General features: G+C 46.2%; 1 protein-coding gene across 2 annotated transcripts; it reads left to right on the top strand.

Moving 5' to 3' along the window:
* The first annotated feature begins 37,154 nt into the window (after positions 1–37,154).
* On the top strand, positions 37,155–41,659 carry LOC119362961. 2 transcript variants are annotated; one of them, XM_037628244.1, is made up of 12 exons: positions 37,155–38,173; positions 38,336–38,440; positions 38,526–38,664; positions 39,292–39,383; positions 39,459–39,665; positions 39,815–40,042; positions 40,149–40,209; positions 40,294–40,418; positions 40,502–40,730; positions 40,841–40,927; positions 41,009–41,099; positions 41,319–41,659. In XM_037628244.1, exons 1-9 carry the CDS (start codon positions 37,181–37,183, stop codon positions 40,631–40,633), a joined length of 2,082 nt encoding a protein of 693 aa, XP_037484141.1. In that variant the 5' UTR covers positions 37,155–37,180; the 3' UTR covers positions 40,634–40,730; positions 40,841–40,927; positions 41,009–41,099; positions 41,319–41,659. The 2 variants fall into 2 exon arrangements, with proteins under 2 accessions (XP_037484141.1, XP_037484140.1); XM_037628243.1 differs by having other exon boundaries at positions 40,502–40,927.
* Positions 41,660–72,089: the final 30,430 nt, after the last annotated feature.

Genomic DNA, 72,089 nt, shown 5'->3' with positions numbered 1-72,089 from the left:
ACACGGCGAAAGGCCAAACGAGTGGAATTGCTTTCAGGGCTGATGTAGGTTTATGAGACATGTTGGGGTAAAACTGACAGCCTTCACACTTGTCCACTATCTCCTTAGCCATCTCATTGGCCCGTGGCCAGTAAAACCCGGCTCGGTACGCTTTGGCCACGATGGTCCGAGAGGACGCGCGGTGACCGCAGGTTCCCGAGTGAATATCATTGAGGATCACTCGACCTTCTTCCGGTGTGATGCACTTCTGCAGACTCCAGTTGCACTTTCTCTGAACAACTGCCCCTTTATCACAGTAAAGGCCTTAGATCGCCGGATGATATGTCGAGCCTCTTCTTCATCTCCCAAAAGTTCTTTCCTAAGAATGTATGTGATGTACGGCACTGTCCAGTCGGGAGTGATGACCAGAACCTCCATGACTAAGTCGACCACGGCTGGAATTTCAACTTCAGTCGGATCTGTGGCACTCTTGGGCTGTGGCGACTCTTCTGTGAAGGGATCCTCCTGAACTGAAGGCGAATGAATATGTTCCAAAAACACATTGCGGGGAATGGCCTCTCTCTTTGAACATATCTTCGCCAACTCATCTGCAGCTTGATTTTTCAATCGGGGTACATGGTGAAGTTCCAACCCTTCAAACTTCTTTTCCAGCTTCCTGACAGCATTGCAGTAACCAGTCATGGCTGGACTTCTGACATCCCATTATTTCATCACCTGATTAACCACCAAATCTGAGTCGCCGTATACCATGAGGCGACGGACGCTGAGTGAAATGGCCATACGCAACCCATATAAAAGTGCTTCGTATTCTGCTTCGTTATTGGAGGAATCAAAATGAATCTGGAGAACATAGTTAAGCTTGTCTCCACGGGGGGACACCAATACTACTCCAGCACCTGATCCGTTTAGCATCTTGGAACCATCGAAGAACATAGTCCAATGTTCCGAGTGCACTTGAGTTGGTAGTTGCTTCTCAATCCACTCGACAAGGAAATCCGCGATTGCTTGGGACTTGATAGCTTTCTTTGCCTCAAACTTGATGTCCAGTGGAAGGAGTTCAATCGCCCATTTTGCTACTCGACCAGTTGCATCTCTATTATTCAGAATCTCGGACAACGGTGCGTCACTGACGACTGTAATAGAGTGATCAGAGAAGTAATGTGCAACTTTCTTCATGGTCATGTAAATTCCATAGACAAGCTTCTGATAATGAGGATATCGTTGCTTGGACGGAGTCAAAACTTCAGAGAGATAATAAACTGGGCGTTGAACCTTGTAAGCTTTTGCTTCCTCTTCTGGCTCGACCGTGAGTATTGTACTGACAACTTGTCCAGTGGCTGCAATGTAAAGCAGTAAAGGCTCTTTGCTGATTGGTGCAGCGAGCACCGGCTGGGTGGAAAGCAGGGCTTTGAGCTCTGCAAACGCTGCATCAGCTTCTTCAGACCACTCGAACTTATCAGATTTCTGAATGTCATGCACTCGCACGGGGCGTTTCATTCGAAGGATGGTTTCAACTTTTTCTGGATTGGCGTTGATCCCTCGTTCGGAAACGAGAAAACTGAGCAACTTTCCTCCTGGAACCCTGAATGTGCACTTTGACGGATTAAGCTTGATATCATACCTTCTTAGGTTGGCAAAGGTTTCAGCGAGGTCAGTCAATAGGTCGGAACCTTTGCGAGACTTGACCACGATGTCATCCATGTACGCCTCCACATTCCGACTGATTTGGGTGAGTAGGCACTTCTGGATCATTCTCATGAACGTGGCTTCGGCATTTTTAAGATCGAATGGCATGGTGACATAGCAAAAACACCCGAATGGGGTGATGAAAGCTGTTTTTATTTCATCGGGGCCATACAGTCGGATCTGATGATACCCAGAATACGCATCTAGGAAAGACAGGTGCTCACACCCCGCAGTCGAGTCAACAATCTGATCGATACGGGGGAGAGGGAAGTGATCTTTCGGGCAGGCCCGATTGATATGCTTGAAATCAATGCACATGCGAAGTGAATCGTCCTTCTTGGGGACCATGATGACATTGGCAAGCCACTCGGAGTGGTAGATTTCACGGATGAACTCTGCTGCCAACAGTCGAGCCACTTCTTCGTCGATTGCTTTTCTCTTCTGAATGGCGGACCGCCAAAGGTGCTCTCTGACGGGCTTTACCTTGGGGTCGACGCGGAAACGGTGCTCAGCCAGTTCTTTGGGTACACCTGGCATGTCAGAGGGTTTCCATGCGAAGATGTCCCAGTTCTCATGGAGGAACTGGATGAGCTCTTCTTCCTATTTGCCGTCAAGTGTTGTTGATATATGAGTCGGGGCAGCATTGGGGTCGGTCGGGTGAATATGAATTGACTTTGTTTCACCAGTCGACTGAAATGTAGAGTCTGTAGCAGGCTTCTTGGCTCAGAGCAAATCACTCGGATCTGCACTCTTCTGATACTCCTGGAATTCAACCGCCGCCATCTATGCATCGGCGATTTTGGAACCTTTTTGGAAACATTCTTCTGCTTTCTGCCGATTGCCGGTGACTGTGATCACACCTTTGGGACCAGGCATCTTCAGCTTGAGGTACATATAGCACGGTCGAGCCATGAAACATGTGTATGCCGGCCTCCCCAGGATGGCGTGATAAGCACTCTGGAAATCCACGACTTCAAATGTCAACTTTTCTTTACGATAATGCTTGGAATCACCGAAAACCATGTCGAGAGTGATCTGGCCGAGTGATTTGGCTTTCTTTCCGGGGATAACCCGTGAAAGCTCATATTGCTCTCGCTAAGCTTGGACATCGGGATGCCCATCCCCTTCAAGGTTTCAGCATACAGGATATTCAGACCACTACCACCATCCATCACCACTTTAGTCAGTCGAGTGCCACCGACCACCGGGTCGACCACCAGCGCTTGCCTCCCAGGAGTGACTACGCGAGCAGGATGGTCTGACTGGTCAAATGTGATGGCTGTCTGGGACCATTTCAGGTACGTGGTCGTTGTCGCTGGAGCAACCATATTTACCTCTCTGTTGATAACCTTCAACCGACCCTTGCTCTCCACATCAGCGAAAATCATGAGAGTGGAATTGACCTTGGGGTAACCATCGTCTTCTTCCTCTTCCTCATCTCTGTCTGACTCTTTCTCCTTCTCATTGGGTTGTTTCTCTCGGAACTGTTGGATCAAGAGTCGACATTGCTGAGTGGTATGCTTTGGGTAAATTAGATTACCTTCCTCATCTTTCTTCATGTGGATGTGACACGGCATATCCAATACATCATTTCCAGCTTGATCCTTTACCTTCTTGGGGGGCCAGGGCCCCTTAGGTTTTCCCTTAAACTTTCCTTGAGCCACCGCTGCAATCTCACCAGGTGCCGCTGGCTTGGCTTTACGCTTTTGTTTCCGACTGGAACCACCTCCACCGGCCTCTTGGCCGACTGGTTTACTCTTCCCGCTACGAAGTCAATCCTCTTCTTCTCCGTTAGCATACCGGGTGGCTATCTCCATCATCCGGGTCAGAGTCATATCCCCAGTCCAACCGAACTTCAGAACCAACTCTCGATACTTGACGCCTTCCTTGAAAGCGCACACTGCCTGATGCTCTGATACATTCTCAACGGTGTGATGCAAAGTGGTCCACCTCTGAATGAATTCCCTCAAAGTCTCATTCGGCTTCTGCACACAATGCTGCAACTCGGGAAGCCCTGCTGGCCGCTTGCACATGCCCTCAAAGGTTCTTACGAACACCCAAGATAGCTCTTCCCAACTGTGTATACTGTCCGGGGCCAACTAAGTCAACCATGCTCGGGTCGACCGTTCCAACATAAGAGGGAGATGCTTCATTGCTATCTCGTCATTTCCGCCTCCAATTTGCACAGCCACTCAGTAATCTTCAAGCAAAGTTTCAGGCTTGGATTCTCCGGTGAACTTACTGACTCCTGTTGCCAATCTGAAGTTGGAAGGAATCACTGCTGCCCTGATGGCTCTACTGAAACACTCTGGGCCTGAAACATGTAATCTGCTGCCACTCGGATGGTCTCTGCCCAGGTCTTCTCTGTGCGCTCTATTCCGGTCGACCAAGCCTTGGACGAGAATGGATCTCGCATCAAAGTCCGGCTCTCTTGGGTCGACTGGAGCTCTGCGCTCGTCCCTGTGATGGCATCTGCCATCATTCTGCCGAGGCACGTACGACACACTCCTCGGAGGAGGCGTTGGCACTTGACGACGATTGTCACGGTCGAACTGACGATCATCTGCCCACGGCCTTCACGCCGCAGGGGAGATCTTGGGCTATGGGTCGATTGAACTGTATCTGCTACCACGGATCTACTGTGTATCCTATTCCACGACCGAGACACCGCAGAATTCTGCTCTCCCGCTGCTCGGAGCAAGGCCCGGATTTTCTCCAACCCTCGGCTAGCCTCTGACTGAGAAGGTTGAATCGACTCTGCAATTCGGGCTGCAGCAGTGAGGTTCTGAATCGGAGTACAGTATACCTTAGGTGGAGGCGGGAAAAGCTGCCGTCGACTGGAATCAGGGACTCGCTCCCGAGCTCGCTCGTCGAGAGCGCGCTGCAAGTTCTCCAGTCGAGTGCGCTCAGCCAAATTAGCCAAGCGCGCCTCCTCCAAGGCCCGAGCCTCGGGAGTTTCTCCAACGATGGGAGTGTGAAGTGCGTCCATGTTGCGACGACGAAGATCCTCTCTCTACTGCGAAGAGAGAGGTTCGGGATGATACTCCTCGTGGACCCACGATGGATCGCTGCCAGCATCTTCGCCGTCCTCGCGGCGAAAGCCAGGTGGGCCACGCGGACCATCAACCATCAGGACTTCAGCCGCAGGATCGCTGCTATCGCACTCGGACGCCGTCTCCGCAGAGCCAGTCGACAGATCGAATAGGCCGTGGACAGTTTCGTCGGGCTCGATTGCCGTGCCTTGATGAGTGGCCAAACGCCGAGCCACCGCATGCTTCACCCATGACTGAAGCCGAGACCGACCGGATCGCTTGCGGCGGCGAACAGCGGGGAGGGAAGATGCCATCGGAGCCGACTGATACTGGGTCGACGGCTGCCGAAGAAGGACGCCACGAACGCACACGCGAAAGTGCGTCGCCCCTCGGATGGGGAGCGCCTCAACATCGAGCGGAGCTTCCTGAAGTCACGCCGAGTCGTCGGCGACGAAAATGAGTGCGCCAAGACGGATCTCGCGGCCCTCAACCATCTCGCCGCCGGAAACCATGATGATAATGATCGGAAAAACTTGCAACTTCACCAATAAGTTGCTAAGACACCTGCCCCACAGTGGGCGCCAACTGTCATGGTTCTAAGTCTGACAGTAGAAAGGGGGGTAGGTATGGAGAGGCAAGATCTCAGCTATGGTGAAGGTGTACACACGAGTTTTACGAGTTCAGGCCCTTCTCGGAGGAAGTAACAGCCCTATGTCTCAGTGCCCGGAGGCGGTCGATTGGATTATGCGTGTGATATTACAGGGGGTGCGAACCCTTGTCCCAGAGGAGGGGGTGGCTTATATAGAGTGCGCCAGGACCCCAGCCAACCTCCATTACAAGGGGCTTAATGTACATAAAGTAAGGGCGTTACTGGTAACGGAAGTCTTAAATACTCTTAATGCTCATGAAGACTAAGGAAGGAATGAATGCCCAGCCATTGTGTGTTCTTCCGACTCCTGGTCTTCGATATAGTTGAGTGACCCCCCATATGGTCGAGTGACGGTGGGGGATGAAGGTCGAGTGATTAGGTCGTCGAGTGGATCCTTGGTCTTTTCATCTTCTCGGGTAGTGACCTTGGGTAGGACATGTAGGTCAGGCCTATGACCCTACCCTAGGTCTGTATCCTCATCATGGACCAGGTGCATTCAAGCTATCAATTATCTTCTCAATCTGAACTTCATTTGCAACATGAGGATGAACAGGACGAAGATTTTTCTCTTGCTGATCAATGTCGTCATTTGGGGGATTGTCTTCAAGCTGAGCATTGTCTTAAGGTTGATTAGGTGCAGAAATGATAAGCTCTTCTTCAGTCTGATTCTCAGTTGGTATGATCTCTCCAATTCCCATCTGCTTGATTGATTCACTTGGAGGTACTTCATCTAGCACATTTGGCAGGTGCTCTCTTTGTGAGCCGTTAGTCTCATCGAACCGCACATCCACAGTTTCAACCACTTTATAGTGAAAGAGGTTGAAGACTCTGTAGGAGTGCGAATCCTTTCCGTAACCAAGCATAAAACCTTCATGTGCTTTCGGTCAAATTTTGAAGTGTGATGTGGATCCTTGATCCAGCACTTAGCACCAAATACTCTGAAGTAGCTTACATTTGGCTTCTTACCAGTTAGGAGTTCATAGGATGTTTTCTTCAGAAGCTTGTGAAGATAAATATGGTTGATGATGTGGCATGCAGTATCAATGGCTTCAGGCCAGAACTTACATGGAGTCTTGTACTCATCAAGCATCGTTCGGGCCATCTCAATAAGAGTTCTGTTCTTGCACTCCATGATGCCATTCTGCTGAGGTGTGTAAGGAGCAGAGAACTCATGAGTAATACCCAAAGTATCCAGATAAAGGTCGAGGCCGGTGTTCTTGAACTCAGTGCCATTGTCGCTTCTGATGTGCTTGATCTTGATGCCATAGTTCGTCAAGGCACGATTGGCAAAGCATCTGAAGACATCCTGCACTTCAGTCTTGTAGAGGATTATATGCACCCAAGTATATCTAGAGTAATCATCAACAATGACAAAGCCATAGAGGAAAGCAGTAGCATTGAGAGTAGAGTAGTGGGTAGGGCCAAATAAGTCCATGTGAAGCAGCTCGAAGGGTTGAGATGTAGTCATGATTGTGTTCGAGGGATGCTTGGCCCTGGTCATCTTTCCAGCTTCGCACGCACCACACAGATGATCCTTCTTGAACTTGATGCCTTCGATGCCCACAACATGCTTCTTCTTTGCGAGAGTGTGCAAGTTCCTCATGCCAGCATGCCCTAGCCTTCGATGCCAAAGCCAGCACTCTGAAGCTTTTTCTAGAAGACATACGGCCATCTGTGGTCCTACTGAGAAATCTACCATATACAGATCATCTTTTCGATACCCTTCAAAGACTAGAGACTTGTCAGATTCCATTAACACAAGGCGTCGATATTTTCCAAATAGCACAATCATGTTTAAGTCACAAAGGATTGAGACAGACATTAAGTTGAAACCAAGGGATTCAACAAGCATCACTTTGTCCATGTGCTCATCCCTTGATATTGCAACTCTACCTAGACCCAATACCTTGCTTTTACCAGTGTCAGCAAATGTGATGTGACTCTTGTCTGATGGACGTAGCGTTGAATCCATCAGAAGACTTCGGTCGCTAGTCATGTGGTTAGTGCATCCACTGTCCATAATCCATTTTGAAGCACGAGGTGTCATAGCCTACAGTGCAGTTTGGGGGATAGGCTTCACCAAGCGAGTTGTGAAGCATAAACATTTGACGAACAAGTGGAACATGGAAATTCAGATATTGGTTAGAATAGATAGGATGAGTGTCAAGGAATCCCGGAACAAAATACATAGTAAGACCATTTGGGCATTTTATCGTGTGCCCCACAAGATGTTTAAGGTCCCCAACATTAGTTTTGTACGCCTTTGATTTTCGGCTGGAGACCTGATACGTCTCCAACATATCTACAATTTATGAAGTATTCATGCTATTATATTATCCATCTATGATGTTTTATATGCATTTATATGCCATTTTATATGATTTTTGGGACTAACCAATTAACCTAGAGCCCAGTGCCAGTTTCTGTTTTCTCCTTGTTTTTGAGTTTTATAGAAAAGGAATACCAAACGGAGTCCAATTGACGTGCCAATTTTTGATGATTTTTTATGGACCAAAAGAAGACCACGGAGCATCGGAGTTGGGCCAGAAGAGTCCCGGGCTGCCCACGAGGGTGGGGGCGCGCCCACCCCCCTAGGGCACGCCCCCTATCTCGTGGACAGCCCGGAGACCCCCCTGACGTGAAACCTATTGAGGGAGTCCTGGACTAGGGGGTGTCCGGATAGCCGGACTATCATCATCGGCCGGACTCCAAGACTATGAAGATACAAGATTGAAGACTTCGTCCCATGTCCGGATGGGACTTTCCTTGGCGTGGAAGGCAAGCTTGGCAATACGGATACGTAGATCTCCTACCATTGTAACCGACTCTGTGTAACCCTAGCCCTCTCCGGTGTCTATATAAACCGGAGGGTTCTAGTCCGTAGGACGAACAACCATTACAACAATCATACCATAGGCTAGCTTCTAGGGTTTAGCCTCCTTGATCTCGTGGTAGATCTACTCTTGTACTACCCATATCATCAATATCAATCAAGCAGGAGTAGGGTTTTATCTCCATCGAGAGGGCCCGAACCTGGGTAAAAACATCGTGTCCCTTGTCTCCTGTTACCATCCGCCTAGATGCACAGTTCGGGACCCCCTACCCGAGATCCGCCGGTTTTGACACCGACACCTATGCCAAAAATTCCTATAAATACATAAACCTTCAGAAAATAACCTAGATCAGAAGTTCCGTCGCCGGAAGCCTCTGTAGCCACGAGAAATCAATCTAGGCCCTCTCCGGCACCCTGTCGGAGGGGGCCATCATCACCGGAGGCCATGGAGGAGGATGTCGGAGGGGCCCTCATCGCCATGAAGGCCAAGGACCAGAGGGGGAAAGCCATGGAGGAGGAAGCACAAGGGGGAGAACCTCTCCTCCTCTCTCTTGGTGGCACCAGAGTGCCATCGGGAGGGGAATCATCACCGCGGTGATCGTCTTCATCAACATCACCATCATCGTCACCATCCTCATCTCTTTTACGCGGTCCACTCTCCCGCACCCCGCTGTAATCCCTACTCGAAAATGGTGTTTTATGCCACATATTATGATCCAATGATGTGTTGCCATCCTATGATGTTTTGAGTAGATATCTTTTGTCCTTGAGTTGATTGATGGTCTAGACTGGTACGAGTTGTATGTTTTATTTTGGTGCTGTCCTATGGTGCCCTCCGTGTCGCGCAAGCATGAGGGATTCCTGTTGTAGGGTGTTGCAATATGTTCATGATTCGCTTATAGTGGGTTGCGTGAGTGACTGAAACACAAACCCGAGTAAGGGGGTTGTTGCATATGGGATAAAGGGGACTTGATGCTTTAATGCTATGGTTGGGTTTTACCTTAATGATCTTTAATAGTTGCGGATGCTTGCTAGAGTTCCAATCATAAGTGCATATGATCCAAGTAGAGAAAGTATGTTAGCTTATGCCTCTCCCTCATATGAAATTGCAATGACGACTACCGATCTTGTTAACAATTGCCTAGGACAATTCCGCACACCGATCCACCATTATTCCACACTCGCTATTTATAATATTTAGTAATATATTCTAACTTTATGATAACAGCACCTACTTTCATATTTTAGCTCTCCGATATCATGCAAAGTTATCCTCTTTATACCCACAACACAGTTTTATTTCTTGTTTCTAGTTGGAAGCAAACGTTCTGTGCACATAGAGTCATATCAGTGGCAGATAGGGCTTGTGAGAATATTGATCTTACCTTTATCTCCTTGTGGGTTCGACACTCCATACTTATCACTTCCACCTTTGGGAATTGCTACGATGATTCCCAGCACTTGGGGATTATCAAGCTCTTTTCTAGCGCCTTTGCTGGGGAGCAATAGCGTGGGGTTGATATTCTCGTGTGTGCTTGTTTGCTTTCTTCACTAAGTAGATTTTACTTTTCCTTTTTGTTACTGTTTAGTTGTGGGTGAAACATGCAAAAAAAATAAAGAATGAAAATACAAAAAAATATATTTACTTGCCTCTCATGCCTAAAAAAAGGTTTTTAAAAAAGAGAAGTGATTGGAAAGTTATGCATTGAAGAAGTGAGGGTCGACCTTGAGCACTTGTGTTCATGCTCACGGAAACAATGTAGAATTTTTCATGGAAGTTTCTCTGTAAATAATTATACCCTTGTATATATCCATTGTATTATAAAAATAATGTGCCAAGCTTTGGTTTTAGTATGATAAGATTGCTTGCTTACTATGTGCAGAACAAAAACAGAAACTTTGACTGTAGTGCATAAATTTAGATTTTTTACTGGAAAGTCAAATGTGTCTGAAACTTTTTTCCAATTACTTCTGTACAAATTGTTCAAATTTTCAAATTTATTTCATAATTTTTGGAGTTACAGAAGTTTACTAAACTTCCAGATTACTACAGACTGTCCTGTTCTTGACAGATTCTGTTTTACGTGTGTTGTTTGCTTATTTTGATGCATCTATGGCTAGTATGTAAGGGTATGAACCATAGAGAAATTGGAATACGAGTAGTTTTAACACCAATATAGATAAAGAATAAGTTAATTACAGTACCTTAAAGTGGTAGTTTGCTTTATTACACTAAGGATCTCACAAAGTTTTTGTTTAAGTTTCTGTGAATGAAGTGTTTGAAGAACGAGGAGTTACCAATGTGAGAAGAATAAAGAGAGACAAGAGTTCAAGCTTGGGGGTGCCCAAGGAACCCCAAGTAAATATTTTAAAGGATACTCAATTATCTAAGCTTGGGGATGCCCCGGTTGGCATCCCATCTTTCTTCTTCAACAGATATCGGTATACCTCGGTTTTTGTTTTGTTCACATGATTTGTGTCCTTTATGTTTTTATTTTTGTTTAAGAATCATGCTACTATGAGATAGCTCTTCATTGATTTATAGAATACTTCATGTGCTTCACTTGTATCTTTTAAGTATGATCTTATAGAATTGCTCTTTGTGCTTCACTTAAATCGTTTGAGTGTAGTTTTATAGAATGCTTCGTGTGCATCACTTATATATTTTGAGCTTGGACATTGGTTAGTATATATTAATTGTAGAATGCTCCATGAACTTCACTTATATATTTTGGAGTATGAATCATACTATAAATTAAAGTGGGTTTGGAAGAGTGTCAACTTTAGGAATTAGTGATCCCACTATCTTGGAGGGTGTTGAATCTTAGTGTGATATTTATGAAAGAGGATTTGGAAGAGTGTCAACTTTAGTTAGTATTCCACTATTTCGGAAGAGGTTCCAATTGAGTATGAGAACAAAGTTGTTATCCATGATGCTACTGAAAACTATTATGAGGGAGGAATATATGCTTGTAGGAGTTGCCATAATATCAAGTTTCCTCTCTATGTGCTTAAAGTTTTGAAGTTAAACTTGTTTTGCCTTCCTATGCTAGTTGATTCTTGTTCCTATAAATTGTGTGCTCACAAAATCCCTAGGCATAGGAAGTGGGTTAAATTTAAATGTGCTAGTCATTTTCTTCATGATGCTCTTTTTATGTTTCAACTCTTATCTTTTATATGAGCATCATTGAAATCATCATGCCTAGCTAAAAGGCATTAAAGAAAGAGCTTGTTGGGAGACAACCCAATATTTACCCTTACTGTTTTTGTGTGTATACATGATTAAGATACTGTAGTAATCATGTTTTATAGCTTTTGTCTCAATAAAGTGCCAAGTAAGACCTTTGGGAAGACTTTGGGTGAGAGTTAATGTGATCTTGCTGTAAAAAACAGAAACTTTGCGCTCACGAGATTAGCTGTCATTTTTTACAGAAGAGTGATTTTGAGTTGATTCTTTTTGCATAATATTAATAGACAAATTCCTCACGTCCGCCAATTTATTTGATAATTTTTGGAGTAGCATAAGTATGGTTATTGTTCAGATCATTACAGACTGTTCTGTTTCTGACAGATTCTGTTTTTATCGCATAGTTTACTTGTTTTCTAGTTTCTATGGCTTATATTTCACAATATAGATTTTAGAAATGACATGGTAAAGTAGGGATTGTGTGAAAACAATTATGAACCTTGTCTTTTACAGCACCAAAGTGAATGGTTTACTCTTTATCATACTAACCTGTCTCACGAAGTTCCATTAAGCAGACTAAGGCATAGCCTAGTGGTGGGAAGGGGCTGATGCCTTCCCACCGACCCAGGTTCAAGGCATGGTACTTGCAATTTGGGTTTGTTGCACCAATTATACTGTAGGGGGTTCCCTTACAGTCTTTCTGTCAAAAAAAATGAAGTTCCATTAAGTTTTGTGTGGTTGAAGTTTTCAAGTTTTGGGTGAGATATCGATAGTAGGAGAATAAGGAGTGGGAAGACCCTAAGCTTGGGGATGCCCAAGGCACCCCAAGGTAATATTCAAGGAACACTCAAGCGCCTAAGCTTGGGGATGCCCCGGAAGGCATCCCCTCTTTCGTCTTCAAAACTATCGGTATACCTTACTCGGAGCTATATTTTTATTCGTCACATGATATGTGTTTTGCTTGGAGCGTATTTTCAATTTTACTTGCTGTTTGAATAAAATCATTGGATCTGAAATATTGAATAAAAAAGGAACCCTCCCATGGCTAGTTAATTATTTGACTACTCTGTGTCCTTCACTCATATCTTTTGGAGTACTTTGTCATTTACTCATGTGCTTCATGTATATCCTATGAGTCATAAATCTGAATTTTTATATGTTTCATATGCTTATAACATGGATAGTAATGACTTCACATATAAAGAGTATGAGGCATAAAAGTTGTTGAGAGTTGACAAACATAGTTTTGGTCATCGTTGCAATTAATAGGAAGTAATAAAGAAAGAGAAGCTTCACATATCAATATACTATCTTGGACATCTTTTATGATTGTGAGCACTCATTAAGTATGACATGCTAAAGAGTTGATGTTGGACAAGGAAGACAACGTAATGGTTTATTTTTTCTCACATCTCAGTTAAAGTATATTGTCATGGATCTTCCTAAAGTGTTGAGCTTGCCTTTCCTTCTCATGCTAGCCAAATTCCTTGCACCAAGTAGAGATACTACTTGTGCTTCCAAATATCTTTGAACCAAGTTTTGCCATAAAAGTCCACCATACCTACCGATGGATTGAGTAAGATCCTTCAAGTAAGTTTTCATCGGTGCAAGCAATAAAAATTGCTCTCTAAATACGTATGATCTATTAGTGTGAAGAAAATAAGCTTTATATGATCTTGTTATGGAAGCAATAAAAGCGACGGACTGCATAATAAAGGTCCATATACAAGTGGCAATATAAAGTGACGTTCTTTTGCATTAAGATTTTGTGCATCCAACCATAAAAGCGCATGACAACCTCTGCTTCCCTCTGCGAAGGGCCTATCTTTTACTTTATGCCTTTTATATTATGCAAGAGTCAAGGTGATCCTCACCTTTCCCTTTTTCATTTTATCCTTTGGCAAGCACCTCGTGTTGGAAAGAGCCTGATATATATATCCAATTGGATGTAAGGTAGCATGAGCTATTATTGTTGACATCACCTAAAGGTGAATACGTTGGGAGGCGAAATTATAAGCCCCTATCTTTCTCAGTGTCCAATTAAAACTCCATAACCACAAGTATTGCGTGAGTGTTGGTAATTGTAGAAGACAATATGATAGTTGAGTATGTGGACTTGTTGAAAAACTCTATTCTTGACTCTTTCCGATGTTATGATAAATTGCAATTGCCTCAATGACCGAGATTATAGTTTGTTAGTTCTCAATGAAGTTTCTGAACCATACTTGACATTGTGAATAGATTGTTACTTGACCATGAAAAGTTTTATGAGATAAGCTACTATTATGACACTTATTGATGCTAGAAAAGGTGATTGAAATTATCATTGATCAAACTTGTGCACCTGCTAGAATTCACACTTCATAAATTATTTCTTTTATCATTTACCTACTCGAGGACGAGCAGGAATTAAGCTTGGGGATGCTGATACGTCTCCAACGTATCTATAATTTATGAAGTATTCATGCTATTGTATTATCCATCTATGATGTTTTATATGCATTTATATGCCATTTTATATGATTTTTGGGACTAAGCTATTAACCTAGAGCCCAGTGCTAGTTTTCTGTTTTCTCCTTGTTTTTGAGTTTTACACAAAAGGAATACCAAACAGAGTCCAATTGACGTGCCAATTTTTGATGATTTTTTATGGACCAAAAGAAGACCATGGAGCATCAGAGTTGGGCCAGAAGAGTCCCGGGCTGCCCACGAGGGTGGGGGGCGCGCCCACCCCCCTAGGGCACGCCCCCTATCTCGTGGACAGCTCGGAGACCCCCCTGACGTGAAACCTATGCCAAAAAATTCTATAAATACAGAAACCTTCGGGAAATAACCTAGATCAGAAGTTCCACCGCCACAAGCCTCTGTAGCCACGAGAAATCAATCTAGGCCCTCTCCGGCACCCTGCCGGAGGGGGCCATCATCACCGGAGGCCATGGAGGAGGATGTCGGAGGGGCCCTCATCTCCATGAAGGCCAAGGACCAGAGGGGGAAAGCCATGGAGGAGGAAGCACAAGGGGGAGAACCTCTCCTCCTCTCTCTTGGTGGCACGGGAGTGCCATCGGGAGGGGAATCATCGCCGTGGTGATCGTCTTCATCAACATCACCATCATCATCACCATCCTCATCTCTTTTACGCGGTCCACTCTCCCGCACCCCGCCGTAATCCCTACTTGAACATGGTGTTTTATGCCACATATTATGATGCAATGATGTGTTGCCATCCTATGATGTTTTGAGTAGATATCTTTTGTCCTTGGGTTGATTGATGGTCTAGACTGGTACGAGTTGTATGTTTTATTTTGGTGCTGTCCTATGGTGCCCTCCGTGTCGCGCAAGCATGAGGGATTCCCGCTGTAGGGTGTTGCAATATGTTCATGATTCGCTTATAGTGGGTTGCGTGAGTGACTGAAACACAAACCCGAGTAAGGGGGTTGTTGCGTATGGGATAAAGGGGACTTGATGCTTTAATGCTATGGTTGGGTTTTACCTTAATTATCTTTAGTAGTTGCGGATGCTTGCTAGAGTTCCAATCGTAAGTGCATATGATCCAAGTAGAGAAAGTATGTTAGCTTATGCCTCTCCCTCATATGAAATTGCAATGACGACTACCGATCTTGTTAATAATTGTCTAGGACAATTTCGCACACCGATCCACCATTATTCCACACTCGCTATTTATAATATTTAGTAATATATTCTAACTTTATGATAACAACACCTAGTTTCATATTTTAGCTCTCCGATATCATGCAAAGTTATCCTCTTCATACCCACAACACAATTTTATTTCTTGTTTCTAGTTGGAAGCAAATGTTCGGTGCACGTAGAGTCGTATCAGTGGCAGATAGGGCTTGAGAGAATATTGATCTTACCTTTAGCTCCTTGTGGGTGCGACACTCCATACTTATCACTTCCACCTTTGGGAATTGCTACGATGATTCCCTGCACTTGGGGATTATCAAGACCTTTCCCTGCAAAAGATAGTTAAGTTTTCTTAACCACCCACATTTTCAGGGGTGGCTTAGAAGCAATGAGTCTAAGTGCAGTATCTGAGAACTTCGGCTTTAGATCCCTAGTAAATAGCCTTGCAGGAGGTGAATAATACTCATAGGAATAAGCAGAAAAGTTCTTAGTTCTATGAACATAGCGGTTCGAGGAAACATGCTCATATTCATGGGACTGAGTATGATTTCCCTGCAAAATATTGACGTTAGGGTGACTCAGATGAGTCCTCGGTCTGTATGTGGCTTTTGGACCATATGAAGCCTTTGGTATGGGGTTTGTCTTCTTCACAGGTGGTGTCATGATGACGTTCACTGGAAGATTCTCAAGACAACCTTTGGGTACCCATATCTTCTTCATAGGTGGCCTATTCCTGCAGTTAGTACCAATATACCTGGCAAACACTTCGCCATTCTTATTCTTAAACAATTTATAGTTTGCATCAAAGGATTCATCAATGATAATAGGGTTAGCACAAGTGAAACCAGATAAGGTGGATGCATCTACTGAGGGTTCCTTTGCAGCAACCCATGTGGTTTTGGGGCACTGCTCATGCTTCCTGTATGACCCATCAACATTCATTTTCCTCTCGAACCCAACACCCTCTTTCCTAGCGTTTCGGTTCAGAATCTGCTTTTTGAGGACATCACATAATGTTTGATGCCCTTTGAGACTTTTGTACATCCCTGTCTCAAGCAGTGTCTTCAACCTGGCATTCTCATCAGCAATGGTAGTGGTATCCTCAGCAGAGGGGTTAGTTACCACATCAGCAGTTGAAGATATTGCAATAGTAGTAGCAGTAGAATATTCAGCAACAGAGGCAGCGTTATCACGCTCAATGCATTTTAGACATGGTGGTTCAAATCCATCCTGAGCGGGACTGATCTGTTGATCGCGAAGTGACTCGTTCTCCTTTTGAAGATCTTCATGAGCCGATCTCAATTTCTCAAGTTCCTGCTTCCTTTGAAGATAATCATAGAAAGCTTTTCATGAGAAGTTGAGGGCGATTGATGTCGACCTTCAAGTTCCTGGTACTTAACATGAAGATTTTTGATGTCTTCAATTAAGGACTGAGACTTGGTCATTTCCGCGTCCAATTGGTCATCGCTTTTGTCTAACAGTTTTTGAGTATGTTCCATAGCTTTCTGTTGTTCAGTTGCAATTTTAGCCAGCAATTTGTATCTAGGTTTGGATTCACCATCAAAGTCATCTTCACTAGATGTTTGAAAGTAAGCATCGCTTGATTTTACCTTGGCACCACGTGCCATGAAGCAGTAGGTGGGAGGCGAGTCGTCCTTGTCATTATCATCAGTGTTGGTGACGGAGCCATTGTCTTCAGTATTGAAGATGGACTTGGCAACGTAGGCTGTAGCTAGAGCCAGACTCGCAACACCAGAGTCAGACTCCCCCTCAGACTCCACCTCCGCCTCCTCAGAAGTAGACTCCTCCTCTAAATCCATTTCCTTTCCAACAAAAGCACGAGCCTTGCCAGATGAGCTCTTCTTGTGTGATGAAGACTTGGAAGAAGACTTTGAGGATTCCTTCTTCTTCTTGTAATCAGAATCATAATCTTTGCTCCTCTTCTTCTTCTTCTTGTCATTGTCCCACTGTGGACACTCAGAGATGTAGTGACCAGGTTTCTTGCACTTGTGGCAGGTTCTCTTCTTGTGGTCATAGGTAGAAGCTTCATTCCTTGAGATGGATCGTGAAGACTTTCTAAAGCCTTTCTTCTTGGTGAATTTCTGTAACTTCTTCACAAGCATAGCAAGCTCCTTTCCAATGTCTTTAGGATCACCAGAACTGTAGTCAGATTCTTCTTCAGATGAGGAAGCAGCAGCCTTTCCTTCAAAGCACGAGTTCGGCCATAGTTGGGGCCATAGATATCTCATTTCTCAGATAGCTGGTACTCATGTGTGTTGAGCCTCTCAAGTATGTCAGACGTATCGAGAGTCTTGAAGTCAGGGCGTTCTTGTATCATCAGGGCTAAGGTGTCAAATGAGCTGTCAAGAGATCTCAGTAGTGTCTTCACTATTTCATGCTTGGTAATCTCAGTGGCGCCGAGTGCTTGGAGCTCATTTGTAGTATCAGTGAGGCGATCAAATGTGAGCTGGACGTTCTCATTGTCATGTCTCTTGAAGCGGTTGAAGAGGTTGCGGAGAGTACTGATTCGTTGATCTCGCTGAGTTGAGACGCCTTCATTGACCTTGGAGAGCCAGTCCCAGACTAGCTTTGATGTTTCCACAACACTCACACGGCCATACTGTCCTTTGCTCAGATGACCACAGATGATGTTCTTGGCGGTAGAGTCCAGTTGAATGAACTTCTTGATATTAGTAGGGGTGACACCTTCACCAGTCTTGGGGACGCCATTCTTGATGACATACCATAGATCGACATCAATGGCTTCAAGATGCATGCGCATCCTATTCTTCCAGTAGGGATATTCAGTGCCATCGAAGATGGGGCACGCAGCGGAGACTTTGATTATCCCTGCAGTCGACATAGCTAAAACTCCAGGTGGTTAAACCGAATCACACAGAACAAGGGAGTACCTTGCTCTGATACCAATTGAAAGGGCTAGTTATTGACTAGAGGGGGGGTGAATAGGCGATTTTTATGAAAGTCTTCAAAACATGGGAGTTTCAAAGACAAACAATAGAAATGACACTATTCATATGCAGCAGAAGGTAGACTACACTAGACAAGCCATAGTCAAGTATTCAATGAAGTGAAAGCACGAAGACTATTAGCAGCTAGGTAGTATGGATCAAGATGGAAGATAGTATGAAGCCAATCAGAACAAGTAGTCACACAGTGAAGTCAAATAGATAATGCAAGCAGGCAATGACTTCACGAAGACAAACTGTAAGTAAAGAGAAGTGAGAGATAGAACCAGTAGCTTCGGGAGGACAGAGATTTGTTCGACCAGTTCCAGTTGCTGTGACAACTGTACGTCTGGTTAGGGAGGCTGAGATTCAACTCAGAAGACCGCGTCTTCACCTTATTCCCCTTGAGCTAAGGACGCCTAGTCCCCGCCCAATCACTCTGGTAAGTCTTCAAGGTAGACTTCCAAACCTTCACAGACTTTGTTCACCGGCAATCCACAATGACTCTTGGATGCTCAGAATGTGACGCCTAACCGGCTGGAGGATTCACAGTCCTCAAGTGTAACAAGTCTTCAGATCACGCAGACAGAAAGACTTCAGTGATGCCAAACTCTCTTTGGGCTCTGGGTGGTTTGGACTTTGTCCTCGCAAGGATTCTCTCTCGAAAGCTTCGGCGGTGGGTTGCTCTCAAACGATAAAAGCAGTGTACTAACTCTGAGTAGCCACCAATTTATGGTGTAGGGGGTGGGCTATTTATAGCCACTGGGCAACCCGACCTGATTTGCCCGAAATGACCCTGGGTCACTAAGGAACTGACACGTGTCGCAACGGTCAGATTTCAAACACACGTGGCAGCTTGACTTGGGCTACAAGTAAAGCTGACTCATCCGACTCTGGATAAGATTTGCTCTCATTGTCTTCGCTCAAAGACATAGGATTTGGTTGAGCATCACTTCAGTCACTCTGACTTTGTTCACTTGGACCCCACTTAACAGTGCGGTGGTTCCTATGACTCAACAAAGAAGAAAAGGAAACAACAAAACAAGCAAGTCTTCGCGCTCCATAGTCTTCACTCGATGTCTTCTCATGTCATAGTCTTCAACGTGAATAGCTTCACAGACCACCATTGTCTTCAATGTCCACACATTTTTAGGGGTCATCTCCGGTAGGTAAACCGAATCAATGAGGGACTACTACCTGTGTTATCCTGCAATTCTCACAAACACATTAGTCCCTCAACCAGGTTTGTCGTCAATACGCCAAAACCAACTAGGGGTGGCACTAGATGCACTTACAGATGCGCTACCTCGGTACCTTGGGCAGTCGCCACGGATGTAACAACCTGTGTTTCAATTAGTCAGATCATTTCCTGGGCATATATTTTTGATCCTCTGATCGCGTCCCTTTGGATGTCAACCAGAGTCTCAGGGGCTACTATCTATACACAGGTGCAATTTGCATTTATAATATAATCAAAGTTATACTACGTACCTCGAAGCCTCTTAGCAGGCTCGTAAAAGATTCATTCAATCCGCTTCTCGCGGACTGAACTCTTTCAACCACCGCACCCATCAAGGTACGATGTTCCTCTGAGACGGAGGCATGTTGCAATATGCCCATCAGAGTATCCAGCGCCTCCAGATCCGGAACAGGCTGCGTCGTCCCTCCGACATCGGATAGTTTGGGACCTTTGTTGTTCCCCTTAGGGGCCGCACGCCCCGGACCCTAGGCAGTCGAAGTATTACCTTTGGCCCCGGTCTTCACTACCTCTTGTGCCACCCGTTGATCAGGAAAGATCCTCCAAGACAACACCTTGGCGTCGTCTGCCTTATCAGGCAGGGAAATCTGTGGAGGCTCTCGCTCTTCATCATCTCCCGAAGAGGAGGACTGTTGAGGAAGGCTGTGTGCCGGACTGCAAATATGTTTTTAAAATGTTACCCTTACAGCCAAGAATGAATGAGATATGTTTAAAACACCCTGGTTCACTTACTATTTGGCTAGGGGCTCATCTTTACGGGGTGACTGCATGTCAGCGTCATTCCCTGACTGGGATGTCTTCCCCCGCTTAGAAGCTTTTTGCTTCAAGTCTTCGGAGGCGGTCTGCTTCTTCCCATGAGGGGAAGGGATGTCAGCTTGCCCTTCCCTTTCACTTTTGGAAGAGGAAGTTCCGTCTCCCCGGACAAATTGCCTGGTGTGCCTCCGGAATGAAGGTCGCCTTGGGCCTCTTCGCTCTCCTCCTTATCTTCCCCCGCCGGCACTTCATATGGCGGCGGAGCCAGCATCCTTGTTAGCACCGGATCGGCATAGTCTTCAGGAAGAGGAGCCGGACACCTGATTCTCTCCGCTTTCTTTGGCCAACTCTGGCCGAGTGGAGTTTTATCAATACATTGTTATGAGTAATCTAACTAAACTGTGTTCGGGAGTCAAGTACTTACCGGAGTATCCGGATGATTGCAGTCAAGACCAATGTCTTCTGTTGTATCCAGCCACTGTTTTCGTGCATCGGAGAACAATTTCCACATCTCTCTAAACATTATGCCGGAGAAGTGCGGAAGGGTCCGTGGACCTTCCGGATTGAACTCCCACATGCGGAGAGGACGCCGCTGGCACGGAAGAATCCGACGGAGTAGCATTACTTGGACGATATTGGTGAGGCCGGTGCCCTTCTTAATGAGGCTCCGCATACGACTTTGCAATGTCTGCACTTCATCAACAGAACCCCAGTCCAACCCCTTGTTGACCCATGATGCAAGCTGAAGTGGAGGGCTAGATCAAAACGCAGGTGCAGCTACCCGCTTTGTACCACGGGGTTCAGTAATGTAAAACCACTCCCGTTGCCATAAATCAGAAGATTCTGCGAAGGAGCCCTTCGGCCAGGGGGAAGTGGTAAGTTTGCTTATTGAAGCACCTCCGCACTCTGCTTGTTTCCCGCTGATTACCATCAGTTTCACACTGAAGGTCTTGAGCCATAAGCCGAAGTGTGGGGAGATACGGAGAAAGGCCTCGCACGTGGTGATAAACGCCGAGATGTGGAGGAAGAAGTCTAGGGCTAGATCATGGAAATCTAGTCCGTAATAAAACATGAGCCCTCGAACAAAGGGATGGAATGCAAACCCAAGCCCTCGGAGGAAGTGAGAGATAAACACGACCCTCTCATTGGATCTAGGAGTAGGAATAACCTGCCCTTAATCAGGAAGCTTGTGGTAAATTTCCGCAGTCAAGTATCTTGCCTCCCTGAGTTTCGAGATGTCTTCCTCTATGACGGAAGAGGCCATCCACCGGCCTTGAAGGCTGGGTCCGGACATGGCTAGATGCTCGAAGTGACTGGATTAACCCCTGGGTGTTGGAGCTTGAGGTGGGAGGTAGAGGAAAGAGCTAGCGTGGGAGTAAAAGGACAGGCCTTGGCCCCTTTATAAAGGCGATGGATATCAAACGTCCCCTCCGCGGCCTTAAAACATGCCTATTACCAAGGAAACATGCCAACAGAACGGTTGGGTTACCCACGCCCGTGTTGATGAAAATCCCGTAATAAGAGGACACGATCTCTGCTTTGACAAGACGTGCTAATAAAAACCACCGCCCGAAACATGGAGTGGCAGGCTAAAAATGATTCAAAATAATGACCGAGTGGTGACGTAATGTCGTGCTGCCAAAGTTGTCAGCGGATCAGACTTGTGAAATATTATACTCTCTACGGTGGTGTGTGGTACTTGTTTTGCAGAGCCGAACACGTTTTCTATGTTCGGAAGGCTATGTTGGAGTATTCGGAGAAGGAACCCGCCTTGCAATGCCGAAGACAATCTGCGCGCCAGACTCATCGTCATTGATGCCTGGTTCAGGGGCTACTGAGGGAGTCCTGGATTAAGGGGTCCTCGGACAGCCGGACTATATACTTTGGTCGGACTATTGGACTATGAAGATACAAAATAGAAGACTTCGTCCCGTGTCCGAGTGGGACTCTCCTTGGTGTGGAAGGCAAGCTTGGCGATTCAGATATGTAGATTCCTTTCTCTATAACCGACTTTGTACAACCCTAGCTCCCCCGGTGTCTATATAAACCGGAGGGTGTAGACTTCTAGGGTTTAGCCACAACAATCATAACCTCATAGGCTAGACTTCTAGGGTTTAGCCATTACGATCTCGTTGTAGATCAACTCTTGTAATACTCATATTCATCAAGATCAATTAAGCAGGAAGTAGGGTATTACCTCCATAGAGAGGGCCTGGACCTGGGTAAACATTGTGTGCCCCGTCTCCTGTTACCATTAGCCTTAGACGCACAGTACGGGACCCCCTACCCGAGATCCGCCAGTTTTGACACCAACAGTGGCGTCCTCGACGGCCTTCTTCCCAACAGCGAGATTCTGGGCAGTGAGTCTCTTAGCATGTGTGGACATGGTGATGATGAAGGCGATGCAAACGTAGACGAAGTAGATGAACGGTGGCGAGTATTCGCGTAGGAGATGCTTCCCAAAAACCTAATCGCCCTCCCCGGTACAGGATCTCAAGAGCCGGGGTTTAGGAGGCCTGCTCTCTCGTACAACCGCGCAAAGCAGTGGACGATATGGGATCCCCGGCGGTAGCAACAGGGAGTTGAACGATGGTGGGTAGTGCGTGTGGAGGCAGAGGATATGCCATCTGTTCTTCATGGGGGCTAGGGTTGGCCCACGAAGCAAATATATAGGCGCGTTTGGGTGGAAATACGTGGCATGGACCCACGACCGAGTTGGCAACAACCCACAATCAAACGACTCAGATCGTGGCTCGTCTGTTAAAGACTCTTTGTTCCTTACTGGCAAAAATTAAGCGCAAGCGCACAAGTGACATAGGTCTGAGCTTGATTCGGCTCATTCACGAACATGACGCGCGCGCATGAGGCATGGCGAGGCGGGAGGACGATGAGGAGCACGCGGGAACTACTTCTCTCCTCAAGCTTCAGCAGCATGTGGAAGAGAAACCCTTATAAAGAGGTCCAACTCTTCCTCTAAATCCGGGTGATACTAAACTTCTCACCACCTAGTCATATAACCCACATGGCCCCTTAGAGATCTTCAGAAATTGTTAGATGGGCCCAAGGTCCACCTTATATTTCAACAACCCCCACCAGATCTCGAGGGCCCATGTGTTGTCCTCTGTTCCAAACACTGTTTTGATAATACCACTATTTTCTGTGGAGACATGTTAGAGTTGAACACCCACCTAGAGCAAGTAGCTACACTCCATCACAACTGAACAATGGACTATGCATTGAATTGTTAGTTTGATGTAAAGAAGTTTCACCAAATGTCTTACTGGTACTAGGCTACCGAAGGCTGACCTCTCGGGTGAAGCATATTAGTCACACTCCTGGCCTATTCATGAACTTACTAGAGAACACCCAATCTCATAGACTGTGACCAGTAGTCGGGCTCATATATGTGTGTTCCTCCGAAGATTGTTGTGTAGGATAGCATCTTGCTTATAGAAACTTTGGAACATATTAAGAGAAAAGTCAACCTGCCATATAGTTTTCGAGAGTATTGCATCTCCAACGGAGTGGGTTAGTAAATTCACTCTCCTTAGTTAAACACTAGCTTGTTTTCCCAGGTCCTACTTTACAGGATCTCCGATCACATAGGTTGGATTAGCGCCATGGGAACTAATATGGGTCTCATACCCATCTCCCTTGATGCAGTTTCTATCACAACACGTGATAGCCCTTTGGTAAAGGGATCTGTCAGATCTTAGCCATTGGATATAATCCAATGTTATCACTCCGGAATTTCTTAAGCGTTTGAGAACTTTTAATCCCATTCCTATATGCTTTGTGGATTGGAAGTTGTCCTTTGAACTCTTTGCCTTGACCATGCTTTGTGGACCACCACCTATCAACTATATATGAGGCGGCTGGGTTTCTCGTACAAGAAACGAAAATGACTTAAATCCCATCCAAAACATCAAAATCTAGCCTAACTCAGACATGCATCAGGGCTGGAACTTCCGGTCTAGCATGGAACTATCAGGCTCGTTTGTATAAAATAGCTCTCTTGCGATAATCATGGATGACACATATGATCTTGGATTGCAATGATCCCAAAAGCAAACTTGTTCTTCTCATCGAGGTGAATAATTTCCCCTGTTGAGCACTTTTTCCAGTCGAGCTTGTTTTGAGGGTGTATTTGGGCCCACAATTCTGTAAAAAAATATTGAAAAACTTGCTTCTCGCATGCACCGGGTACAATACAGAGACTTCTTATGTTGAAAACTTTTTCATTTGAGGTCATCTTAATTATGTATTCTGCCACGTCAAAAACTGGTGTCAACTCGTGCTTCCCCTGTTTTTCGGCAAAGGTTGCGTGCCGAAAAATAACTTGATGAGAGCTTGTTCTAAGTATGATGTCAAGACTCCTTCGACCATTTTATATGTGCTTAGGGCGGTAAGTTTGTAACGGCCATTGCTTGTTTGAATCTCTTGATGCAAATTTGGGTGGAACCTTCTCAACTTCATTAACAATCCAATGATAAAGTTCGATAGATATGCACCTCAAATCCATCCGCCAAACCATTTTGTCTACCCTTCCGCTTGGATCTTGTAGATAATCAATAATTAACTTCCTCCGACCATTGATTTCGCCTGCATAAAAAATTCGTTAGTGGCCGAAGCGGTGGGCTCCAGTTCGGCAAACGTGGTGTTGGTCACTCGTCCTTTTTCTGTCGTGACCCCCTTGCCAGATGGGCCTCAAGGCCGTCTGAACTGATGTCGCGAACCTCACTTGGATGGCCCTCTCCGACCACCCAGCACGAGCCACCCCGAGCTCGGATCTCACCCGGACCCGGCTCAAGCGAGCGGCGCAACCCGACAAAGGTGGCGGACGTCACTAATAGACGGCCCCGGCCTCCCCGTCGCACGCGGGGCCGTACGTAGGATCTTGCCTGCGGGCCCGACCGAAACCACCGCGTGACCGTGGCCCCAGCCGTGCCCGCGGTCCATCCATCATGAACCCCAAGGCAGTCCGCCCTTGGGTGCACCGTCCGAGCAGATTGGACGACGCAGACAGCCCAGAGAGCCACCCATGGCACTCCACCGCACAATGAACAGCGTTGAGGCCCTCCTCGCCCGCGAAGGCTCCTAGAGGGCGGGTACTCAACATCCTTTAGTGGATTGTATGTATGTAATTCTTTTTTTTAGGAACACCCAGACACCACTTAAATACAGAGGGTACGGTATTACAATCCTCTGCCAGGATGCTACTAAGGGTATCTGGACATTTTCCAAATAGGCTGAAGTTTCCTTGTCTTCTCGCCATAGCGGCTAGCTCGTGTGCTAGTTTGTTGCTGGATCTTTTCGTTGCACTGAACGTTACCCCACTGAACTTCTTCTCCAAATCCCAAACATCTGTGATTAAGGCAAACTGTGTGGATTGGTTACTTGCTCTATGGTTAAGAAGGCTGATAATTGTTGCACAGTACGACTCCATGCACACACGCCCATAAAAGTACTTGTTTAGTACTGTCAATCCATGCAGTACCGCAGCCAGTTCAGCTTCTTCTGGGCCATTGCATGTTCCCAGTCGCTGCCCGCAGCTGAGCGCAACCACGCCCAGGTGGTCTATGACGACGATCCCCGCCACAGCTTCCCCTGAAGTAGGCAAAAACGTCGCATCTGAATTCATTTTCCATGTACCCATCGCTGGCGGCTCCCACTTGCTCTCATCGTTTATATTAGGGCATGCTTCTCGCCCCACAGAATTGCTTGTGTGATTCCCCTCGATGGTACAGTGTACCTTTTTTTACTGCGGGAACACAACCCAGTATGCATCTTCCCTTTTCTAATTTCCTCCCGCCGCTGGTCTTCGTCCACTTTGCCCTGTCGGCCGACTCGGGGTTGGTCATTCTTGCTGACGTAGTCTTTTGATCCTTCTTTGCTGATTTCTTCCAAAAATCTCGTCAAAAATTGGACTGGCTGGCCAATTGTAGCCCTGCCATCTACATGGACACAATTATCTCGCAACCACCATGCTCTTCACAGAAGAAGGAGGATCCTTGTCCTGTCCTCCATGTCTCCGTTCCCCAGCAGGTTTTGTAGCCAATCCTTGCCTGAAAAACGAAAACAGTTTTCTGCGGGTAGGTTCCAGTGCTCCCTCATCTCTTCTCTTAGTGCTCTTGCTTTTGTGCAATTTATTGTCGCATGGAACTCATCCTCCTTCTCTTTGCCACAAATGCTGCATATATTATCCACCTCCGGTGTTCTCTTCCATTTATTATTCTTCGTAGGGAGTGTTTCTGTTGCAACTTGCCACGCAAAGATCCTAACCTTTCCAGGGACCTTTGTCTTCCATATTAGGTCCCATATACTTCTGTTATCCGCATCATTAGCGGAGCTGGACGCGTTTAGGTCGCCGTGGTATTTAAGGTTTGCACCAATCTTATACGCACTACGCACAGAGAAAACGCCTGACCTTTCTCATGCCATGCTATACAGTCCTTCACGTTACTTGTCGGGATCCTTATTTTGCAGATTTCTTCTGCGTCATACTCATGGAATAGTTGGTGCACAAGATCCACATCCCATTCTTTCCTCCCTGCCAACATCAACTGATTCACCCATCTCAATCTTGATCTCCTCTTAAATTCTGTTATCTTTAAACCGCTCTTTCTCGATACCCATTGGTCTCTTTGGATTTTTATTTTTTCTCCACTGCCTACTCTCCAAATAAGACCCTTTTTCAGAAGCTCCAGCCCATGCTCAATGCCCCTCCACGCTTGAGACGCGTCCGATGCAAAAACTATCCATGAGTTCACCTCTCGGGTAGTATTTGGATTTTAGAACTCTTGCACAAAGGCTATCGGGGTTTTGTAGTAGGCGCCAACCTTGTCTTGCTAGTAAGGCTTAATTGAAAATTTGCATGTCCCGGAAGCCAATTCCCCCTGCTCTCTTTGGTTTAACCATTTGGTCCCATGCCATCCAGTGCACCTTTCTCTTCTCTCCATCCTCGCCCCACCAAAACTCTCTGATCAGTCATTCGTACTTGTCGTAGAAGCCCGCAGAAAATTTGAAAACCCCCATAGCGAAGGTGGGTAAGGCTTGCGCAATTGCCTTGACGTTTACCTCCTTGGCTGCAAAGGACATATGCCTCCCTGCCCAGTCATTGCATCTCTTGCGGAATCTATCCATGATAGGCTGAAAATGATCGTCCTTCATTCTTCCATCTGGGGTTGGGAGTCCCAGGTATTTACTCTCGAAGGTGGAAGCCTCACACGCAAGAATGTTTTTGATTTCTTCCTGTACGTCCATCGGACAGTGTTCACTGAATAAAATCGAGCATTTGCTACTACTCAAAAGCTGCCCTGTACACTTCTGGAACAGAGTAAGGGCTCTTTTCACTACTCTGGCTTGGTCACTAGATGCTTTAAAGAAAACCAGACTATCATCCGCGAACAACAGGTTTGAGATACCCGGGCTATTGCGAGCCACCTTTATGGGCGAAATATTCCCTCCACGAACCTCTTTGTTAAAGATAGAGGCAAGGCCATCAGCAACAAAAAGAAACAAATACGGGCTCAGTGGGTCACCTTGTCGGAGTCCCCTTGATGGGCAGAATGCTTCCAGCACTTCCCCGTTCAACCTCACTAAAAACCGGACAGATTTCACACATTTCATTATCCACAAGGCACTAAATCCCATTTTCTCCATAGCACTTTCAAGGAAGTCCAAATCCACTCTATCATACTATAACGCCCTCGATGCGGCTATATCTCCCACGTGTCGAAGCACGACTTAGAGGCATAACCGCATTGAAAGCAATGTCGCAAGTGAGGTAATCTTCACACAACCCATGTAATACATAAGGGGAAGAGATACATAGTTGGCTTACAATCGCCACTTCACACAATTACATGAATAAAGCATTACACCATCCAGATACAATCAAGGTCCGACTACGGAACCAAAATAAAAGAAGAACCCCAAATGCGACAAAGGTCCCCGATCGACCCCAACTGGGCTCCACTACTGATCAACTAGAACGAAAAAACACAAAGGGCAAGATCTTCATCGAGCTCCTCCTTGAGCTTGGTTGCGTCATCTGCACGGTAACATAGACACCTGCAAACTGGTTTTGGAAGTATCTGTGAGCCACGGGGACTCAGCAATCTCGCACCCGCGAGATCAAGACTATTTAAGCTTATAGGAAGGATGGAGTAATGAGGTGGAGCTGCAGCAAGCGACTAGCATATATGGTGGCTAACAATCGCAAAAGAGAGCGAGAAGAGAGGGCAAAGCACGGTCGATAAAAGTATGATCAAGAAGTGATCCTATAGCAACCTACGTCAAGCATAACTCCAACACCGTGTTCACTTCCCGGACTCCGCCGAGAAGAGACCATCACGGTTACACACGCGGTTGATGTATTTTAAATAAGGTCAACTTCGGGTTTTCTACAACCGGACGTTAACAAATTCCCATCTGCCCATAACCGCGGGCACGGCTTTCGAAAGATAATACCCTGCAGGGGTGTCCCAACTTAGCCCATCACAAGCTCTCACGGTCAACGAAGGAATAGACCTCCACCCGAGACATTCCGATCAGACTCGGTATCCCGGTACAACAAGACATTTCGACAGGGTAAAACTAAACCAGCAACACCGCCCGAATGTGCCGACAAATCCCGATAGGAGCTGCACATATCTCTTTCTCAGGGCACACTCAGATAGGTCAAGCTACGAGTAAAACCAACCCTCAAGTTTCCCCGAGGTGGCCCCGCAGGCTGCCCAGTTCGGACCAACACTCAGAGGAGCACTGGCCCGGGGGGGTTAAAATAAAGATGACCCTTGAGTCTGCAGAACCCAAGGGAAAGAAAAGGCTAGGTGGCGAATGGTAAAACCAATGTTGGGCATTGCTGGAAGAGCTTTACTTAAGGCGAACTGTCAAGGGGTTCCCATTATAGCCCAACCGTGTAAGGAACGCAAAATCCGGGAACATAACACCGATATGACGGAAACTAGGGCGGCAAGAGTGGAACAAAACACCAGGCATAAGGCCGAGCCTTCCACCCTTTACCAAGTATATAGATGCATTAATTAAATAAGATATATTGTGATATCCCAACAAGTAAACATGTTCCAACAAGGAACAACATCTCCATGTTCCAACAAGGAACAAACTTCAATCTTCACCTGCAACTAACAACGCTATAAGAGGGGCTAAGCAAAGCGGTAACATAGCCAATCAACGGTTTGCTAGGACATGGTGGGTTAGAGGTTTGACATGGCAATTTGGGAGGCTGACAAGCAAACGGTAGGCATCGTAGCATTGGCATGGCAAAAGAGCGAGCAAACTAGCATAGCAAAGATAGTAGTGATTTCGAGGGTATGATCATCTTGCCTGAGATCCCGCAAGGAAGAAGAACGAATCCAAGAAGAAGACAAACGGTCGTAGACGAACAAATCCTCACAACTCCGGAACGAAACCGAAGCTAACGAGAGAAGCAACCCGGAAAGAAACAAACAACATAGTAAACACACAAGCATAAACAAGTCATGATGCACAAACAAGTATGATGCATGTCCGGTTTAATGAGGCATGGCATGGCAAAGTGCAACAAACAATACTACAAGTTAAGTGGAGCTCAATATGCAACGAGGTGCATGTTGACGGAACACCACATCAATTATTTAGTTATCTCTCGTTTAAGCTACCCAACAATATTAACTGTTGTTAAACATGGCAAGAGGTGGAGCATAATATAAACTATACCATCTAAACAATTTAAATGGGGCCGGATATAAAAACAACAAATCCGGTAAATCCCCATATGCATTTAGCAATTTAATGCAACAACAAGTTTAAACATTTTAAATGTTGTTATCATGATGCGGATGACATATACAGGTTTTATGCAATTTTATGAAAATGTTGACATGAGCATGTTATGAAGCATTTGGTCACCATGGCGGAATGAAAAGGGTGCCACGGCGGCGAAACAAAAATGGTGCCACGGTAACATTCCGGTCCCGGTAACTCATGGAGATACCGGTGCAAAAGGAGGTGTGACGTGAGCGAGTCATGCAAGATGGTGGGGTGGTCCCGACTTCCGGGTTCCCACGGGACGGTGGCACGGCAAAAGAGGGGCATCGCAAGGACGATTCGTTCACAGAGCAAACGATGCATCTCATTCAACACATGCATTCGGTCCACGGACGGCGTCTCGGGGTTATACCTTCGAAGCGTGCGTTTTCGGAGCGGTTCGAGTCGTCGAGGGAAGTAGTGGTACACGGCGTCGGTAGTGGTACACGGGTCTTCGGGCGACGGTAGATGGTACATGTTTTCGTAGATGTTCATGTCGACGGTAGTGGTACACGCGACGTCGGGGTACTTGTTGTTTCCGTAGACGGCGGTAGAGGTACTCGACGCGGTCGTCGAACTTGACGAAATCCATCTGGAGGTAGACGTCCGTGGGGTCTTGTCGGTTGGGTACTTGGCGAACCCAGAGGCCTTCGTAGTGGTAACTCGCGAACTCCACGGGGCGGTCTTGGCATGCCACGAGCAACGATGCGATGTCCAGGTGCATCGGCGACGGGGATTGGGCGAGGACGAGGACGAGACGCGGACCTGGGCGGCGGGAGCCCCTCCGACGATGGCGGCGGCGCTAGAGCGTGAACGAACGCCGGGGAAGGCAGAGAAGCTCGCGTCCCTGGCGGCAGGGAACTTGGCGCGGCGAAGGGCAGCAGAGAAGGCCCGGCGAGGTCGCGCGCAGGGTGGCCCTCCGGCGGGGCGCGACAAGCAGGGCCCTGATCCTGCCGGAGTCAGGACGAAGGCGAGCTCCGGCGGCAGGGCTTGGCGGCAGGGCCGGCGCGAGGAGACGGGGCGGACTTGGCGCGGTCGCGAGGCACAGGGACCGAAGGGCGCGACGGCAGTGGAGGTAGGCGGCCATGGCGCAGCCATGAGCGCATAGCTCGGGTCGCGGGCGAGGGGGAGATGGAGAGGTGGGGCGCAGAGGAGGCCGATGGGGCTCCGTCCTGGTTATCTTCTCCGGCGAGGGCGGAGCGCGGGAGCGAGGGGAAGGTCGAGGGCTGCGCGCTCGGGCTCGGGATCGAGGAGAGGGAAACGAGGGGATCGGGCGCAGGGAGCTCCTCTCCCTGGCTCGATGCGGTGTATGGTGACGGCGCGAGGGAGGAGACGAGGGAGAGTGGGGGATCGAGAGAGGAGAGATGGGGCGCAGAGGAGGGAGATGGAGGCGCTGCGGGAGGGAGATGGGATCGAGAGAAGGGTTCGCTAGGGTTAGAGGGGCACCGGCTGGGCCTTGGGCCGGCTTAGGTTGCAAGGCTCTCTTCTCCCTCTCTCTAATGAAAAAAAAACAGAACAGAGAAAAGAAAGAAAGAAAGAGAGGGTTAGGGAAAAGGATTTGCGCATGGAGACAATTTTCCCGGACTCGCAAAAATGAGCTCGATCCAGGAAAAATAGAAGTGGGCATGACCGAAAGTTTAAACTCAAACTCATTTGATTTAAATTCAAATGATTTGAATAGGAAGTGAGGTTTGGGAAGGTCCAAAAATGTTCGGATTTTTGGTGGAGCTCCGGAAAATGATGAAATAAATATTGGCAAGGTTGGAGACCAAACTTGAAGCAGAAAAGGAACGAAATTATTTTGTAAGTGTGTTTTGGTGATTCCAAAATAGTGGAATATTTAATATAGCTCCCTAATATTGGAGGATATGTTATAAAGAGAAGTCACCCTTCCCTCGATTTAAATAGATCACAAGATCTATGCAATTTATTTAGAAGAGTTTTAAAAAAAATGACATGATGGCATGATGCAATGCAAATGATGCAACAAACAAAACAAATCACACGACGAAACTCGGAGTCGCTGGAAGTCTTCTGGAGCGTCGGTCTCGGGGCGTTAAACATACGCCTTGGCAAGGTCTAGCTTATATGCACAGTATGTATTGTGGGGGGGGGTTTGCTCTGCTGAATCTTATGAAAACATTCAAATGCAATAATCGCATTATCCGTAATCAACCTTCCTGGAACAAACGCGCTCTGCGTTTCTGAGATTAATTCGTTCAGAAAAGGCCTCATATGATTAACCAAGCACTTCGAGATAACTTTATAAATTACATTACATAGGCTAATCGGCCGGAAGTCTCTTAAGTTCTGCGGATCATTTCCTTTGGGGATGAGCACAATGGCTGTGTCGTTGATTCCCTCTGGCATAATGCCCTCCGCAAAAAACCTCTGCACTGGGGCTATCACATCTTCCTTTAGAGTGTCCCAGTTGCGTTGGAAGAAACGTGCGGGGAAGCCGTCGGGGCCAGGCGGTTTGAGAGGGCCAATCTGAAAAAGGGCGTCACCGATTTCTTTTTTTCGTGAACTCCTTCGTTAGGTTCCTGTTCATCGTGGCAACATATCAATCAATTCAAAAGGCTCAACCCCCTCTTCCTTCTTGTACAAATCCTTGAAGAAATCTGTAGCCAGTCTGTTTAGAGCCTCTTTTTCCTCTATCCATACACCATCATTATTTTTCAGTTTTTTTATAGCATTCTTCTTTTGCCTCCACGTTGCTTTCCTATGAAAGAACTTTGTATTTTGATTCCCTTCTTTGATCCATGCCGCCCGAGAGCGCTGTCTCCACATAATTTCCTCCCTCAGTAGTAGTTCATCCAGTTCAGCCCCTGTTTGCTTGATCAACTCCTCATTCTCTCCTTGCCTCGATTTTTCGGTGAGCTCCTTTAGCTTCTGTCGTTTATTTTTAATGTTCCATGTGACAGACCCAAAATCCTTTCGAGACCAGGTCATCAACGATTTCTGAACCTCTCCCAGTTTTTGTGCCACCCCTGCTAGTGTGCTTGCAGCGCCTTCCTTACTCCACGCCTTCTTTACAGTCGGTTCCAACGTATTTACTCTTTCCCACATCATCTCGTATCTGAAATTTTTCTTTCTGTTCGACATATGGACCTTATCCAGAGTGAGAAGCAAGGGGAAGTGGTCTGATCTTGAGGTAACAATATGTTGTATCTGACCATGCGGGAACAAATCCATCCATTGTCCTGATGCCACTCCCCTGTCTAATCGAGCCTTCACATTTGCCTTCCCCTTTTGATTGTTATCAAAGGTCCATGCCGGCCCTCTGTATCCTAGATCATATAGGTCACACCATCCCAACACTTCCCTGAAGTTGCTCATGTGTCGTTCAGATCGCTTCGCGGCAGAAAAGTGTTCTCCTTGCCACATAGTTTCATTGAAGCCACCAATCATCATCCAAGGTTCTGCTGATCTAGGCTTTATTCTCCAGATTAGGTTCCACATATGGTATCTCTCTTGGGCACGCGGCTCACCATACACAAATGTACCTCTCCAGAGTGGGCTGTTGAGGGAATCCCGGATATGAACATCAATGTAACGCGAACCATAAGAGAGCAGATTTATTTCAACGCTATCGTCCCAAAAGAGGGCGATGTCGACACCCTTGCCAACTCCATCATGGGTGATACAATTCTTGAGTCCTATTCTATCTCTTATTCTTTTAACGCTCTCTTCACACTGTCGTGTCTCTAAAATGAACACAACAGAGGGGCGATGGGTATGCACTAGGCACACCAATTCCCGAACCGTACCAGGGTGGCCCAAGCCCCGGCAGTTCCAGTTTAAGATCGTCATTCCTCCTGACGGGCGCTCTCTGTCGCGCCCGCCAGTTCCCCGATAGCCCCTTCACCGGTAGCTTCCTTTCCACCTAACACCCTTGCTCCTCCCTCCTCCTTTCCCTCCACATCACCTCTCTGTTTTTTACACATGTCCCCTATTACAACAGATTCTCTAGTATTAACCAAAACTGGTGCAGCCGTGTCGCCTATAGCTCTCTTGCCAAGCACCGAGTCCATATCCCCTGATCCTTTCCTTCCCTTGAACTGACTAATGTACCTCTTAGCTTTGACCTTTAGCCATGTATCCTATGTCTTCTCCGTATCGCTGATATGTCTGGTCTGTTCTCTGTCTTGGACAGCCAAGCCATCCACCTTGCCCGCTTCATATGAAACCTGCACCTTCCCTGTCTTCGCCCCCGTATCTCCTGGAATGACAACAGCAGCAGCGGCAGGTGAGGCCTTGACCGTGTCCGGTCCAAACCCTGGCGGATAGGGAGGGGTTGCTACACCCGCAATGTTGTGAGCGAGCGGGGTTTTGTCGATGTCGCCCCCCGCCCTGATAGCCGGAGTTGTAGTTGGTGCAGTGTTTGCGCCAGCCTAGGCCATGGCTGGAGTAGAGACCGTGGTCAGCGCGGGTTGTGCCGGGTCCGTCGCCATGTTTTCGCCGATGCTTGTTTTCCTTGCACCGTCCTGTCCATGGCCTTCACTCACTCTGAGCGCGCTCACCGCGGCGATCGCCGCTTGTACAGCCGGGTCCAATAGTACATCATCAGAGATATCCCTGTACCTTACCATCTCCTATGAGCGAGCATGCACCACCCTCTTGTCCCTGCCAAGTTTCTCCCAGGCCAACTTGGCCGGTGCTGTCCATGCATCCCCATCCAACTCGGACCCAAAGTGCAGGAACTGTCTGGCGCTGCACGCATCGGGCGCCATGAATCCTCCCTTGTTTTTGCTTGATTTGTAGGGCGATGCTCTCATCGCACCTGTGAACCTCACTGTTTGATCATCTATCGACAGCCTGCAGTCCCTCTCCCCATGTCCTATATGCCCACAGTACATATAGAAAACGGGGGGCTCTCTCATACTTGACCTCTAGGTCCATTTGTTCCTCCACCCCTAACTCTCTAGGACCGATCTCACGCAGGAGAGGAGTGTTTACATCATGTTCTACCCGTACACGGAGAAATTCAGAGATAATATTCCCAAACTTATCAGCATCTACTCCCAAAACTTTCCCCAAAAGGCCACCCAGCGCCCATCTGATCTCCTCCGAGAGCATGAGAGGTGGTACATCATAGATGCGCGCCCAGATTGGCATGACGTTCACCGGCACGTCCGACGCCTTGCCCTGTTCATCAAAGGGAACAATGAGGAATGCATCCTTACGGTGTGTCCAAGGGCCGTTCTGCAGGACGTGCCGGCGATCACCCTCACGCTCGAATTTGAGCATGAAGCGATTGTTGCGGAGAGGCGTGTAGCTGAGCAGTCCGTGCAGCCCCCACTTGCTCTTCAGTTCACCAAACAGGCTCGCCGTGCTGAAGGGGAGCACGGAGAAGAAGTACCCCACAGCGAGCCAGCGGGTACTCATGGCAGCCCTTGCCCTTGTCAGGTCGAGTTCGATCGTTGGCGCGCCACGCCACGCTGCTGGCGCCGCTGCCGGGCCAGGGGGAGGGGCCGGCAGAGCATTGCCCCCTGGCCCGCCATGTGATGAGGAGCCTCGCTCCATTCTCCTGCCCCCGCGCTCGCCGCCGTTCGAAGGGGCGACCTCGAGCCTGCTCTCGGTGGCTTGCTGCTTCATCTTGCGATCGCTGGTGTTCTCCATCTCGTGCTCAAGGCAGGCGTATGGTGTTCTTGCGGCTGTGGTGTGGAGTCTCCCAGTATTGTGCATATCTTTTTATACACGTAACCATGGCTCACACAAGGAAATAGATCCCTTTTGATTGATTTCATCCTTACACACCTGTATGGGGGATCCCCGGTTTGGGTGAATTTGATGTGTTTCTAAATCAGGCATATGGTCACTCCCCCATCATCCACCTGGCTCCCTTTAATTCTTCCCTCGGACTCAAAATCCTCTACCATCTGTTCACTCCCCCTGATCCGTCAGAAACACCATCTGTCCATCTGCGCAATCCTGGGTCGGGGTAGGAAGCATAGCACCACAAATCATTTCTTTCTCTGAATCACCATCTGGGCCACTCTCAATCTTCTCCTTTATTCCCAATCCTTTCCCTACAATCCGGGATTTGTTGATCAGATCTTGATCCCTCTGGCTCCAATCCAATCCGCCCTTAACTGCCTCTAAATTTGATCTGTTTCCTTCCATGGTCCTGCGGAATCGATCCATCCCTTCGCGTACACGCCCCAATATCTCCTTCGATCTTGGCTCACAGTATCTCTCCAATCCCCCCGAGGACGCCCCTCCTGCCCTCGTCCGCTTAACCAGCGAGCGGATCGCTACTCCCATCCTCTTCCGGATCTCCTGGAGTCCTAGCGGGTCCTCCTCGATGAGATCGCGGTGCCCTGGGGATGTAGGCACTCTCTCTCTCTCTCTCTCTCTCTCTCTCTCTCTCTCTCTCTCTCTTGGTTGGGAGGGCGGTGGAAGGCCCCGGCGGTGGCGAGGGCGCACCGGCGGGCAGTCGCCCGGGGGTCGCCTCCCGAGAGGGGGGAGCGTGATTTTCGGGAGTCATTTTCGGTGACTATATCTTTTATCCCGAAAAAAAGTACATCGTGAAATTTGTTTTGCAAAACAAATATACACAAGAGTTTGTGCGACAAAAGTTGAACAAACGATCTATAAATCATCCTTTTTCTTTTAGTATAAAAAAATGCAGTCGACATTGCGGGAGGCTTCGCTGCGATTTGTGGCATCTGTCCTCCGACTCAACGTTCGGTACTCGGCACCGTTTTCCTTCTCCTTTTCCCTCCTCCTGTGCTGCCAAAACCTCCCAAATCGCGCTCCTCACCCCCAATCGAAACCCAACCAACGCACCGTCTTTGGCCCCAAATCCGACGCCGCCGCCTCGCGCCCCACCGAACCTCCTTAGCGCCACCGCCAATCACCCTCTCCGGCTCCACAATGGAGGACGGCGACATCACGGCCAGGGCCAAGCGCATCGTCGAGCTCAAGAGAGATGGGCGCATCGCGGCGGCGCTGGAGAAGGCCGAAGCCCTCGCCGCGGAGCACCCTAGGTCCCTCACCGCCGCCTGCCTCCTGGGGGACCTCCACTATTCCGTCGCCATCGGCGCCCGCGCGGCTGCCGCGGGCTCGGAGAAGGAGCCGGCCGACGCGGAGTCGCACCTCCGTCAAGGTCGCGACGCGCTCTTGACGGCGAAGTCGCTCGCCCCCGACAACGCCGACATCGCAGTCGCGTTAGCTGACCTCCTCGCCGAGTCGTCGATGTACCTCGAGGCAGAGGCCGAGCTGCGTCGCGCTATGGACATGGACGCCACAGCAGCGCCCGAGTCCTCCCGGAGCCCCGTCTCCTCCACTCGGCGCGAGAGGAGGCAATCCTAAGGGTGATCAATCGGCTAGTTGCGCATGAGGCAGGGAGGCTCATGGACGTCGCCAAGAGCGACGACGTTGCTGCAAAGCGCAAGCTGCAGGCGCTGCAGGCGCTGAAGGAAGCAAGGGATCTCGCCATGCGCTTCCCGGGCTCGGCGCGTGCGCGGTTATTGGGCCCCTTCCTAGAGCTCGAGTATATGCTTGCCGTTTCCCGGGAGCATAAGGATCCTTCCTGGAGCAATGGCGTGGAACGCCTTGTCTGCGATGCAGTAGGAGCAGCCAAGGAATTCCCCAATTCTACCGCTGCTGCTTTGTTTCAGGCGCGACTTCTGTTCGTTTGTGGCAATCACATTGATGCAGAGGGCGAGTGCCACCGAGCCCTTGCACTGCAGCACCCTACAGATCCTGTGGAAGATTGCATTCCGACTGGATCCATCAGAGGAGAGGATCCTCAAAGCAGGTTGAGTTCGGTAACTAGGCTGTTCCGTGATTTACTTGACAAGATCCTGCAGTCTGCTGAATCATACTGGGAAAACTGTTTGACATCTGAGAAGAGGCAGAGTTTCTTGTCCGTGAGAATCGATGCGCTAGAGAACAAGTGCAAGATGGTTGAACACTCGTATGATTTCAGTGTATCAAGCGCCTGTAGGTTCTTCAAGGAGCATAAGTCTTGGAGGTCCTGGGTGTGTCCCCTCTGCAGTGGAAAGCATACAAGCACTAGATTGCTCCTAAAGCACATGGTGAAGAGACATTCGCGGTCAGTATTGCGGAGGCTACAGGACATTGTAGATCCGACAGTTGAGCCAGAGAGCGATTGTCTCCTGGAAGGTTTGTTGTTGTGCAAGGACTCGGAGAATCATGATACCATCTGCTTCAAAGAAAGGGATGAGATGTTCAGATTACTTTTCTTGGAACCGAACCGTGGAGAAGTAGCAAAGCCAGTGGACAAATTTCATCAAGACCAGCAGAGCCAAGGAACTCTACTCGTGGAGAACATCAAGAAGAACATGGTGAATTTGCCTACGCATAAATCCGCAACATATGAGGTTATGCGATGCTGCTAATTTCTGTTTTGTGTTTATAAGCATTATATGCGTCATACTTACCTTGTGCAGTACATATTACATGCTTGCTGGCTGCTGCATAGGAAGTTGATAGCTAATGATTTGCAGCCGTTTTTTCTAATAAAATTTTGCTTTGCACTGCAGTCAAGTAACCTGCAAGAAATCAGAGAGCTCTGGCTCCAGTTCCTCGAATGTGCTGTTCTGGACTATGGCAAATCCATCGTGACACTGGCGCGCTCATATCTTTGGGTTTGTTCTGCATAACGTCTATCCCTTTTGCATCTCACTTGGTTATTGGTTCAAGACTTGGATTCACTTATTTCTGTTTCTCCAGGATGAATTTAGAAAATGTATGGCTGGAGATAGAGAAGCCCTACGTCAAAAGATCTCTGCGGATGACATTGAGACCACCTTTTCCAGTCACAGTGCTGTTGATAAAGAGACAATGAAAGAGGAAGTGCTCTATCAAACAGGTACTTTCTCTGTGCCAATATTTATTAAGAAACTACAATTTCTTCCTGACATGGCACTACCAAGGGAAAAAAGGAGGTTCCATAATTGCAATACTTCAAGTGATCACAACCAGAAAATGATCTTGACAGATGTCAGGAATACATAATTTAGTCTGGATACTTGCCAAGCCGTCATGCATATTTTCAGCCTTCAACGAGGGTGAATCTTATTTCCTTTGACGTTTGTACTCTAGGGATCTTGGAGCTGCAAGCAGATGGGCGTATTGCAGTTCAAGAATCTTATAATTAACAAAACGCAATGCTCAGAATCAGTAATAGGATACAATATTCAGAGTCAGTAGTTGATGAAAAAAGCAAATCTAACTTAAAATTTCAGGTGCAGGTTCTGTTGGTTTCCTCCGGTTACCAAAATATCATAATACTGGCGAAAGGTTTATGCTCACTTATGTCTGAGAAGAGAAATGATTTCTGCATAAAAGCATTATACAACATATAATTTGGTAGCGAACAGGATTTCAGAAGCACTTGTTCCAGCCATATTTGAGTATCTTTTTCTTATATATTATTATTCTCTGTATTCAATTAATGTTCATACAAAGTCAAAGGTTAATTATGATCTCAAAGCAGGAGAAACACCAACTCTTACTGCTGACCAAGATACTCGCGACTCCCCAAGTTCAAACTCTCATGACATCAATTTGGTGGATATTATCCTCAGGGTAGGCAACTTATGATTTTGAAAAATGGATTTAATCATTCTGCTGCGGAACTTTTCTGAACTTCTCCAAATGCAGACATTATGGTGCATGGAGCCTCTCCTTGATGAAGTTATGAAGACAAAGCCTATCTGCTCCAAGCATGGCCACGGTGAACCATGTGTCGGTGTCATCGTTCACAAGATCTTACACTTGTGGGAGAAGGCAGAAGATCACCAGCAACAACTGCTCCCTCTAGCCAACACAGTGTGCAGAACCTTGGAGGATGACAATTGCTTTGACGAGGTACACATATTTAATATCCATGCTTATCATTTCTCCACTTATCATTCTCACTTCTGTGCGAAATATGATCATCCAGCATAGCATATTTGCATCGGAAGTACTGACCCATTGATATACAATCATGACTAATTAAGAGACGCATTCTGCAGCGGCAGGACAGAAGCAAGCGTGTATCTGACATCACAGTAGCCATTCTTAATGGACTACACTTGCCAGATGTTTGTTTACAACTTGGAATCATGTCTGATACCATGAGGCCAGAAACAGAAGCTTTTGTTTGCAAGTATCATTACCCTCCTGCTATGAAGCCCATGAGGCCAATGGGTTGTGGTTGCAAAACATGTTCACCTGGACAACTTAATGCAGATCCAAGCAAGGTTTGTTAAATTCTACAAATGTACTTATGGTTGCATACTTGCATTTGTATGTACGATCAATTTCCAGCAGCAGTGCATGTTGAGGGTAATTTATCTTTTTATGCAGGTCGAGCACATATGCAAACAGTGCAGTTCTGCTGCTCTGAAGGACCCATACTCAGCTGTTGGTAATATTTATCTGTAGGATTTGTTACTCATAAGAAAATAAAGTTACCTTGCTGAGTCTTACTGATTTGATTTTGCCATGTCAGTCATACATTGCTCAATGAAGATGGAGGTTCAGCAATCACTGGCGGAAATATGGGATGATACTCTTCAACCTCTGATGACATTTGAGTACAACCATGGCACAATATTTTACGGCTTAGCCGCAATGGTATGTTCATAATAATATCTGTAAAAACTAATTTGATTATGGCCCTGAACCGTTAATGATTATGTTTTGATCTTGACATTAAGGTATTACGAGGAAGGGGAATATTGTTTGATATGAATAGCCATGAAAAGCTGTGCATGGTTTTCTGTTTTGAGATGCACACACAGTATCTTAAAACCCAACTTGGATTCACCGATATATTGAAAAGGCCGTAGAGATGTGCTGTGTTTTTCCGTGGAATGTTGGAATCGCATGAAGTATGAATTGAGGATATTATTCCGAAGTCACATGAGAATATATTTTAAGGCCAAGGTTAAAGGAGAAGGACAAACTTGCAGATATCTTCCCATCTTATATGCACATGTGCTAATATATTCCTGCACATATCCAAGTATAAGCCACCGGATATTATTTCTTTACAGATATGCTATGTGGACAATGAGCCCGTTGGCATTGCTCGATGTGAAAGTAGATGGGTTATGTATGATGCACGCAGAGAAATCAACAGGGTAGGTGTAACATGTAACCTCTTATTGTATGCTCTAACATTTCTGCATGCTGAATCTTAATTTTTGGTAACTTCCATGTAGTGTGAAGTGCCCTGGGAGGATTTGTTTGCTATGTGCAGGGACTGCACTCCAGCAATTCTATTTTACGAGGTCATCAAATAGATTGACTGAGGTATGTTTGCATTAACATTAGTGAACCGTGTGCTACATAATGTACTATAGTTCCTTCGTCCGGAATTACTTGTCGCTCAAACGGATGTATCCAGAATAGCACATGTTCCTTGAATTCAATGTGGTTTTGTGCCAAGTAGTGTAAGTCTTGATATATCACATCTCCTTTTCTAATTTTGCGACGGCATTCAAGTTTTGATCTGTAACATCATCTTTGCAGGTAGTCCAGGTTGCCCTAGACCTGTTCCTGGTTCGTGCGCTCTGTACTCCTTCACCTGAAGATTGAGATTTGTTGATTATAATGATTTCTGAGAATGCCCCTCTGCTCGTGCGATGCCTGACAAGGAGGGTAATATGATAAGCTGAGATGGAGTAAACCGTGACGCGGCCTGCGTGCTGATTGGTGGAAAACCCTCCGGGGCCACTTGTAATGTGTGAGCAAGAGACCGAGTCGAAGCCTCCTTAGTACAGTATTAAGATGGGTTCTCTGTCCTGTAGCGTTCAGGTTGCCTGTAAACATATAATGTACTCTGTCTCTCGTCTACCAATCTCTGTTTCTCATCCCCTTTGCTCTTGGTAAACGACCAGAAGTGGCAGACCAATTGCCCACTCGGTCGGTTAATCATGGGTCGGTTAATCATGATGCGCCACACGTTGACGCGGGTCCCACCGACCGCTCGTCGGCCACTCATTTCCCTGCAGGCATACTTCCTTCCATAAGGCCAACACTAACATGTGCGTTCTGTTTGGATTGGCCACGCGGACACCAAAGTCCGGTTTCGTCCGCCCAACATGGACGGACCCTATTTGACATTTGCGCCGGTTTTCAGTTTTTTTTTAAAAAAATAAACAGCTAGCAAAAGTCTAGTCTTACATTAATTAAAATCCACGGAACGCCTGCTCGATGGCCTCCTTGAGGGCTGCAGTGTTGGCCTCCTGATCCTCCTTCACCACTGATGGTGGTGGTGGAGCGGTGAGTGCGCACGGTGCACGGGGCGCACCCTCGAAGAAGACGACCGGAAGTGGACTGGGCGGCCCCCCTTCATCGCACGTGTGGGAGGAGTTTGGGTGGCTGACAGGCCCCCCTACGCGTGGACTTAAATACGACAGATGCGTGATGGTTAGGTGGCCGACGCGCGGGTCCGAGGCGAACACCGAGCAGACGCGCGTTGCGTCCGTCTCGTGTCTATGTGGCGCAAATCAGACGCAAATTTGGTCTGGATTTGCATCCACATGGACACGAGGCTGTAGAATATGGGTATGCGTCCGCGTGTTGGGCCGTGGCTTTTGCCCTCGTGGATCCAAACGGACACAGCTGGACAAAATTGGCCGGCTAGTTGAAGTTGCCCTACCGTCTATCTCCGCCCCTCCTTTTGCCATGGACGTGATGTAGGGTATAGACCCTAGGTTGCCCAATCTTTCACACTTGGAGGGGATTCAAGAGGAACACGGAAGAACAATGGAATAACTCAAGACAAGATCCAAATCACACATCCACTAAGTTGGCAAACATATGAGATCCACAAGAGTACAGGGTCATCAATAGGAAAAGAGTACCAAGGGTAGTTTCTCCCAAATCCTATGGAGATGGGGTCTTGGTGATCTCAAGAGAACCTTTTCCCTTAGGAGGCCTTGGTGACCCTATGATGTGGATCCTTCTTCCTTAGGAGGGCTTGATAATCTTGAGAGATTCTTCTCCCTTAGGGGGGCTTGATCCTCTAGGAGGTAACTGGAGCAAAGCTCTCTCAATTTAGTTCAATATACTTTGTGAACCCTAGAAATGAGGTAGGGGATGACTATTTATAGTCTAGGATGAGATAGGGGCGAGTGAGGGGATATATGGCCACTTGGCCAAAATGCACGCAAGCATGACCTTATGATACAGGTAGCTACCCAGACTGTCCATGCAATGGCTGGATACACTGGTACGTGTCGGTGCTATACAAACGGTTTAAAATCCCTTTCCGCGACGACATTTGGAACCGTTGCCTAGTGAGTGTGGGCGATTAGGGGGTCCTTCCCACACGACCTAGAAACCGTCGGGGATATGCCTTCCTGGCACACACGCTCGACAAAATGAGGTCGTGTGCGACCGGCGAGCGACCAAATATGGTTATACGTACAGTAGTGCTAAAAAAATACAATTATACAGGCGAAATCATTTTCGGTCGTAAGTACATCCCACACAGTCAGTCCCCGTGAAACGTTTCCGTTCGTATATACATCCCACACAGTCGTTGCAAGGAAAACATTTCCGTTCATAGGTGCATCACACACAATTTTCCCCGTTAAATCGTTTGTGATGGCGTTCCCATCGCACACAATATTAAAAAAATTATCGTTTGCGTTATTGAATGCATCACACACGGTGCGTAGAAGAAACTGTGTGGCAAAGGCTATCCATCACACACAGTTTTTATGCGGTAAACGTTTACGCAAGGTGGCCTAACGCAAACAGTTTTAAAGAGAATGTCGTGTGTGATTGTTCATCGATCCAACATGGTTTATTCCTAGAAACTGTGTGCGTTGCCTTAGGTCATCGCCCACGGTATTTTCTCAATAACCGTTTGCAATAGCAAAAACCAATTAGCAGGATAATTCACCATTAGCAGGCTAATTGCCCTATTATTAATAATCCATTTATTAATCTTATTGACATTCATATTAAACACATAATATATTTCATTCCCATATTAAGGAAGCAGGATTTCATAATCGAAATACATCAAAGTACAACATGATAGCTTCAGCACTCAGCTACCCCATTACACAACTGCACCAGCACCAAGTTTCACATGACCTTTCGAAATTAGCATCATAGACGGTACATAGGCAGATGCATCTCATCGGGAAAACTGCTAAAGCGGAAGGCGAACATTGAGCCTTCATTGATGTTGAAGGTCTTTGCAACTTTAGGCCAGTGCCTGTGGATGATTGACCGTCCATCCTTCGTCCTCTTCAGGAACACTTCAATATTGAACCGTGGGTGTTGTATGAAAACCTTCCTCGCCTCCTGACCATAGATGTGGTTTGAGAGGTAATCATCAGTGAGCTGCTTTGGAAAGGCCCGAAAACAAGGATGTGCATAAATATCTTCTCTATATTAGAAATGGGGCAAAGGAATAAAAAAAGGCAAGGTATAATAGTTAGTACCATCTTGTAGTGAACTGATGTCTTCTTCATTGTGCAGACAAAGATCTTGTTGTTTTTTGTCACCAATTTCTTTATCCTAACAATCTTTCTGAGTTTCTTGACTTGATTGATATTCATGGACAACTCATTTCCCCATATGCAAAAAGGGTTGAACAGTGGGCCAAAACATCTGACAGCAGGACCTACATGTGCAAGACCAAATTGTTAAAAACCTAAGTATTAGAATGGTTCCTGCAATTGCACAATAATGTGCTATTAGACAACGGACCATACACGTGCTAACCTCGATTGTAAACATCGGTGCTTCCCATCATATTGTTTCCCTACAACACATATAAGGTAGTTAGTCACCAGGTTAAGTAAGGCCAGTTCGCATGCTATCAGTAAAATATGTTGATGAAAAATAAGCACATTGTAGATTCATCAGATTAATTCAAGCCACATGGAAAACCCATTTATGCAAACCAAGCAAGATTAAGAATTAGGAAATATAGCACTTGTGTATGTTTCTCATGTATTAAGTGCAGTCAAATTTGATTTATTCCTCACATGCACAACAATACAAAATTCCAACGACGACAATTGGACATCGCATTGCAGAATTGAACCAAGCAGTTAACTAAACACCACAACAAATGAACCAAACCTTAACTGAGCACCATATTCCACAATATAACATACTCCTAATGGAAGATCAGACAGTTAACCGAACCAAGGATGCTTAACAACTTGGAAATATTGTATTTGTTTATCATGTATTTAGTACAACCAAATTCGATTTACTTCTCACATGGTATACAATAACAGAATGCACCCACAAATATTGAACATCACATTGCAGAATTGAACCAAACAGTGAACTAAACACCACAACACAAATGAACCAACCGTTAACTGAGCAACACATTGCACAATGTATAACCAAACCAAGCATGCTTGACAACTTGGAAATATAGCAATTGTATTTGTCTCTCATGTATTTAGTACAGCCAAATTCGATTTACTTCTCACATGGTATACAATAACAGAGTGCACCCACAACTATTGAACATCGCATTGCAGAATTGAACCAAATAGTTAACTAAACACCACAACACAAATGAACCAAACGTTAACTGAGCACCACATTGCACAATGTATAACCAAACCAAGCATGCTTGACAACTTGGAAATATAGCAATTGTATTCGTTTCTCATGTATTTTGTAAAGATAAATTCGATTTATTTCTCACATGGAAGACAATACAAAATTGCAGCCTGAAGAATTGAACATCACATTTGCAGAATTGAACAAAACAGTTACCTGAAGATGACAACTAATTAACCAAACAGTTAATAAGTGAGCACCACACTGCACGACATATAGAACATATACACAGGAGCAACAGATTGCATGGTAAAATTAGATAGCACATTTCACTAGAATTTGTTAAGAAAAGGTAGGAGCAGCACACGCAATGGGTAAACCGAGCATGCTTAACCGGCGTAGCTAGCAAATGGCAAGGTGCTCCTCCAAGATCTGGGGGTCGGCACGAATGGTAGCTATCACGACCTCATCCGCGCGTGCGGCCACAATTTGCTTCTCCGCTACCAAATGCTCCTTGAGATCCTGGCTATACTGCGTGCACCATGGCTTAGGACGTCGCTTATTTGGTGGAGGGGTCGGTGATTTGGGTGGAAGGTGTCACGCTCGCGCCGGCTGTCGGGGCATGTGGGATGTGGAAGGAGGAGGAGGACAGTGTTCGGGTGTGGATTACCTGCCTGGATAGGCAAGGTCGAGCAGCATGAAGGAGGGTCACCGATGAGGAGGCGAAGATGCAAGCAAGGAGTGAAGGTTTCAACTTGTAAAGGAAGGCAGAAACAGGGGAAATGTGGCTTTTGGTAAGGGGGAGGGGGCGGGGAGGTAGATATTTCCGCGGAAGCCGAAAATTTGGAATCACTTCAGCGAAAAACTGGCGTGCAAAGTGTCATCAGACACGGTCCCTTATTGAGATTTGTGTACAATATGTGAACATCCCAAACGGTTCAGATAGCTTAACCCGTGTGCGATGAGTTTGAACGTCAAAAATTTCGGTTCCAATTTCCCTGGTTACAGTGCTCATCCACGTCATTGCATAATTTGGGTACACAAAGGAGACTACAACACACCCACACTTCTTAATCGAGCAAGTTCAGCAATTAAACAGAGCTAGCTGGCCTAAACATTACTATAACAAATTAAAGACCGACGATCTTAATTAAACAAAACAAATAGTACTACTACGGCTGGTGCTCGTCGATCTCCGCCGCCTCCTCCATGTCCAGCTCACGCCTGACGGTCTCCTGGGGAAGGAGCTCCATGGCATCCATCGCACCATATTAGGCAAGCATCTCGCCATCCGTGTCTGCCATCTCCTTGGAAAAGGCCGCCACGAGCTGGGCATGGGCGGTCGCGATCTGGGCTTGGACGGGCTCCATCATCACAAGGTATGCGGCGGAGGAAGGGACGACTGCTCGAACGCTCTCGGCAATTGCCAACTCTTCGGCCGTGGGTTGCCGGCCATTGTCGGAAAAGCTTCATTTGATTTGTATGGTGATCGCCACGAGCTGGGCGTGGGCAGCCTCGACATGGTCGTGGGCGGCCTCCATCAGGGCTAAGGCCGCCGCCGTGGAACAAACAACTGCTATGCCGCTCTCGCCAGCTTCTATCTCCGAGGCAGATGTTGCTGCTGCCACCTGAGAAGCAACAACGGCCGTTTGGGCTGCCATGGCCACCCAGTCGCAGATTGTGGCCGCACTCAAGCACCTTGTTAGCATGCGCATGGCGGCTGCGGCCGCGCTCTCGCCGGAGTGGGCTGCCGAAGTTGCCCTCATGACGCGGATCCACGTCCCCATCTTTCACCGGCGACGATTGAACAATGAAATGATATTTGGGGAGCAAGCTAGTGTGCTTGACACGCCGGCTATGGACTGTAGCCGATGCACCTTCTCGCGTAGGCCATAGGCGGACTATACACCGACAGTGCTCCAGGATATTTTGTACTGCATCTCACACGGTTGGTGATAATAAACTGTGTGGAATCAACTTGATTTTTAATTTTGATTTGAATTATAGAATGGGGTCATAGCGGCAATGGACGGTGTTTGAATTGCTAGACCTTTTATCTGCAGTGAACATGCAACTATATGTGTGTCGTAAAAAGATTGAAATTGTTCAAGGTTCCTTTGGACATTTTTATACGGTAACTTGATTTTCTAGGCATTTCAGGTGCACAATTCAAAATTAAACCACATGCTCCAGTCCATAAAAATGGTTTGCAAAATCAAATGTTTGTCCTTGGTTGCAAGCTTAGGTCACATGCAAGAAATGAGAATGGATGTCAAACACCTTGACACTGTCGCTCAGCCGCTAACATTGAGATACATGCTTTTAACATTCTAGTAAATCGAAAACTTATCTGAAATTCATGAAACTTGACATGATATCATGGAACGGCAGCGATATGCCGTGGAAAAAATATTGTCCCATTTGGGGCAGGTGTGGGGTATAAGCTTCTCGCAAACCAGAGCTTCTCTCACAACAAGCCTGATGGTTTCAGTAGGGTACGTGCCACCTTGTGGGACGAAACGATATATGTTACCTCTTCTTACTTTCAAAATGTTTCTCGTGTCAACATAGAACAACACGAGTGTTGTGTCAATTTTTGGGATTTTTCGAGGTTCGTTTTGACATTTTCATGCATTAATTGCGTTTTAAATGCATTTATGAGCACAATTCAAATTTGAACTACATGCACATGCTCTAATGCATATAAATTGGTTGAAAATTCAAATCTGTGTCCTTGGTTGCATGCTTAGGTCCCATGCAAGAAATGGGAATGACTGTCAAACACCCTGCCATCGTCACTCGGCTGCAAACATTGAGATTCCTGGTTCTTAAATTCAAGCAAATCCAAAACCCGTCTGAAATTCATGAAACTTGGCACTGCTATCATGGAACAACATCAACATGCCATGGTAAAAATATTGTCCCATTGGGGGCAGGTTTGGGGATGTGCTTCTCACAAACCAAAGGCTCTCACAACAAGCCTGATGGTTTCGGTAGGGTACGTCCCACCTTTGGGGACGAAACAATATCCGCTGCCTCTTATTGCTTTCAAAAAATTTCTACTGTCAACATAGAACAATATGTCGTGTCAATTTTTGGGATTTTTTGGGGTTCGTTTGGACATTTTTATGCATTAATTGCGTTTTCAATACATTTATAAGCACAATTCAAATTTGAACTACATGCACATGCTCTAATGGATATAAATTGGTTGACAATTCAAATCTGTGTCCTTGGTTGCATGCTTAGGTCCCATGCAAGAAATGGGAATGAATGTCAAACACCCTACCACCGTCACTCGGCCGCAAACATTGAGATTCCTGGTTTTTAAATTCTAGTAAATCCAAAACTCGTCTAAAATTCATGAAACTTGGCATGCTATCATGGAGCAGCATCAACATGCCGTGGTAAAAATATTGTCCCATTTGGGGCAGGTTTGGGGATATGGTTCTCACAAACCAAAGGCTCTCACAACAAGTCTGATGGTTTCGGTAGGGTACGTCCCACCTTTGGGGACGAAACGATATCCGCTACCTCTTATTGCTTTCCAAAATTTTCTAGTTTCAACATAGAACAATATGTCGTGTAATTTTTGGGATTTTTTGGGGTTCGTTTGGATATTTTTATGCATTAATTGCATTTTCAATGCATTTATGAGCACAATTCAAATTTGAACTACATGCACATGCTCTAATGCATATAAATTGGTTGAAAATTCAAATCTGTGTCCTTGGTTGCATGCTTAGGTTCCATGCAAGAAATGGGAATGAATGTCAAACACCCTGCCACCGTCACCAGGCCGCAAACATTAAGATTCCTGGTTTTTAAATTCTAGTAAATCCAAAACTTGTCTGAAATTCATGAAATTTGGCATGCTATCATGGAGCGGCATCAACATGCCGTGGTAAAAATATTGTCCCATTTGGGGTAGATTTGGGGATATGCTTCTCACAAACCGAAGGTTCTCACAACATGCCTGATGGTTTCAATAGGGGACGTCCCACCTTTGGGGACGAAATGATATCCATTGCCTCTTATTGCTTTCAATTTTTTTCTAGTGTCAACATAGAACAATAGGAGTGTTGTGTCAATATTTGGGATTTTTGGGGGGTTCGTTTGGACATTTTTATGCATTAATTGAGTTTTCAATGCATTTATGTGCATAATTCAAATTTGAACTACATGCACATGCTCTAAAGCATATAAATTGGTTGAAAAATCAAATCTTTGTCCTTGGTTGCATGCTTAGGTCCCATGCAAGAAATGAGAATGAATGTCAAACACCCTGCCACCGTAACTCGGCCGCAAACATTGAGATTCCTGGTTTTTAAATTCTAGTAAATCCAAAACTCGTCTGAAATTCATGAAACTTGGCATGCTATCATGGAGCGGCATCGACATGTCATGGTAATTTTTTTGTCCGATTTGGGGCAGGTTTGGGTATAAGCTTCTCGCAAACCAGAGATTCTCATAACAAGCCTGATGGTTTCGGTAGGAATGTCCGACCTTCAGGGACGAAATGATATCCGCTGCCTCTTATTGCTTTCAATTTTTTTGTAGTGACAACATAGAACAACATGAGTGTTGTGTTAAATTTTGCCATTTTTCGGGGTTCATTTGGACATTTTTATACATTGACTTGGTTTTCTAGGCATTTTATGTGCACAATTCAAATTTGAACTACATGCACATGCTCCAGTGCATATAAATTGGTTGAAAAATCAAATCTTTGTCCTTGGGTGCATGCTTAAGTCCCATGCAAGAAATGGGAATGAATTTCAAACACTAGGGCACTGTTGATTGCCGGCAAAACATTGAGATACTTTGCTTTTTAAAATCTAGCAAATCCAAAACTCGTCTGAAATTCATGAAACTTGGCATGCTATTATGGAATGGCACCCGACATGCTATGGTATTTTTCGTGTCCATTTTGAGAGAAGAAGCACTCGAATAACAGCCAACAAAGGCATTTTCAAACAAATAGGTGCCACTCTAACCTTGCAAATGTTTGTATAATTCAAATCATGTGCGTTATGTTAACCATTCCTGTGACACCACATGTCTTCGTTCTAATGGCTATAGGAGGTGCCCTGCGGACAGCTGCTTGACTGACGGGAGGCGTGCGAGTGCAGTTCGGTGCGCAGGCTGACCGAGAGGCGTGCAAGCTGTCCTGCAATGTGCAGGCTCACCGGGAAGCATGCGAGCTGTACGCTGCGCATGCTCACTGGGAATCGAGCCCTTTGACTTCCATGGCCGCCCGCCTTCCTCTCCATTAATGGCGCCCGAGCCGCTACTTAATACGGGCGGCCTTACTGTTCGCCTCCCATTCCCCTCCGTCCCACAGACCTCCACCAACGCCATGGCACAGAAGGATCATCTGCCACTAGTCTTCAAGTTTGGTGAAGTCGATTCCGAGCCGGAGGAGATAGAAAATAAGGAGGAATTGGGCCTCACGGACATGGCCTAGAACGAGCTGGCTGCGGCTGTTGCTGCCCCCGCTCCCGTCCCAGCTCCCATCCCCACGCCCGCACCAGTGAGCATCCCCGTAGCATTGACGGGCTGGTCGTCGAGCACTATCGCAGAGTTGGAAGCCACGGGCATCACCGAGGTCTCCATGGACCCGCGCGAGCTCGTGTACATGCCAGCGCCAGCGCCCGTGCCCGTGCCCATGCGCGTGCGCGCCCCTCCACCCACCGCGGCGCCGGTCCTCATGCGTTTGGCTGCACCCGCCGTGCCCGTGCCCGTGCACGCGCCCCCCTCAGCGGCATAGGACGCTGTCATCGACCGCTGCCTCTCAGCGCCGCCAGCTACCGTCCTCCCGTGCCCCGCCCGTCGATCCCGTGACGACATGATGTTTGATTTACAAGTGAAGAACATTCTGAGCTGCCTTGAAGACTTCAACAACGGCGTCCCGGGGGACGACAACGACAAGGACGGCGTGGCATGCCACCTCCGCCACCGCCGGAAATAGTTTTTTTCTTGGGTTTAATATTGTATCTCGATCGCAAACCTTTTAGTTAGAACACCCGTATGCAAACCGACAACTTTCCGAGGAAGCCAAGGGAAAATGTGCCGAGCAGGATTTGTGCAGCTGTTGATCGCAAATGTTTTAGATAGAACACCCGTATGCAAAGCGAGAGCAGGATTTGTGCACCTCTTCAACGCAAACAGTTGTTTTGGATGACCCATGTGCAACCACTTACAAACAATTTGGTAAGATTTGCATCTGTCATATTGGGTATGTTGCCATTTGTCAAACTTGAAAGATTGACATTTGTTGATCTAGTAACATTGCCATTTGTCAACCTTGTAACACTACGATTTGTCAAAATATGCAGCTAAAAATCACTAGCACCATCTAATTTTTGCAACTAAAATTCAGTAATTAAGCATAGTTTTCATTCATAGATTAAGCAGTCGTGCTTAATTTATACAAACAGTTCAACTCGACAGCTGAACCGACCAAACTTTTCCCCAATTGTTGCCAACCACGTACTGAAATAGCTAGTTCTACTTTATATACTAGCTAATTTTAAGTACGTTGTACAGTTCCACCACATCTATAGTTAGATGAACTAAACAAAATAGCCCCTAAATACTACTACTACTACTACTACTACGGAGGGGCTTTGTACTACTTCCGGCAGCCTCTCCTCTGTCGAGCCTGCTCAGTAAGAGGCAGAGGAGGAGGAGCCTACAGACGAGCTGGACAAATGCAATACGGTGCCTGCCCTTACTGCACGTTCGGCGACGCTCGCCAGCTCGAACGCCCACTGCTGCTCCAGACGATCCCTCTCGAAGCGGTGGTTCTCCTCGTAGATCTCCTGATTCCTCGCCTTTGAGGTGGAATGTGCCGTGGCCACGACGGCGGTAAGGCTCTTTGCATGCTCGACGAGGCGCTCCTCCTCCTCCCACAGGAACTCGGTGTAGCACGCAAGGTCGCTGACGCACGTGCCAGCATCCACCTCTGCCTCCCGCCTTCAGGTGGCGGTGGCGGAGCCGGTGATGACCCCGGTGGTCGACGGTGGGCTGGCAGCCAGGTTGGCCGACGATGGGGTGGCGGCCACGACCACCACCTCCCGCCTTCGGGCCACGGTGGCGGAGTGGGTGATGGCCACGGTGGCCGGTAGTGGGATGGCGGCCACGACGGCCACCTCCCACCTTCGGGCCGCAGCGGTGGAGCGGGCGATGGCCCTGGCTTTCGATGGTGGTGTGGCGGCAACGGCGGCCGACAATAGCTGCCGACGGGCGCTGGCAGCGGAGTGTGTGGCGGGTGTTCTGTGCAAACCCGACAGGGATGCCATGCGCACTACACTACGCCGGGGACTGCGCCGCCGCCACGGTGTAGCCTCCCAGCTGGAGCTGTCGTCTGATGACGGCGGAGTAGCTGAGCGACCACTAGGGACCTGTGCAATTGGCGATTGTGGGAGAAGCATACAAGATAAGCTACAGGGAGGGAGGAAAAAATGCGATGCAGGACTCGCCGACCGTGAGGGTTTTTATAGCAGGCCGGTAAGCATTGGGATTTTGGGGGATTACACCCAATCGGGCGGGAAGCTTGTGCGGGAACCTGCGAGATTGCGCGGGAATGGGCTCACCGACGATTCATTGGTGCCACCGTTTGGCCAAAAGAATGCTCCTGCGCACTGCACAAGCTTGCGCTGTAAGCCGTCCCCGACAGCGGGGTGACAAGACGTGTGAGAGGAAGACGAAAGGCCACGTACACATACGGTTAATAAAAAAATATTTGTGATTAAATTACCTACTATACACCTGTCCTGGTTTATAAGTAGGGTTTAACTAATAAAATACGAATGCATGTCGCCAAAGATTATATAGTTGGATTCGTATTTGAACATAGTTTCCAATTATATATTTTTTATAACATGCATTAACATTTTGTTGGTTAAATTTGAGGGAAAAGTATGGCACATAATATAAAGGGGACTATAGACCAAGACAGAGGTAGTAGCACATGGCCGCTCTCCACGCAGCGACGCAAGTGCCGGTCAGCTTGTAGTCGACCATTTCTTGTGTGTTCAACTGCTCTATGCCTGTGGTTGCTTGCGGTTGAGGCGGCCGCGGCACGCTCTGCTCGCATCCCACTGCACGCGCTCTGCCCTCTCGCATCCCTCTAGGTGCTCTGCCCTTGTCCCTCCATGCGCGCTACCAGTGTTTGGGGCCGGCGCATGATCACGCACGTTCGTGTGCATGCGGTTGCATCGGACGCGGCTTCACAATGCAGTTACCCGATGCAAAAACTGCCATGCGGATGCACCGAGAATCCAGGCCGCCCGGCCCCCATTTATTCCTGCGGCCATTTACCTTCATCTCTCGCGTCACATGACACAAGAAGAATCTCCATGATGACACATACAGAGAGGACATCCAGCGGTTCCAATGGCGATCCCCGTGGCTCCAATGGCGCTCCCAACAGCTGAAGACGACAACGGCGGGCAGTTCACCATGCATCATGTAGTGGACACCCACGTGAGGGGGAAGGCCCTCTCGGTGGTGTACACGAACGATCTGGTGTTGGTGGAGAGCTCTATCCAAACTATGGAGCAGTTCCTTGCCGAGGACAAGTACCAAGTGGTCAGCTTCGACCTCGAGTACACCATCGGTCATGCCGGGCACGATCAGAAGGTCGCCGTCGCCCAGTTGTGTGTGCGACATGACGTCCTCGTCTACCACTACCACCTGGCCACAGGGCCTTGCGAGCATTTATCCAGTTTTATCAACAGCTCCGACTACGAGTTTGCTGCGGTGGACACCACCAATGATCTAAAAGTGCTCAAGGTTTCGGACTTGAAATGCCTGAATCTTGTCAACATCCAGGACCACTACAAGGTCTGGGGCAGCGCCAAGAACAAACTAAGCTCCCTGCTTGACCTTGTCTTGGCCATCATCGACCCCTACTACATGAAGATGAAGGATGAGAGCAAGAAGGACAAGGACAGCTGGCACAATGTTTGGCATCAGAGACTGGATGAAGAACATGTCAAGTATGCGGCCAATGACGCATACACAAGCTACGAGATGTACATGCGGATCGTTGACATGAGGAAGTGTCTTGTTCATGACCCAGCCGAGGGATCGAGCCACAGAGCAGTGGCGGGAGCGTCACAAGAAGTAGATGAGTAGACGATCGTTTCTCCTACTTTAGAATGCATGCAATTGTTTATTGATGTGTGTGCGAATGATCTGTATAGTCACTTATGTAATTGGATGTTTATTCAGTTATATATATATATATACATACATGTTATTCTTCTATAGACAGAGAAAATCACACGGCTTATTAGCAGCAATCGTCTGTGTTATTATTGGTCTTCGCACACATTTCTGATCACGGACCTGTTTGCCGCGTATCACACACATATTGTTCAGTTGAACCGTTTCCATTGTGTTGTGCAATAAATGCTGCAAAGAGGGATCTACAGCAGCAAGGACCAGCTTCCCTACCTATAGCTCATCTAACAGAACTCCCAAGTTAAGTGTGCCGAGGCTGGAGTAGTCATGAGATGGGTGACCGGATGGGAAGTGGACTCAATATTAACTAGTTGGATGGGCAACTGCAAAGGTTTATTATACACCTTTGTATTATAAACCTTTGTACTGACCCATCCCATCTAGTTAGTATCGAGGTCTTTGTTTTGTAATTTTTGACATTTTTTTATGAACACATGTTGATTGGCTTGAAGAAGGTCTATCTCGTTACTTTTTGACAATTGTTTATATGCAAGCAACTAGTTTGCATTTTTCAAAGTTTTTTGTACGAACAGAATCGCACACGAACTTACCATAGTAATCGTCTGTGTTATAATTTCTCAGCGCATATAGTTCATCTGAGTGGGTTGTTTGCTGCGTATCACACACATCTAGTTTACACGAATCGTTTGTGTTCTTTTGGCTGATCGCAAATGCCGCATATCACACACATCTTGTTAAGATGAACCGTTTCCGTTCTCTTGCCTAATCGAAAACAGTTTGTCTGAGTGAACCGTATGCCGTAGATCACACACACCATGATCTGGCTGACTGTTTCCGTTGCATTCCCTAATTGCACACAGTTCATCGGAGGGAACTGTATGCTGTATATCGTATACACATTGATATGGCTGCCCAATTCTGTTGTCCTTCCTCATCGCAAACAGATCTGCTGGATCAACCGTATGCCCTGCATCGAACACGCAACTAAAATCGGAGCCGTGTTTGATGCATCGGTCATTGCAAACGTTTTGGACATTTTTGACGGTTCTCTGACACCACCGTTTGCGATTATTGCCTCGCACGCAGTTTCTCGAAGGGTCTCTGATCGTAGTGTCGTGGTAGCACCATCCTACAGTAGTGATAATCCGGGTAGTTACTGATGACCCACAAGTGTAGGGGATCTATCGTAGTCCTTTCGCTAAGTAAGAGTGTCGAACCCAACGAGAAGCAGAAGGAAATGATAAGCGGTTCTCAGTAAGGTTTTCTCTACAAGCACTGAAATTGTAGGTAATAGATAGTTTTGTGATAAGATAAATTGTAACGAGTAACAAGAAATGAAAGTAAATAAAGTGCAGCAAGGTGGCCCAATCCTTTTTGTAGCAAAGTATAAGCCTGGACAATTTCTTATAATGAGAAAAGAGCTCCCGAGGACACATGGGAATTATCGTCAAGCTAGTTTTCATCACGCTCATATGATTCGCGTTCGGTACTTTGATAATTTGATATGTGGGTGGACCGGTGCTTGGGTACTGCCCTTACTTGGACAAGCATCCCACTTATGATTAACCCCTATTGCAAGCATCCGCAACTACAAAAGAAGTATTAAGGTAAACCTAGCCACATCATTAAACATATGGATCCAAATCAACCCCTAACGAAGCAACGCATAAACTAGGGCTTAAGCTTCTGTCACTCTAGCAACTCATCATCTACTTATTACTTCCCTATGCCTTCCTCTAGGCCCAGATAATGGTGAAGTATCATGTAGTCGACGTTCACATAACACCACTAGAGGAAAGACAACATACATCTCATTAAAATATCAAACGAATACCAAATTCACATGACTACTAATAGCAAGACTTCACCCATGTTCTCAGGAACAAACGTAACTACTCACAAAGCATATTCATGTTCATAATTAGAGGAGTAATAATATGCATTAAGGATCTGAACATATGATCTTCCACCAAGTAAACCAATTAGCATCAACTACAAGGAGTAATCAACACTACAAGCAACCCACAGGTACCAATTTGTGGTTTTGATACAAGATTGGATACAAGAGATGAACTAGGGTTTTGAGAGGAGATGGTGCTGGTGAAGATGTTGATGGAGATTGACCCCCTCCCGATGAGAGGATCGTTGGTGATGACGATGGTGATGATTTCCCCCTCCCGGAGGGATGTTTCCCCGGCAGAACAGCTCCGCCGAAGCCCTAGATTGGTTCCGCCAAGGTTCCGCCTCATGGCGGCGGAGTCTCGTCCCGTAAGCTTGCCCACGATTTTTTCTAGGGTAAAAGCCTTCATATAGCAGAAGATGGACACCGGAGGGCCACCAGGGGGCCCAGGAGACAGGGGGCGCGCCCAGTAGGGGTGGGCGTGCCCCCCACACTCCTGGCCAGGGTGTGGGCCCCCCGAGGTGTTTCTTCCGCTCAATTATTCTTATTAATTCCAAAAATAAGTTTCGTGGAGTTTCAGGATTTTTGGAGCAGTGCAGAATAGGTTTCCAATGTTTGCTCCTTTTCCAGCCAGAATTCCAGCTGTCGGCATTCCCCCTCTTCATGGTAAACCTTGTTAAATAAGATAGAATAGCCATAAGTATTGAGATATAATGTGTAATAACAGCCCATAATGCAATAAATATTGATATAAAAGCATGATGCAAAATGGACGTATCAACTCCCCCAAGCTTAGACCTCGCTTGTCCTCAAGCGGAAGCCGAAATCGAAAAATATGTCCACATGTTTAGAGATAGAGGTGTCGATAAAAATAAAATACGGACATGAGGGCATCATGATCATTCTTATAACATCAACATAACTAGATTTTATCATATGATTTCTTATGCTCAAGTAACGACCAATTCACAATGTCAAGCATGGTTCAGAAACTTCATTGGGAGCTAACAAACTATAATCTCAGTCATTGAAGCAATTGCAATTTATCATAACATCAGAAAGATTCAAGCATAGAGCTTTTCAGCAAGTCCACACACTCAACTATCATGTAGTCTTCTACAATTGCTAACACTCACGCGGTACTTGTGGTTATAGAGTTTCAGCCGGACACTGAGAAAGATAGGGGCTTATTGTGTTGCCATTCACCTTTAGATGATGTCAACAATAATAGCCCATGCTAACTTACATCCAATTGGATATATATATCATGATCTTTCAAACACGAGGATCTTGCCAAAGGATAAAATGAAAAAGGGAAATGTGAGGATCACCTTGACTCAAGCACAAAGTAAAAACATAAGGTAAAAGATAGGCCCTTCGCAGAGGGAAGCAGAGGTTGTCATGTGCTTTTAGGGTTGGATGCATACAATCTTAATGTAAAAGAACGTCACTTTATATTGCCCCTTGTATGTGGACCTTTATTATGCAGGCTGTCGCTTTTATTACTTCCACAACAAGATCGTATAAAGCTTATTTTCTCTGCACTAATAAGTCATACATATTTAGATAGCAATTTTTATTGCCTGCAACATGACAACTTACTTGAAGGATCTTACTCAATCCATAGGTAGGTATGGTGGACTCTCATGGCAAAACTGGGTTTAAGGATATTAGAAGCACAAGTAGTATCTCTACTTAGTGCAAGGAATTTGGCTAGCATGAGGGGGAAAGGCAAGCTCAACATGTTTGGAAGGTCAATGACAATATACTTTAACTGAGATGTGAGAAAACATAAACCATTATGTTGTCCTCCTTGTCCAACGTCAACTCTTTTAGCATGTCATACTTAATGAGTGCTTCACAATCATAAAAGATGTCCAAGATAATATATTTGTATGTGAACCTCTCTTTCCTTATTACTTCCTATTAATTGCAACGATGACCAAAACTACGTTTATAAACTCTCAACAACTTTTATGCCTCATACTTTCTATGTGTGAAGTCATCACTAACCATAAGATCAATATGAACTCTTTTATTCTCTACTTTCTCAAGATCATAGCAACATAGCAAAGCCCTTGACTCAACACTAATCTTTATTATAGATAGCTCACGGATTCGATTACATAAAGAGATCACAAAGCAAAACTCAAAACTACTTGATATCAAAACTTCAATCTACTAGATCAAGATACTACTAAAGGATCAAACTAAATAAAACGGTAAAGATAGGAGTGTGATGGTGATACGATACCGGGGCACCTCCCCCAAGCTTGGCAGTTGCCAAGGGGAGTGCCCATACCCATGTAATTATGTCCTCGGAGGTGATGGAGGTGGTGATGATGATGGTGGATAATCGTACATCGAGCGTAAAAGCTCCTCCAACTTGCGGATAATGCCCTTGAGTCCGGCGATATGATCCTTCAACAAAATATTCTCCTGCGTGAGATACTTATTTTGTATGCGAGCTAACTCAATCATCTTGAAAGCTTCAATCTCTGTTGGAGTAAAGAGGTTACACTACAAGAATCAGCTACTTTGCCATCAGCCACGGTGGACGGCAAAGGCATGGATGGCGGACGGCAAAGGTCTTTGCCGTCCGCCGCGGACGGCAAAAGTGGATGACAATGTAAGGGACGGCAAAGAGCTACATTGCTGTCCGCTTCGGGCGGCTGACGGCAAAGGGTCCTTTGCCATCAGCTGCCGACGGCAAAGAATGCTGATGGCAATAATTGCGCTGTTACTCCGTTAGGTGGTTAACGACAAGCCTTTTCCGTCGGCCGCTTGTTGGGGAACGTAGTAATTTCAAAATTTTCCTACGCACACGCAAGATCATGGTGATGCATAGCAACGAGAGGGGAGAGTGTTGTCTACGTACCCTCGTAGACCGAAGCGGAAGCGTTGACGCAACGTAGAGGAAGTAGTCGTACGTCCTCCCGGTCCAACCGATCCAAGCACCGTTACTCCGGCACCTCCGAGTTCTTGACACACGTACAGCTTGATGCACCCCGATCTCCGATCCAGCAGAGGCGCGGGGAGGAGTTCCGTCAGCACGACGGCGTGGTGACGATCTTGATGTTCTCCTGTCGCAGGGCTTCGCCTAAGCACCGCTACAATATGACCGAGGTGTAATATCGTGGAGGGGGGCACCGCACACGGCTAAGGAACGATCTCAATGATCAACTTGTGTGTCTAGGGTGCCCCCCCGCCCCCGTATATAAAGGAGGGAGGGAGGAGGAGGCCGGCCTAGGGAGGAGGCGCGCCATAGGGGGGGCAAACCTACTCCAAGTAGGTTTGGCCCCCCTTTCCTATTAGGAGTAGGAGAAGGAAGGAAGAGGGGGGAGGAGAGAAGGAAAGGGGGGCCGGCCCCCCTCCCAATTCGGATTGGGCTTGGGGGGGCGCGCCCCCTCCCTTGCTCCTTCTCCCTCCCTTCCACTAAGGCCCAATAAGGCCCATATACTTACCGGGGGGTTCCGGTAACCTCCCGGAACTCCGGTATATTTCCAATCTCACCCGGAACCTTTCCGTGTCCAAATATATCCGTCCAATATATCAATCTTTATGTCTCGACCATTTCGAGACTCCTCGTCATGTCCGTGATCACATCCGGGACTCCGAACAAACTTCGGTACATCAAAATACATAAACTCATAATATAACTGTCATCGAAACCTTAAGTGTGCGGACCCTACGGTTCGAGAACAATGTAGACATGACCGAGACACGTCTCCGGTCAATAACCAATAGCGGGACCTGGATGCCCATATTGGTTCCTACATATTCTACGAAGATCTTTATCGGTCAAACCGCATAACAACATACGTTGTTCCCTTTGTCATCGGTATGTTACTTGCCCGAGATTCGATCGTCGGTATCCAATACCTAGTTCAATCTCGTTACCGGCAAGTCTCTTTACTCGTTCCGTAATACATCATCCCGCAACTAACTCATTAGTTGAAATGCTTGCAAGGCTTAAGTGATGTGCATTACCGAGAGGGCCCAGAGATACCTCTCCGACATTCGGAGTGACAAATCCTAATCTCGAAATACGCCAACTCAACAAGTACCTTCGGAGACACCTGTAGAGCACCTTTATAATCACCCAGTTACGTTGTGACGTTTGGTAGCACACAAAGTGTTCCTCCGGTAAACGGGAGTTGCATAATCTCATAGTCATAGGAACATGTATAAGTCATGAAGGAAGCAGTAGCAACATATTAAACGATCGGGTGCTAAGCTAACGGAATGGGTCATGTCAATCAGATCATTCAACTAATGATGTGACCTTGTTAATCAAATAACAACTCCTTGTTCATGGTTAGGAAACATAACCATCTTTGATTAACAAGCTAGTCAAGTAGAGGCATACTAGTGACACTCTGTTTGTCTATATATTCACACATGTATTATGTTTCCGGTTAATACAATTCTAGCATGAATAATAAACATTTATCATGATATGAGGAAATAAATAATAACTTTATTATTGCCTCTAGGGCATATTTTCTTCAGTCTCCCACTTGCACTAGAGTCAATAATCTAGATTACACAGTAATGGTTCTAACACCCATGGAGTCTTGGTGTTGATCATGTTTTGCTCGTGGAAGAGGCTTAGTCAACGGGTCTGCAACATTCAGATACGTATGTATCTTGCAAATCTCTATGTCTCCCACCTGGACTAGATCCCGGATGGAATTGAAGCGTCTCTTGATGTGCTTGGTTCTCTTGTGAAATCTGGATTCCTTCGCTAAGGCAATCGCTCCAGTATTGTCACAAAAGATTTTCATTGGACCCGATGCACTAGGTATGACACCTAGATCGGATATGAACTCCTTCATCCAGACTCCTTCATTGGCTGCTTCCGAAGCAGCTATGTATTCCGCTTCACACGTAGATCCTGCCACGACGCTTTGCTTTGAACTGCACCAACTGACAGCTCCACCGTTCAATGTAAACACGTATCCGTTTTGCGATTTAGAATCGTCCGGATCAGTGTCAAAGCTTGCATCAACGTAACCATTTACGATGAGCTCTTTGTCACCTTCATATATGAGAAACATATCCTTAGTCCTTTTCAGGTATTTCAGGATGTTCTTGACCGCTGTCCAGTGATCCACTCCTGGATTACTTTGGTACCTCCCTGCTAGACTTATAGCAAGGCACACATCAGGTCTGGTACACAGCATTGCATACATGATAGAGCCTATGGCTGAAGCATAGGGAACACTTTTCATTTTCTCTCTATCTTCTGCAGTGGTCGGGCTTTGAGTCTTACTCAACTTCACACCTTGCAATACAGGCAAGAACCCTTTCTTTGCTTGATCCATTTTGAACTTCTTCAAAACTTTGTCAAGGTATGTGCTTTGTGAAAGTCCAATTAAGCGTCTTGATCTATCTCTATAGATCTTAATGCCCAATATGTGAGCAGCTTCACCGAGGTCTTTCATTGAAAAACTTTTATTCAAGTATCCCTTTATGCTATCCAGAAATTCTATATCATTTCCAATCAATAATATGTCATCCATATATAATATTAGAAATGCTACAGAGCTCCCACTCACTTTCTTGTAAATACAGGCTTCTCCAAAAGTCTGTATAAAACCAAATGCTTTGATCACACTATCAAAACGTCTATTCCAACTCCGAGAGGCTTGCACCAGTCCATAAATGGATCGCTGGAGCTTGCACACTTTGTTAGCTCCCTTTGGATCGATAAAACCTTCTGGTTGCATCATATACAACTCTTCTTCCAGAAATCCATTCAGGAATGCAGTTTTTACATCCATTTGCCAAATTTCATAATCATAAAATGCGGCAATTGCTAACATGATTCGGACAGACTTAAGCATCGCTACGGGTGAGAAGGTCTCATCGTAGTCAACCCCTTGAACTTGTCGAAAAACCTTTTGCAACAAGTCGAGCTTTGTATACAGTAACATTACCGTCAGCGTCAGTCTTCTTCTTGAAGACCCATTTATTCTCAATTGCTTGCCGACCATCGGGCAAGTCAACCAAAGTCCATACTTTGTTCTCATACATGGATCCCATCTCAGATTTCATGGCTTCAAGCCATTTTGCGGAATCTGGGCTCACCATCGCTTCTTCATAGTTCGTAGGTTCATCATGATCTAGTAGCATGACTTCCAGAATAGGATTACCATACCACTCTGGTGCGGATCTTACTCTGTTCGACCTACGAGGTTCTGTATTAACTTGATCTGAAGTTCTATGATCATCATCATCAACTTCCTCACTAGTTGGTTTTGACGTCACAGAAACCGGTTCCTGTGATGTATTATTTTCCAACAAGGGAGTAGGTACAGTTACCTCATCAAGTTCTACTTTCCTCCCACTCACTTCTTTCGAGAGAAACTCCTTCTCTAGAAAGGATCCATTCTTAGCAACGAATGTCTTGCCCTCAGATCTGTGATAGAAGGTGTACCCAACTGTCTCCTTCGGGTATCCTATGAAGACACATTTCTCCGATTTGGGTTCGAGCTTATCAGGTTGAAGCTTTTTCACATAAGCATTGCAGCCCCAAACTTTAAGAAACGACAACTTTGGTTTCTTGCCAAACCATAGTTCATAAGGTGTCGTCTCAACGGATTTCGATGGTGCCCTATTTAACGTGAATGTGGCCGTCTCTAAAGCATAACCCCAAAATGATAGCGGTAAATCTGTAAGAGACATCATAGATCGCACCATATCAAGTAAAGTACGATTATGACGTTCGGACACACCATTACGCTGTGGTGTTCCGGGTGGCGTGAGTTGCGAAACTATTCCACATTGTTTTAAGTGTAGACCAAACTCGTAACTCAAATATTCTCCTCCACGATCAGATCGTAGAAACTTTATTTTCTTGTTACGATGATTTTCAACTTCACTCTGAAATTCTTTGAACTTTTCAAATGTTTCAGACTTATGCTTCATTAAGTAGATATACCCATATCTACTTAAATCATCTGTGAAGGTGAGAAAATAACGATATCCGCCACGAGCCTCAATATTCATCGGACCACATACATCTGTATGTATGATTTCCAACAAATCTGTTGCTCTCTCCATAGTACCGGAGAACGGCGTTTTGGTCATCTTGCCCATGAGGCACGGTTCGCAAGTACCAAGTGATTCATAATCAAGAGGTTCCAAAAGTCCATCAGTATGGAGTTTCTTCATGCGCTTTACACCGATATGACCTAAACGGCAGTGCCACAAATAAGTTGCACTATCATTATCAACTCTGCATCTTTTGGTTTCAACACTATGAATATGTGTATCACTACTATCAAGATTCATCAAAAATAGACCACTCTTCAAGGGTGCATGACCATAAAAGATATTACTCATATAAATAGAACAACCATTATTCTCTGATTTAAATGAATAACCGTCTCGCATCAAACAAGATCCAGATATAATGTTCATGCTCAACGCTGGCACCAAATAACAATTATTTAGGTCTAATACTAATCCCAAAGGTAGATATAGAGGTAGCGTGCCGACCGCGATCACATCGACTTTGGAACCGTTTCCCACGCGCATCGTCACCTCGTCCTTTGCCAGTGTTCGCTTAATCCGTAGTCCCTGTTTCGAGTTGCAAATATTAGCAACAGAACCAGTATCAAATACCCAGGTGCTACTGCGAGCTCTAGTAAGGTACACATCAATAACATGTATATCACATATACCTTTGTTCACCTTGCCATCCTTCTTATCCGCCAAATACTTGGGGCAGTTCCGCTTCCAGTGACCAGTCTGCTTGCAGTAGAAGCACTCAGTTTCAGGCTTAGGTCCAGACTTGGGTTTCTTCTCTTGAGCAGCAACTTGTTTGCTGTTCTTCTTGAAGTTCCCCTTCTTCTTCCCTTTGCCCTTTTTCTTGAAACTAGTGGTCTTGTTAACCATCAAAACTTGATGCTCCTTCTTGATTTCTACCTCCGCAGCCTTTAGCATTGCGAAGAGCTCGGGAATCGTCTTATCCATCCCTTGCATATTATAGTTCATCATGAAGCTCTTGTAGCTTGGTGGAAGTGATTGGAGAATTCTGTCAATGACGCTATCATCCGGAAGAGTAACTCCCAGTTGAATCAAGTGATTACAATACCCAGACATCTTGAGTATGTGCTCACTGACAGAACTATTCTCCTCCATCTTGCAGCTATAGAACTTATTGGAGACTTCATATCTCTCAATCCGGGCATTCTTCTGGAATATTAACTTCAACTCCTGGAACATCTCATATGCTCCATGACGTTCAAAACATCGTTGAGGTCCCGGTTCTAAGACGTAAAGCATGGCACATTGAACTATCGAGTAGTCACCAGCTTTGCTCTGCCAGACATTCTTAACATCGTCAGTTGCATCAGCAGCAGGCCTGGCACCCAGCGGTGCTTCCAGGACGTAATTTTTCTATGCAGCAATGAGGATAATCCTCAAGTTACGGACCCAGTCCGCATAGTTGCTACCATCATCTTTCAACTTAGCTTTCTCAAGGAACGCATTAAAATTCAACAGAACAACAGCACGGGCCATCTATCTACAATCAACATAGACAAGCAATATACTATCAGGTACTAAGTTCATGATAAATTTAAGTTCAATTAATCATATTACTAAAGAACTCCCACTTAGACAGACATCTCTCTAGTCATCTAAGTGATCACGTGATCCAAATCAACTAAACCATAACCGATCATCACGTGAGATGGAGTAGTTTTCAATGGTGAACATCTTATGTTGATCATATCTACTATATGATTCACGCTCGACCTTTCGGTCTCCGTGTTCCGAGGCCATATCTGCATATGCTAGGCTCGTCAAGTTTAACCTGAGTATTCTGCGTGTGCAAAAACTGGCTTGCACCCGTTGTAGATGGACGTAGAGCTTATCACACCCGATCATCACGTGGTGTCTGGGCACGACGAACTTTGGCAATGATGCATACTCAGGGAGAACACTTCTTGATAATTTTTAGTGAGAGATCATCTTAAAATGCTACCGTCAATCAAAGCAAGATAAGATACATAAAGGATAAACATCACATGCAATCAATATAAGTGATATGATATGGCCATCATCATCTTGTGCTTGTGATCTCCATCTCCGAAGCACCATCATGATCACCATCGTCACCGGCGCGACACCTTGATCTCCATCGTAGCATCGTTGTCGTTTACGCCATCTATTGCTTCTACGACTATCGCTACCGCTTAGTGATAAAGTAAAGCAATTACAGGGCGTTTGCATTTCATACAATAAAGCGACAACTATATGGCTCCTGCCAGTTGCCGATAACTTCGGTTACAAAACATGATCATCTCATACAATAAAATATAGCATCATGTCTTGGCCATATCACATCACAACATGCCCTGCAAAAACAAGTTAGACGTCCTATACTTTGTTGTTGCAAGTTTTACGTGGCTGCTACGGGCTTAAGCAAGAACCAATCTCACCTACGCATCAAAACCACAACGATAGTTTGTCAAGTTGATGCTGTTTTAACCTTCGCAAGGACCGGGCGTAGCCACACTCGGTTCAACTAAAGTTGGAGAAACTGACACCCGCTAGTCACCTGTGTGCAAAGCACGGCGGTAAAACCAGTCTCGCGTAAGCGTACGAGTAATGTCGGTCCGGGCCGCTTCATCCAACAATACCGCCGAACCAAAGTATGACATGCTGGTAAGCAGTATGACTTATATCACCCACAACTCACTTGTGTTCTACTCGTGCATATAACATCAAACCATAAAAACCTAGGCTCGGATGCCATTGTTGGGGAACGTAGTAATTTCAAAATTTTCCTACGCACACGCAAGATCATGGTGATGCATAGCAATGAGAGGGGAGAGTGTTGTCTACGTACCCTCATAGACCGAAGCGGAAGCATTGACGCAACGTAGAGGAAGTAGTCGTACGTCCTCCCGGTCCAACCGATCCAAGCACCGTTACTCCGGCACCTCCGAGTTCTTGACACACGTACAGCTCGATGACGCACCTCGATCTCCGATCCAGCAGAGGCGCGGGGAGGAGTTCCATCAGCACGACGGCGTGGTGACGATCTTGATGTTCTCCTGTCGCAAGGCTTCGCCTAAGCACCGCTACAATATGACCGAGGTGTAATATCGTGGAGGGGGGCACCGCACACGGCTAAGGAACGATCTCAATGATCAACTTGTGTGTCTAGGGTGCCCCCCGCCCCCGTATATAAAGGAGGGAGGGAGGAGGAGGCCGGCCTAGGGAGGAGGCGCGCCATAGGGGGGCAAACCTACTCCAAGTAGGTCTGGCCCCCCTTTCCTATTAGGAGTAGGAGAAGGAAGGAAGAGGGGGGAGGAGAGAAGGAAAGGGGGGGCCGGCCCCCCTCCCAATTCGGATTGGGCTTGGGGGGCGCGCCCCCTCCCTTGCTCCTTCTCCCTCCCTTCCACTAAGGCCCCATAAGGCCCATATACTTACCGGGGGGTTCCGGTAACCTCCCGGAACTCCGGTATATTTCTAATCTCACCCGGAACCTTTCCGGTGTCCAAATATATCCGTCCAATATATCAATCTTTATGTCTCGACCATTTCGAGACTCCTCGTCATGTCCGTGATCACATCCGGGACTCCGAACAAACTTCGGTACATCAAAATACATAAACTCATAATATAACTGTCATCGAAACCTTAAGCGTGCGGACCCTACGGTTCGAGAACAATGTAGACATGACCGAGACACGTCTCCGGTCAATAACCAATAGCGGGACCTGGATGCCCATATTGGTTCCTACATATTCTATGAAGATCTTTATCGGTCAAACCGCATAACAACATACGTTGTTCCCTTTGTCATCGGTATGTTACTTGCCCGAGATTCGATCGTCGGTATCCAATACCTAGTTCAATCTCGTTACCGGCAAGTCTCTTTACTCGTTCCGTAATACATCATATCGCAACTAACTCATTAGTTGAAATGCTTGCAAGGCTTAAGTGATGTGCATTACCGAGAGGGCCCAGAGATACCTCTCCGACATTCGGAGTGACAAATCCTAATCTCGAAAAACGCCAACTCAACAAGTACCTTCGGAGACACCTGTAGAGCACCTTTATAATCACCCAGTTACGTTGTGACGTTTGGTAGCACACAAAGTGTTCCTCCGGTAAACGGGAGTTGCATAATCTCATAGTCATAGGAACATGTATAAGTCATGAAGGAAGCAGTAGCAACATACTAAACGATCGGGTGCTAAGCTAACGGAATGGGTCATGTCAATCAAATCATTCAACTAATGATGTGACCTTGTTAATCAAATAACAACTCCTTGTTCATGGTTAGGGAACATAACCATCTTTGATTAACAAGCTAGTCAAGTAGAGGCATACTAGTGACACTCTGTTTGTCTATATATTCACACATGTATTATGTTTCCGGTTAATACAATTCTAGCATGAATAATAAACATTTATCATGATATGAGGAAATAAATAATAACTTTATTATTGCCTCTAGGGCATATTTCCTTCACCACTGACGGCAAACATCGGAAGGCCTTTGCCGTCCGCCGCTGTAGGCAAAGTTTTTTTTCTCTTTGCCGTCAGCCACTGTTGGCAAACTGACCAAATAGGTCAGCCTCCCAGGAAGCACAGTTGCCTGCCACGTGGCCTCTTTGCCGTCCACTGCTGATGGCAAAGAGCCCTTTGCCGTCGGTGGCAGACGGCAGACGGCAAAGAGCCTGCATAATGGCTTTTTTCCCTGTTTTTTTTAAATCCAACAATTTTCACAGCAAATATATATGACATATATAGATATATTTCACAGGTCTATTTAACAACACATAAGTTTCATCGTACATACATATATAGTTCCATCCACTCATACATAGCAAGTTGCACATACACATAAGTTGCAACCATTAGGAAGTTGCACATACATATTACAATGCAAAGTTTCATCAAGATAGCAAGTTCCATCATAGCAAGCTAGAAGAATACTAGAAGAGAATGAAATAAAAAACAAGCACTCCATCATAGCAAGCTAGCTTCCGAGAAGTGAATGAAATCTACAAAATGGCAAATAAGAAAGTTAGGAAAAGGTGACTAGAAGAAGAAGACTAGAAGAAGAAGCACGCCATTGTTTGTGAGGTAACTTAGGTGAAATGGATTGTTTATGAGCTAACTTAGGTAAAATGCATCATTTTAGAGCTAATGTAGGTAAAATGGATCGTTTATGAGCTAACTAAGCTAATTATGCCGTTTTTACATAAGTAAGGTAAGTACATGTCATTATTGAGCAAACCTAGTTAACTAAGCATATTATAACTAACTTAGGTCATTTTGGAGGAAACAAAGCTAAGTATAGATCGTTTTAGAGCTAACTTAGGTAAAATGGCTGGTTTTGGAGGTCAGTAAGCTTATTAAGTCATTTTGCAGGAAAAGAAGCTAACTCTAGGTCATTAAGGTAAGCATATTGGATGAAATAAAGCTAAGTCTAGGTCTTTATGCATTTGTTAAGCAAAAAACTAGAGAAACTTACCTTGATCATGGAGGTGTGGGAGCGGGCTGGCTCATGCCAGTAGCTGGAGAAGGATCGTGTGATGCTTGTGTGGAGTAACGCTGCACCAAAGATCATTTCCAATGTTTCGTTAGCATGATGACACTCAAATGTTAAGACTAGCAAGTAACGTCCATTCAAATTAAACTCACCCTGGTCTCAGGAGCAATCTCTGGATCAATGGCTATGGAGCCACGGGACCTCCCGCCACTAGATATCATCACCTGCTCTGGATTGTAGGGGATCTAGCTCGGGTTAAACTCCTCCCCTTTCCTCGCCTTCCCCTTGACTTGCTTGTAAGAGGCAGTGTGGGCCATGGCATACAGGTCGTACCCCTCTGGCACCTTATCTGTCTTATTGTAGCATGCCTGAAAGAGAGAAACAAAGTAAATTAGTAATTAAAGGGCTCAAGCTAGCATGATGAATGAATTGCATTAATCATGAAGCAAACCACATTACCCAATTCCGCCCGAACTGATATAAGCTGGAGCTACCTTGATGGTGTGGCACACCTTCAATTTGGGCACATTTTTCCTTGGCCTCAGTCGGCTCCCCTTCCATCTTTCAACACCTGCCATGACAAAGAGTAAACGAAATTAGTACAACATAAAAAAATACCGACGTGAATAATAATATGTATATCACTTAAGTGTATCATCATCAAGTACAACATAAAAAAATTGAATACCTGACACTACTAATAATCTCGATCAGTATTATACCCCTTGAAGTACCCTGGATGCTCTGGATCTATCTCGAGAGCGTTTAAATGATCCAGGGTCTGTTGGCCTGTCAACGCAGGTGGTGCAGAGTTTTTTACAACTCTACCTCTGATGAAGTTCTTCTTGTCTTTCCTGAACTTATGGCGAGGATCCAGGAACTGTCTATGCATGTCGAAGCAAGAAAACTTGCGACCGGCCTGAAGCCAACGAAACTCAAGAGCTCCCTTGCATGTGGGGCACGGGAACCTTCCATGCACACACCAGCCAACGAATAGCGCATACGCCGGCAAGTCATGCGTCGAGTACATGTACCAGACACGCATTATAAAGTTTTGTTTGCTATAGGCGTCGTATGTCTTGAACCCATTATCCCAGGCTTCTTGCAATTCGTCCTTAAGCGGCTGCATGTACACATTCATATTTTTCCCTGGATAGTTGGGCCCTGGAATTATCAACGTCAGGAAAATGTTCTTTCTTTGCATAATCTGTCTGGGGGGGAGATTGGGTGGAAAGACAAATACGGGCCAACAACTGTATTGGGCTGCCGTCATACCAAACACACTGAACCCATCGGTGCTGATGCCGACTCGAGGATGCCTCGGATCTGCCGCTTTGTCAGCATGTAATTCATCAAACTTTTTCCACGCAACACCATCCGATGTGTGTACCATCATCAGTTTCCCATCTGCATCTAGTTCGGTTATTTTGCCTGTTTGGTGCCATGTCATCTGTCTGGCCTCTCTTCGACCATGAAAAGACGTTGAAAGTCTTGGTACGATTGACATATACCGAAGAACACTAACAGGGATTTTGGTCTGTGTCTTCTCACCCATACCGTTGTCTACCACAATATACCTGGAACACTTGCAAATGGGACAATAGTTCAAGTCCGCATAGTCAAGCCTAAATAAGGCACATCCTTTCTCACAGGCATGTATCTTCTCATAGGGCATCTTCAGTGCATGGAGGATTTTGTCCGACTGGTACAGGTTTGCAGACATTACATGGCCTTTGGGTAGAAAGCGTCCAAATACTATCATAATTGCGTCATAGCATTCTCTGCCCAAGTTGAACTGAGCCTTCAAAGCCATTACTTGTGAGATGGCATCCAACTGACAAAGCTCAGTGTGCTCGTGGAGCGGATGTTTTGAAGACTCCAACATTTCATTGAAGGCCTTTGCAGATTCCTCCATCTCCTCGTCCGAATCCCGAGCATCATCATAGTCTTGCACCATGTTTTCCATCCCGGTACCATGCTCGTTGGTGCGACGATGATCCACCTTAGCTCGGTCACGTTGGGCAGACTCACCATGAAATGTCCACACCGTATAATCGGGCGTAAAACCATTCTTCTGCAGGTGTTTACCCATTTCAGCCTCTGTCCTCTTTTCCCAATTGCCGCATCGGAAACAGGGGCACCAAGTTTTCCTCTGGCCATTTGCAAATGCAGCTTGCACAAACCCCTTGGTTTTTGTGAACCATTCAGCGCTCCATTTGTTCTGACCAGTGTGACCTGTATACATCCACGCACGATTACTCATCTTGACTTTCAGAGCTACTGGACACACAACAATTATATGTATAGTTCACCATGTATATATTCATCAGTTGATCTACTTTGTCAATTTTGTTACGTCCATGCAACCTACACTCTAATAGGTAATGATAGGTCCTAATCCCACCTGAGTATGTGTAGATTGGGTTCATTTTCCCAAGCTATGCTCCGGATCCGACGCAAAATTTCGGTAGCACCTCCCCACTGTTCTCCTGATACACGTCTTTGCAATAAATAGAGAGGATGTGTACCCGGAGAACAACAGGGGAGGCACTGACGAAATTTATGCGTTAGATCTGGAGCAAAGCATATGGGAAAACGAACCCAATCTACACATACTCGGGCTGTCCATGGATAGCTTTGGACAATTCGAAAGAATCAAGGTTATAAATATGCAAATGCATGCATATTTATAACTATGACACTTTCGAACGGGAGACACATATTGGTTACGCATACTGATGACTCAAGACACATATATAGCTAGCTATCAAGTTTCATCGACACGAACACCGGAACAGAGCAAATAATTAATGGGGGAGGAGGACATGTCATTTGTGCTCACCCACGACCGAAGGGGCAGAGCTCGTCAAACGCACGGCGAGGTCGTCGAACACCAAACCTCGCAGCGGTGAAACAACTGCACATTTAAATCAACCCGATAAACACAATTATATATGATGTTTTTCATAACAAAATCGGAAAATATATGACCTAACTAATAATTCACAAATATAAGACCCTGTCGGCCTCGGGGGGTCGGGTGTCGGGGTGTCTGGGTGTCGTGTTGGGGTCGGGGTGTGGTGTCGGGGTCGGGGTGTCGGGGTCAGGGGTC

This window comes from Triticum dicoccoides, chromosome 2B (genome assembly GCF_002162155.2).
Source record: "Triticum dicoccoides isolate Atlit2015 ecotype Zavitan chromosome 2B, WEW_v2.0, whole genome shotgun sequence".
NCBI lineage: Eukaryota > Viridiplantae > Streptophyta > Magnoliopsida > Poales > Poaceae > Triticum > Triticum dicoccoides.
The sequence above is the reverse complement of the archived record's forward strand: the minus strand, read 5'-3'. Positions and strand labels throughout refer to the sequence as shown.

What these genes read in the sequence shown, in the direction of transcription:
- LOC119362961 (XM_037628244.1), top strand. Translation starts at nt 37,181, where the DNA reads ATGGACGTCGCCAAGAGCGACGACGTTGCTGCAAAGCGCAAGCTGCAG. An exon ending in ATAAATCCGCAACATATGAG is followed by an intron (nt 38,174 to 38,335) that starts GTTATGCGATGC and finishes TTTGCACTGCAG; the next exon opens with TCAAGTAACCTGCAAGAAAT. An exon ending in TGGCGCGCTCATATCTTTGG is followed by an intron (nt 38,441 to 38,525) that starts GTTTGTTCTGCA and finishes CTGTTTCTCCAG; the next exon opens with GATGAATTTAGAAAATGTAT.